The sequence below is a fragment of the Engystomops pustulosus genome, chromosome 4 (assembly GCF_040894005.1).
Source record: "Engystomops pustulosus chromosome 4, aEngPut4.maternal, whole genome shotgun sequence".
Classification (NCBI taxonomy): domain Eukaryota; kingdom Metazoa; phylum Chordata; class Amphibia; order Anura; family Leptodactylidae; genus Engystomops; species Engystomops pustulosus.
Window position 1 is genome coordinate 6,005,226 of NC_092414.1, and position 65,498 is coordinate 6,070,723.

The window sequence follows — 65,498 nt, forward strand, 5'->3', positions numbered from 1 at the left end:
CAGCCTATCCATCACTAGAGAGCAGCGGCGCCATCACTGAGAGTACAGCCTATCCATCACTAGAGAGCAGCGGTGCCATCACTGAGAATACAGCCTATCCATCACTAGAGAGCAGCGGTGTCATCACTGAGAATACAGCCTATCCATCACTAGAGAGCAGCGGTGCCATCACTGAGAATACAGCCTATCCCTCACTAGAGAGTAGCGGTGTCATCACTGAGAATACAGCCTATCCATCACTAGAGAGCAGCGGTGTCATCACTGAGAATACAGCCTATCAATCACTAGAGAGCAGCGGTGCCATCACTGAGAATACAGCCTATCCATCACTAGAGAGCAGCGGTGCCATCACTGAGAATACAGCCTATCCATCACTAGAGAGCAGCGGTGTCATCTCTGAGAATACAGCCTATCCCTCACTAGAGAGCAGCGGTGCCATCACTGAGAATACAGCCTATACATCACTAGAGAGCAGCGGTGCCATCACTGAGAATACAGCCTATCCATCACTAGAGAGCAGCGGTGCCATCACTGAGAATACAGCCTATCCATCACTAGAGAGCAGCGGTGCCATCACTGAGAATACAGCCTATCCATCACTAGAGAGCAGCGGTATCATCACTGAGAATACAGCCTATCCATCACTAGAGAGCAGCGGTGCCATCACTTAGAATACAGCCTATCCATCACTAGAGAGCAGCGGTGCCATCACTGAGAATACAGCCTATCCATCACTAGAGAGCAGCGGTGCCATCACTGAGAATACAGCCTATCCCTCACTAGAGAGCAGCGGTGTCATCACTGAGAATACAGCCTATCCATCACTGGAGAGCAGCGGTGCCATCACTGAGAATACAGCCTATCCATCACTAGAGAGCAGCGGCGCCATCACTGCGAATACAGCCTATCCATCACTAGAGAGCAGCGGCGCCATCACTGAGAATACAGCCTATCCATCACTAGAGAGCAGCGGTGTCATCACTGAGAATACAGCCTATCCATCACTAGAGAGCAGCGGTGCCATCACTGAGAATACAGCCTATCCATCACTAGGGAGCAGCGGCGCCATCACTGAGAATACAGCCTATCCATCACTAGAGAGCAGCGATGTCATCACTGAGAATACAGCCTATCCATCACTAGAGAGCAGCGGTGTCATCACTGAGAATACAGCCTATCCATCACTAGAGAGCAGCGGTGCCATCACTGAGAATACAGCCTATCCATCACTAGAGAGCAGCGATGTCATCACTGAGAATACAGCCTATCCATCACTGAGAATACAGCCTATCCATCACTAGAGAGCAGCGGCCCCATCACTGAGAATACAGCCTATCCATCACTAGAGAGCAGCGGTGTCATCACTGAGAATACAGCCTATCCATAACTAGAGAACAGCGGTGCCATCACTGAGAATACAGCCTATCCATCACTAGAGAGCAGCGGCGCCATCACTGAGAATACAGCCTATCCATCACTAGAGAGCAGCGGTGCCATCACTGAGAATACAGCCTATCCATCACTAGAGAGCAGCGGTGTCATCACTGAGAATACAGCCTATCCATCACTAGAGAGCAGCGGTGCCATCACTGAGAATACAGCCTATCCATCACTAGGGAGCAGCGGCGCCATCACTGAGAATACAGCCTATCCATCACTAGAGAGCAGCGGTGCCATCACTGAGAATACAGCCTATCCATCACTAGAGAGCAGCGATGTCATCACTGAGAATACAGCCTATCCATCACTAGAGAGCAGCGGCGCCATCACTGAGAATACAGCCTATCCATCACTAGAGAGCAGCGGCGCCATCACTGAGAATACAGCCTATCCATCACTAGAGAGCAGCGGTGTCATCGCTGAGAATACAGCCTATCCATCACTAGAGAGCAGCGGTGCCATCACTGAGAATACAGCCTATCCATCACTAGGGAGCAGCGGCGCCATCACTGAGAATACAGCCTATCCATCACTAGAGAGCAGCGATGTCATCACTGAGAATACAGCCTATCCATCACTAGAGAGCAGCGGTGTCATCACTGAGAATACAGCCTATCCATCACTAGAGAGCAGCGGTGCCATCACTGAGAATACAGCCTATCCATCACTAGAGAGCAGCGATGTCATCACTGAGAATACAGCCTATCCATCACTGAGAATACAGCCTATCCATCACTAGAGAGCAGCGGTGCCATCACTGAGAATACAGCCTATCCATCACTAGAGAGCAGCGGCCCCATCACTGAGAATACAGCCTATCCATCACTAGAGAGCAGCGGTGTCATCACTGAGAATACAGCCTATCCATCACTAGAGAGCAGTGGTGCCATCACTGAGAATACAGCCTATCCATCACTAGATAGCAGCGGCCCCATCACTGAGAATACAGCCTATCCATCACTAGAGAGAAGAGGTGCCATCACTGAGATTACAGCCTATCCATCACTAGAGAGCAGCGGTGCCATCACTGAGAATACAGCCTATCCCTCACTAGAGAGCAGCGGTGACATCACTGAGAATACAGCCTATCCATCACTAGAGAGCAACGGTGCCATCACTGAGAATACAGCCTATCCATCACTAGAGAGCAGCGGCGCCATCACTGAGAATACAGCCTATCCATCACTAGAGAGCAGCGGTGCCATCACTGAGAATACAGCCTATCCATCACTAGAGAGCAGAGGTGCCATCACTGAGATTACAGCCTATCCATCACTAGAGAGCAGCGGTGCCATCACTGAGAATACAGCCTATCCATCACTAGAGAGCAGCGGTGCCATCACTGAGAATACAGCCTATCCATCACTAGAGAGCAGCGGTGCCATCACTGAGAATACAGCCTATCCATCACTAGAGAGCAGCGGTGCCATCACTGAGAATACAGCCTATCCATCACTAGAGAGCAGCTGCGCCATCACTGAGAATACAGCCTATCCATCACTAGAGAGCAGCGGTGCCATCACTGAGAATACAGCCTATCCATCACTAGAGAGCAGAGGTGCCATCACTGAGAATACAGCCTATCCATCACTAGAGAGCAGCGGTGCCATCACTGAGAATACAGCCTATCCATCACTAGAGAGCAGCGGTGCCATCACTGAGAATACAGCCTATCCATCACTAGAGAGCAGCGGTGCCATCACTGAGAATACAGCCTATCCATCACTAGAGAGCAGCGGTGCCATCACTGAGAATACAGCCTATCCATCACTAGAGAGCAGCTGCGCCATCACTGAGAATACAGCCTATCCATCACTAGAGAGCAGCGGTGCCATCACTGAGAATACAGCCTATCCATCACTAGAGAGCAGAGGTGCCATCACTGAGAATACAGCCTATCCATCACTGAGAATACAGCCTATCCATCACTAGAGAGCAGCGGCGCCATCACTGAGAATACAGCCTATCCATCACTAGAGAGCAGCGGTGCCATCACTGACAATACAGCCTATCCATCACTAGAGAGCAGCGGCGCCACCACTGAGAATACAGCCTATCCATCACTAGAGAGCAGCGGTGCCATCACTAAGAATACAGCCTATCCATCACTAGAGAGCAGTGGTGCCATCACTGAGAATACAGCCTATCCCTCACTAGAGAGCAGCGGTGCCATCACTGAGAATACAGCCTATCCATCACTAGAGAGCAGCGATGCCATCACTAAGAATACAGCCTATCCATCACTAGAGAGCAGCGGTGCCATCACTGAGAATACAGCCTATCCATCACTAGAGAGCAGCGGTGTCATCACTGAGAATACAGCCTATCCATCACTAGAGAGCAGCGGTGTCATCACTGAGAATATAGCCTATCCCTCACTAGAGAGCAGCGGTGCCATCACTGAGAATACAGCCTATCCATCACTAGAGAGCAGCGGTGCCATCACTGAGAATACAGCCTATCCATCACTAGAGAGCAGCGGTGCCATCACTGAGTATACAGCCTATCCATCACTGGAGAGCAGCGGTGTCATCACTGAGAATACAGCCCATCCATCACTAGAGAGCAGCGGTGCCATCACTGAGAATACAGCCTATCCATCACTAGAGAGCAGCGGCGCCATCACTGAGAATACAGCCTATCCATCACTAGAGAGCAGCGGAGCCATCACTGAGAATACAGCCTATCCATCACTAGAGAGCAGCGGTGCCATCACTGAGAATACAGCCTATCCATCACTAGAGAGCAGCGGCTCCATCACTGAGAATACAGCCTATCCAACACTAGAGAGCAGCGGTGCCATCACTGAGAATACAGCCTATCCATCACTAGAGAGCAGCGGCGCCATCACTGAGAATACAGCCTATCCATCATTAGAGAGCAGCGGTGCCATCACTGAGAATACAGCCTATCCCTCACTAGAGAGCAGCGGCGCCATCACTGAGAATACAGCCTATCCATCACTAGAGAGCAGCGGTGCCATCACTGAGAATACAGCCTATCCATCACTAGAGAGCAGCGGCTCCATCACTGAGAATACAGCCTATCCATCACTAGAGAGCAGCGGTGTCATCACTGAGAATACAGCCTATCCATCACTAGAGAGCAGCGGTGTCATCACTGAGAATATAGCCTATCCCTCACTAGAGAGCAGCGGTGCCATCACTAAGAATACAGCCTATCCATCACTAGAGAGCAGCGGTGCCATCACTGAGAATACAGCCTATCCATCACTAGAGAGCAGCGGTGCCATCACTGAGTATACAGCCTATCCATCACTGGAGAGCAGCGGTGTCATCACTGAGAATACAGCCCATCCATCACTAGAGAGCAGCGGTGCCATCACTGAGAATACAGCCCATCCATCACTAGAGAGCAGCGGTGCCATCACTGAGAATACAGCCTATCCATCACTGGAGAGCAGCGGTGCTATCACTGAGAATACAGCCTATCCATCACTAGAGAGCAGCGGTGCCATCACTGAGAATACAGCCTATCCATCACTAGAGAGCAGCGGTGCCATCACTGAGAATACAGCCTATCCATCACTAGAGAGCAGCGGTGCCATCACTGAGAATACAGCCTATCCATCACTAGAGAGCAGCGGTGCCATCACTGAGAATACAGCCTATCCATCACTAGAGAGCAGCGGTGCCATCACTGAGAATACAGCCCATCCATCACTAGAGAGCAGCGGTGCCATCACTGAGAATACAGCCTATCCATCACTAGAGAGCAGCGGTGCCATCACTGAGAATACAGCCTATCCATCACTAGAGAGCAGCGGTGCCATCACTGAGAATACAGCCTATCCATCACTAGAGAGCAGCGGCGCCATCACTGAGAATACAGCCTATACCTCACTAGAGAGCAGCGGCGCCATCACTGAGAATACAGCCCATCCATCACTAGAGAGCAGCGGTGCCATCACTGAGAATACAGCCTATCCATCACTAGAGAGCAGCGGTGCCATCACTGAGAATACAGCCTATCCATCACTAGAGAGCAGCGGTGCCATCACTGAGAATACAGCCTATCCATCACTAGAGAGCAGCGGTGCCATCACTGAGAATATAGCCTATCCCTCACTAGAGAGCAGCGGTGCCATCACTGAGAATACAGCCTATCCATCACTAGAGAGCAGCGGCGCCATCACTGAGAATACAGCCTATCCATCACTAGAGAGCAGCGGCGCCATCACTGAGAATACAGCCTATCCATCACTAGAGAGCAGTGGTGCCATCACTGAGAATACAGCCTATCCATCACTAGAGAGCAGCGGCGCCATCACTGAGAATACAGCCTATCCCTCACTAGAGAGCAGCGGTGCCATCACTGAGAATACAGCCTATCCATCACTAGAGAGCAGCGGCGCAATCACTAAGAATACAGCCTATCCATCACTAGAGAGCAGCGGTGCCATCACTGAGAATACAGCCTATCCCTCACTAGAGAGCAGCGGTGCCATCACTGAGAATACAGCCTATACCTCACTAGAGAGCAGTGTAGAGAATGGAGATGATATAACACCCGGTTGCTCTCTGGGACAGGTTTCGGGTTATTCTGTGTGGCTTTGTCTTTTATGACTTATACCAGAGTTTAATCATTGACCGCTGTTTGTCTTGTTTCCCAGCAACTGTGCAGCGGAGTGAATGGGCGACACGTGTGACAATCTTGTATCCTGGAGACGATCTCCTCTCAGTTATAAAAATATAAAATAATTCCATATTCTAAATTTCTGCACATTTGGAAATTTTCAATATGTCATGACTTAATCCTGGTTGTACCCCAATACCCCGATCACTAATGTCCATCACTTCCAACATGTAGTGCACAACGGAACATCCCTGGAGGTGCACAGAGCAGACACGACACAATGGCGCACATTTACTTATCCGGTCCTGACGCGATCCCCAAGGTGCGTTGTCCGGCGAGGATGAAGTCTGCCATGATTCACTAAGATCGTGCGCTCGATATCCTGCATGTGTCGCTTCCCTGCTCAGGTCCCTGGAGTTCACCTTCTTCTTCCTGGTGCATGTAAGTGCATTGTCCGTGTATAATGAGCTGTGCGGGGAGTCACTAAGATCGTGCGTCCGATATCCTGCATGTGTCGCTTCCCCGCTCAGGTCCCAGGAGTTCACCTTCTTCTTCCTGGTGCATGTAAGTGCATTGTCCGTGTATAATGCGCTGTGCGGGGAGTCACTAAGATCCTGCGCCCCATATCCTGCATGTGTCGCTTCCCCGCTCAGGTCCCCGGAGTTCACCTTCTTCTTCCCGGTGCATGTAAGTGCATTGTCCGTGTATAATGCGCTGTGCGGGGAGTCACTAAGATCCTGTGCCCGATATCCTGCATGTGTCACTTCCCCGCTCAGGTCCCCGGAGTTCACCTTCTTCTTCCCGGTGCATGTAAGTGCATTGTCCGTGTATAATGTGCTGTGCGGGGAGTCACTAAGATCGTGCGCCCGATATCCTGCGTGTGTTGCTTCCCCGCTCAGGTCCCCGGAGTTCACCTTCTTCTTCCTGGTGCATGTAAGTGCATTGTCCGTGTATAATGTGCTGTGCGGGGAGTCACTAAGATCGTGCGCCCGATATCCTGCATGTGTCGCTTCCCCGCTCAGGTCCCAGGAGTTCACCTTCTTCTTCCTGGTGCATGTAAGTGCATTGTCCGTGTATAATGCGCTGTGCGGGGAGTCACTAAGATCCTGCGCCTGATATCCTGCATGTGTCGCTTCCCCGCTCAGGTCCCTGGAGTTCACCTTCTTCCTGGTGCATGTAAGTGCATTGTCCGTGTATAATGTGCTGTGCGGGGAGTCACTAAGATCGTGCGCCCGATATCCTGCATGTGTCGCTTCCCCGCTCAGGTCCCCGGAGTTCACCTTCTTCTTCCTGGTGCATGTAAGTGCATTGTCCGTGTATAATGCGCTGTGCGGGGAGTCACTAAGATCCTGCACCTGATATCCTGCATGTGTCACTTCCCCGCTCAGGTCCCCGGAGTTCACCTTCTTCTTCCTGGTGCATGTAAGTGCATTGTCCGTGTATAATGCGCTGTGCGGGGAGTCACTAAGATCCTGCACCCGATATCCTGCATGTGTCGCTTCCCCGCTCAGGTCCCTGGAGTTCACCTTCTTCTTCCTGGTGCATGTAAGTGCATGTCTTGCGACAAAATTTGAATTTTAAATCCTGCACTCAGTTCGTATCAGTCGAGTTGTCCGCCACACCCCTCGATTTGTGCCGCATGAAAGTCTTCACGATTGCTCCAAAATCTGATTGCGAGTGCCAAAAACCCATTAAATGCGGCACAAATCGTAAATAGTCGGGAAACCCGAAGGAAATGCACTGTGCGGACCCTTAGTAAATGTGCCCCTATATAACTGCAGACTACAGCTAAATGGATAGGCTGTATTCTCAGTGATGGCGCCGCTGCTCTCTATTGATGAATAGGCTGTATTCTCAGTGATGGCACCGCTGCTCTCTAGTGATGGATAGGCTGTATTCTCAGTGATGGCACCGCTGCTCTCTAGTGATGGATAGGCTGTATTCTCAGTGATGGCACCGCTGCTCTCTAGTGATGGATAGGCTGTATTCTCAGTGATGGCACCGCTGCTCTCTAGTGATGGATAGGCTGTATTCTCAGTGATGGCGCCGCTGCTCTCTATTGATGAATAGGCTGTATTCTCAGTGATGGCACCGCTGCTCTCTAGTGATGGATAGGCTGTATTCTCAGTGATGGCACCGCTGCTCTCTAGTGATGGATAGGCTGTATTCTCAGTGATGGCGCCGCTGCTCTCTAGTGATGGATGGGCTGTATTCTCAGTGATGGCACCGCTGCTCTCTAGTGATGGATGGGCTGTATTCTCAGTGATGACACCGCTGCTCTCTAGTGAGGGATAGGCTGTATTCTCAGTGATGGCACTGCTGCTCTCTAGTGATGGATAGGCTGTATTCTCAGTGATGGCTCCGCTGCTCTCTAGTGATGGATAGGCTGTATTCTCAGTGATGGCACCGCTGCTCTCTAGTGATGGATAGGCTGTATTCTCAGTGATGGGGCCGCTGCTCTCTAGTGATGGATAGGCTGTATTCTCAGTGATGGCACCGCTGCTCTCTAGTGATGGATAGGCTGTATTCTCAGTGATGGCACCGCTGCTCTCTAGTGATGGATAGGCTGTATTCTCAGTGATGGCACCGCTGCTCTCTAGTGATGGATAGGCTGTATTCTCAGTGATGACACCGCTGCTCTCTAGTGAGGGATAGGCTGTATTCTCAGTGATGGCACCGCTGCTCTCTAGTGATGGATAGGCTGTATTCTCAGTGATGACACCGCTGCTCTCTAGTGATGGATAGGCTGTATTCTCAGTGATGGCACCGCTGCTCTCTAGTGATGGATAGGCTGTATTCTCAGTGATGGCACCGCTGCTCTCTAGTGATGGATAGGCTGTACTCTCAGTGATGGCACCGCTGCTCTCTAGTGATGGATAGGCTGTATTCTCAGTGATGGCACCGCTGCTCTCTAGTGATGGATAGGCTGTATTCTCAGTGATGGATAGGCTGTATTCTCAGTGATGGCACAGCTGCTCTCTAGTGATGGATAGGCTGTATTCTCAGTGATGGCACCACTGCTCTCTAGTGATGGATAGGCTGTATTCTCAGTGATGGCACCGCTGCTCTCTAGTGATGGATAGGCTGTATTCCCAGTGATGGCACCGCTGCTCTCTAGTGATGGATAGGCTGTATTCTCAGTGATGGCACCGCTGCTCTCTAGTGATGGATAGGCTGTATTCTCAGTGATGGCACCGCTGCTCTCTAGTGATGGATAGGCTGTATTCTCAGTGATGGCACCGCTGCTCTCTAGTAATGGATAGGCTGTATTCTCAGTGATGGCGCCGCTGCTCTCTAGTAATGGATAGGCTGTATTCTCAGTGATGGCTCCGCTGCTCTCTAGTGATGGATAGGCTGTATTCTCAGTGATGGCACCGCTGCTCTCTAGTGATGGATAGGCTGTATTCTCAGTGATGACACCGCTGCTCTCTAGTGATGGATAGGCTGTATTCTCAGTGATGGCACCGATGCTCTCTAGTGATGGATAGGCTGTATTCTCAGTGATGGCACCGTTGCTCTCTAGTGATGGATAGGCTGTAGTCTCAGTGATGTCACCGCTGCTCTCTAGTGATGGATAGGCTGTAGTCTCAGTGATGGCGCCGCTGCTCTCTAGTGATGGATAGGCTGTATTCTCAGTGATGGCACTGCTGCTCTCTAGTGATGGATAGGCTGTATTCTCAGTGATGGCACCGCTGCTCTCTAGTGATGGATAGGCTGTATTCTCAGTGATGACACCGCTGCTCTCTAGGGATGGATAGGCTGTATTCTCAGTGATGGCGCCGCTGCTCTCTAGTGAGGGATAGGCTGTATTCTCAGTGATGGCGCCGCTGCTCTCTAGTGATGGATAGGCTGTATTCTCAGTGATGCCGCCGCTGCTCTCTAGTGATGGATAGGCTGTATTCTCAGTGATGCCGCCGCTGCTCTCTAGTGATGGATAGGCTGTATTCTCAGTGATGTCGCCGCTGCTCTCTAGTGATAGGCTGTATTCTCAGTGATGCCGCCGCTGCTCTCTAGTGATGGATAGGCTGTATTCTCAGTGATGTCGCCGCTGCTCTCTAGTGATGGATAGGCTGTATTCTTAGTGATGACACCGCTGCTCTCTAGTGATGGATAGGCTGTATTCTCAGTGATGGCACCGCTGCTCTCTAGTGGTGGATAGGCTGTATTCTCAGTGATGGCACCGCTGCTCTCTAGTGATGGATAGGCTGTACTCTCAGTGATGGCGCCGCTGCTCTCTAGTGATGGATAGGCTGTATTCTCAGTGATGACACCGCTGCTCTCTAGTGATGGATAGGCTGTATTCTCAGTGATGGCGCCGATGCTCTCTAGTGATGAATAGGCTGTATACTCAGTGATGGCACCGCTGCTCTCTAGTGATGGATAGGCTGTATTCTCAGTGATGGCACCGCTGCTCTCTAGTGATGGATAAGCTGTATTCTCAGTGATGGCACCGCTGCTCTCTAGTGATGGATAGGCTGTATTCTCAGTGATGGCACCGCTGCTCTCTAGTGATGGATAGGCTGTATTCTCACTGATGGCGCCGCTGCTCTCTAGTGATGGATAGGCTGTATTCTCAGTGATGGTGCCGCTGCTCTCTAGTGATGGATAGGCTGTATTCTCAGTGATGGTGCCGCTGCTCTCTAGTGATGGATAGGCTGTATTCTCAGTGATGCCGCCGCTGCTCTCTAGTGATGGATAGGCTGTATTCTCAGTGATATCACCGCTGCTCTCTAGTGATGGATAGGCTGTATTCTCAGTGATGGCACCGCTGCTCTCTAGTGATGGATAGGCTGTATTCTCAGTGATGACACCGCTGCTCTCTAGTGATGGATAGGCTGTATTCTCAGTGATGGCACCGCTGCTCTCTAGTGAGGGATAGGCTGTATTCTCAGTGATGGCGCCGCTGCTCTCTAGTGATAGATAGGCTGTATTCTCAGCGATGGCACCGCTGCTCTCTAGTGATGGATAGGCTGTATTCTCAGTGATGGCGCCGCTGCTCTCTAGTGATGGATAGGCTGTATTCTCAGTGATGACACCGCTGCTCTCTAGTGATGGATAGGCTGTATTCTCAGTGATGGCACCGCTGCTCTCTAGTGATGGATAGGCTGTATTCTCAGTGATGGCACCGCTGCTCTCTAGTGATGGATAGGCTGTATTCTCAGTGATGTCACCGCTGCTCTCTAGTGATGGATAGGCTGTATTCTCAGTGATGGGGCCGCTGCTCTCTAGTGATGGATAGGCTGTATTCTCAGTGATGGCACCGCTGCTCTCTAGTGATGGATAGGCTGTATTCTCAGTGATGGCGCCGCTGCTCTCTAGTGATGGATAGGCTGTATTCTCAGTGATGACGCCGCTGCTCTCTAGTGATGGATAGGCTGTATTCTCAGTGATGGCGCCGCTGCTCTCTAGTGAGGGATAGGCTGTATTCTCAGTGATGACATCGCTGCTCTCTAGTGATGGATAGGCTGTATTCTCAGTGATGACACCGCTGCTCTCTAGTGATGGATAGGCTGTATTCTCAGTGATGGCACCGCTGCTCTCTAGTGATGGATAGGCTGTATTCTCAGTGATGACACTGCTGCTCTCTAGTGATGGATAGGCTGTATTCTTGCACTTGCTGCCTCTCTCTCTGGTAATCCGTGTCTCTTCCTGCAGATCCCGTGTCTCCGGGGGTTGGTGTTTCCTTTCCGTCTGATTTAATTAAATTCAGAGTCGGTTTATTGATAGTCATTTCTCTTTCTGTAATTGGCAATTAGTCAGTGTTGTGGGTGCAGGGAGCTCCCGCTGGGGGAGAGGTGGGTGCACGCGGGACTCACTGTCACACTCCTGGGGCTGTCCTTACGCTCTGTGCTCGCTTTGTGTGTATATATATATACTCTATATATAACGTCTGTATCTCCGTGCTGTATGTTATCCATCCCATGATGCTGCAGCACAGCATCACATAGGTATCCAGACACTATTGTATCTCTGTGTCCTTATCTCTCTATCACTACACACTGTTATACAGAAGCTGCTCCCCCTGTGGGTGCAGCCCAGGCAATGGCATCACCCAAAGAGGTAGGTACCCGATACACGAGATCACATGACCACTGATGAGAAGACCTGAGGAACATTCAGATGGAGAGAAACAACTGTATGACGTGATATAAGAGTGACGGGCGCCATTGTAATTCTGCCGTGTTATGGTAACCCAGCTTTCCCCTGACTGTGAATGGAAAACAATTTGCATTAGTAGTATAGCGAAGGCAAGTGGCCTGGAGAGATATGTAATCAGACCTCACACTGCTGTGCCCTGTGCTCTCTGCAGCCAGTGTTATGTATTGTCCCTGGAGAGATGTGTAATCAGACCTCACACTGCTGTGCTCTGTGCTCTCTGCAGCCAGTGTTATGTATTGTGCCTGGAGAGATGTGTAATCAGACCTCACACTGCTGTGCTCTGTCCTCTCTGCAGCCAGTGTTATGTATTGTCCCTGGAGAGATGTGTAATCATCCCTCACACTGCTGTGCTCTGTGCAGCCAGTGTTATGTATTGTCCCTGGAGAGATGTGTAATCATCCCTCACACTGCTGTGCTCTGTGCAGCCAGTGTTATGTATTGTCCCTGGAGAGATGTGTAATCAGACCTCACACTGCTGTGCTCTGTGCTCTCTGCAGCCAGTGTTATGTATTGTCCCTGGAGAGATGTGTAATCAGACCTCACACTGCTGTGCTCTGTGCTCTCTGCAGCCAGTGTTATGTATTGTCCCTGGAGAGATGTGTAATCAGACCTCACACTGCTGTGCTCTGTGCTCTCTGCAGCCAGTGTTATGTAATGTCCCTGGAGAGATGTGTAATCAGACCTCACACTGCTGTGCTCTGTGCTCTCTGCAGCCAGTGTTATGTATTGTCCCTGGAGAGATGTGTAATCAGACCTCACACTGCTGTGCTCTGTGCTCTCTGCAGTCAGTGTTATGTATTGTCCCTGGAGAGACGTGTAGTCATACCTCACACTGCTGTGCTCTCTGCAGCCAGTGTTATGTATAGTCCCTGGAGAGATGTGTAATCAGACCTCACACTGCTGTGCTCTGTGCTCTCTGCAGCCAGTGTTATGTATTGTCCCTGGAGAGATGTGTAATCAGACCTCACACTGCTGTGCTCTGTGCTCTCTGCAGCCAGTGTTATGTTTTGTCCCTGGAGAGATGTGTAATCAGACCTCACACTGCTGTGCTCTCTGCAGCCAGTGTTATGTATTGTCCCTGGAGAGGTGTGTAATCAGACCTCACACTGCTGTGCTCTGTGCTCTCTGCAGCCAGTGTTATGTATTGTCCCTGGAGAGATGTGTAATCAGACCTCACACTGCTGTGCTCTGTGCTCTCTGTGGCCAGTGTTATGTACTGTCCCTGGAGAGATGTGTAATCAGACCTCACACTGCTGTGCTCTGTGCTCTCTGCAGCCAGTGTTATGTATTGTCCCTGGAGACATGTGTAATCAGACCTCACACTGCTGTGCTCTGTGCTCTCTGCAGCCAGTGTTATGTATTGTCCCTGGAGAGATGTGTAATCAGACCTCACACTGCTGTGCTCTCTGCAGCCAGTGTTATGTATTGTCCCTGGAGAGGTGTGTAATCAGACCTCACACTGCTGTGCTCTGTGCTCTCTGCAGCCAGTGTTATGTACTGTCCCTGGAGAGATGTGTAATCAGACCTCACACTGCTGTGCTCTCTGCAGCCAGTGTTATGTATTGTCCCTGGAGAGATGTGTAATCAGACCTCACACTGCTGTGCTCTGTGCTCTCTGCAGCCAGTGTTATGTATTGTCCCAGGAGAGATGTGTAATCAGACCTCACACTGCTGTGCTCTGTGCTCTCTGCAGCCAGTGTTATGTATTGTACCTGGAGAGATGTGTAATCAGACCTCACACTGCTGTGCTCTGTGCTCTCTGCAGCCAGTGTTATGTATTGTACCTGGAGAGATGTGTAATCAGACCTCACACTGCTGTGCTCTGTGCTCTCTGCAGCCAGTGTTATGTATTGTCCCTGGAGAGATGTGTAATCAGACCTCACACTGCTGTGCTCTCTACAGCCAGTGTTATGTATTGTCCCTGGAGAGATGTGTAATCAGACCTCACACTGCTGTGCTCTCTACAGCCAGTGTTATGTATTGTCCCTGGAGAGATGTGTAATCAGACCTCACACTGCTGTGCTCTGTGCTCTCTGCAGCCAGTGTTATGTACTGTCCCTGGAGAGATGTGTAATCAGACCTCACACTGCTGTGCTCTGTGCTCTCTACAGCCAGTGTTATGTATTGTCCCTGGAGAGATGTGTAATCAGACCTCACACTGCTGTGCTCTGTGCTCTCTGCAGCCAGTGTTATGTATTGTCCCTGTAGAGATATGTAATCAGACCTCACACTGCTGTGCTCTGTGCTCTCTGCAGCCAGTGTTATGTATTGTCCCTGGAGAGATGTGTAATCAGACCTCACACTGCTGTGCTCTGTGCTCTCTGCAGCCAGTGTTATGTATTGTCCCTGTAGAGATGTGTAATCATACATCACACAGAGCACAGCAGTGTGAGTCAGGATGAGCAGAGCTGCAGGTTTGCTCCTTTGTTCTGTATATTTATGTCCCACGGATGACACCAGGTGATGATTCATTATTCCGTCCCCTGGGACCTCCCCGTGTTCCCCCGGATCACCAGAAATTATGAAATGAATAGAGGAGACGTCTCGGGAGTTTTCACTATTTTATTGCACAAGTAAATCTTTGCTCTCTAAAGAAATCCCTTTTACCTGTAACATCCCTTTAATTAAAGGGTCACATTCAGTTCTGTGTAATATTCAGCGTTACCTGAGCCGCCATCAGACAACTGGGGGGGGGGCGGGCGGTGATCACATGACTACGGACGAGCGGAGCAGGGCGGGAGTGACCCTTTAAGGCAGGACGTGAGATGTCGCACAGTCTGCTGAGATGAGTTGTATCCCTTTAAGGGCACTTTATAGCTATGGCTGTGATGTAGCAGAGCTGGAAAGCTACAGGCGGGATGTACACGAGGCTGCGCTGCATACTGGAGCGTGTAGTGCAGCCACACAACGGAACGAGAAGCAGAACAACACGTAACATCTTCTATCTCTCCTCGGCTACTAGTCACACACACAAGAGGATCATGGGGCCCATGTGACTTCCATTCCCATGTCATGATAACATCGGGGGGCTCAGGTCCGGGGCGGGAGCCCCCATACACCACGTAGCCGTCTCTTCATAGAAATATCCACCAAGAAAACAGCACTCCTAAAGAAAGAGAACAACATCTTCAGCCACCGGTTTCCAAAAGGAGGTGTGTCCTCACACTGCTGTGCTCTGTGCTCTCTGTAGTCAGTGTTATGTACTGTCCCTGGAGAGATGTGTAATCAGACCTCACACTGCTGTGCTCTGTGCTCTCTGCAGCCAGTGTTATGTATTGTCTCTGGAGAGATGTGTAATCAGACCTCACACTGCTGTGCTCTGTGCTCTCTGCAGCCAGTGTTATGTATTGTCTCTGGAGAGATGTGTAATCAGACCTCACACTGCTGTGCTCTGTGCTCTTTGCAGCCAGTGTTATGTATAGTCCCTGGAGAGATGTGTAATCAGACCTCACACTGCTGTGCTCTGTGCTCTCTGCAGCCAGTGTTATGTACTGTCCCTGGAGAGATGTGTAATCAGACCTCACACTGCTGTGCTCTGTGCTCTCTGCAGCCAGTGTTATGTACTGTCCCTGGAGAGATGTGTAATCAGACCTCACACTGCTGTGCTCTCTGTAGTCAGTGTTATGTATTGTCCCTGGAGAGATGTGTAATCACACCTCACACTGCTGTGCTCTGTGCTCTCTGCAGCCAGTGTTATGTATTGTCCCTGAATAGATGTGTAATCAGACCTCACACTGCTGTGCTCTGTGCTATCTGCAGCCAGTGTTATGTATTGTCCCTGGAGAGATGTGTAATCAGACCTCACACTGCTGTGCTCTGTGCTCTTTGCAGCCAGTGTTATGTATAGTCCCTGGAGAGATGTGTAATCAGACCTCACACTGCTGTGCTCTGTGCTCTCTGCAGCCAGTGTTATGTATTGTCTCTGGAGAGATGTGTAATCAGACCTCACACTGCTGTGCTCTGTGCTCTCTGCAGCCAGTGTTATGTATTGTCCCTGGAGAGATGTGTAATCAGACCTCACACTGCTGTGCTCTGTGCTCTCTGCAGCCAGTGTTATGTATTGTCCCTGGAGAGATGTGTAATCAGACCTCACACTGCTGTGCTCTGTACTCTCTGCAGCCAGTGTTATGTATTGTCCCTGGAGAGATGTGTAATCAGACCTCACACTGCTGTGCTCTGTGCTCTCTGCAGCCAGTGTTATGTATTGTCCCTGGAGAGATGTGTAATCAGACCTCACACTGCTGTGCTCTGTGCTCCCTGCAGCCAGTGTTATGTATTGTCCCTGGAGAGATGTGTAATCAGACCTCACACTGCTGTACTCTGTGCTCTCTGCAGCCAGTGTTATGTACTGTCCATGGAGAGATGTGTAAGCAGACCTCACACTGCTGTGCTCTGTGCTCTCTGCAGCCAGTGTTATGTATTGTCCCTGGAGAGATGTGTAATCAGACCTCACACTGCTGTGCTCTGTGCAGCCAGTGTTATGTATTGTCCCTGGATAGATGTGTAATCAGACCTCACACTGCTGTGCTCTGTGCTCTCTGCAGCCAGTGTTATGTATTGTCCCTGGAGAGATGTGTAATCAGACCTCACACTGCTGTGCTCTGTGCTCTCTGCAGCCAGTGTTATGTACTGTCCCTGGAGAGATGTGTAATCAGACCTCACACTGCTGTGCTCTGTGCTCTCTGCAGCCAGTGTTATGTATTGTCCCTGGAGAGATGTGTAATCAGACCTCACACTGCTGTGCTCTGTACTCTCTGCAGCCAGTGTTATGTACTGTCCCTGGAGAGATGTGTAATCAGACCTCACACTGCTGTGCTCTGTGCTCTCTGCAGCCAGTGTTATGTATTGTCCCTGGAGAGATGTGCAGTCAGACCTCACACTTCTGTGCTCTGTGCTCTCTGCAGCCAGTGTTATGTATTGTCCCTGGAGAGATGTGTAATCAGACCTATGTACAGTATATGTTATTAGTAGCAGCAGGACTGTGCTGTACTGTCAGGATTCTACTATGGTGTGTCCTCACACTGCTGTTCTCTGTGCAACCATCTGCTCTACAGTCCCTCCTCTTCGCAGTGTCTGAGCAGAGGTCAAGTGGCTGTGGATCAGTTATGTGCACAGAACTCAGAGCACAGTAGTGTGAGCACACACCCCAAGTGTCCACCTACCATGTGCATGATGGGGTCCCATATCGCTCCCCCCACTAATTGTAACCCTCTTATATGCCACGGGCACTGCTGCTCAAGGCATCTGTGGGGTGAAATTGCTGCACACAGTGTAACACTACATTCACATGAAGGTATCAGAACGCCTGCTCGCCCTGCCGAAACACATGGGCGCACTGGAGGTGTCCCCTCCCCTCTCCATAGGATATAGCGCCGCTCACCCCTCCCCTCTCCATAGGATATAGCGCCGCTCACCCCTGCCCTCTCCATAGGATATAGCGCCGCTCACCCCTCCCCTCTCCATAGGATATAGCGCCGCTCACCCCTCCCCTCTCCATAGGATATAGCGCCGCTCACCCCTCCCCTCTCCATAGGATATAGCGCCGCTCACCCCTGCCCTCTCCATAGGATATAGCGCCGCTCACCCCTCCCCTCTCCATAGGATATAGCGCCGCTCACCCCTCCCCTCTCCAAAGGATATAGCGCCGCTCACCCCTCCCCCTCCATAGGATATAGCGCCGCTCACCCCTCCCCTCTCCATAGGATATAGCGCCGCTCACCCCTCCCCTCTCCATAGGATATAGCGCAGCTCACCCCTCCATAGGATATAGCACCGCTCACCCCTCCCCTCTCCATAGGATATAGCGCCGCTCACCCCTCCCCTCTCCATAGGATATAGCGCCGCTCACCTCTCCCCCCCTCCACAGGATATAGCGCCGCTCACCCCTCCCCTCTCCATAGGATATAGCGCCGCTCACCCCTCCCCTCTCCATAGGATATAGCGCCGCTCACCCCTCCCCTCTCCATAGGATATAGCGCCGCTCACCCCTCCCCTCTCCATAGGATATAGCGCCGCTCACCTCTCCCCTCTCCATAGGATATAGCGCCGCTCACCCCTCCCCTCTCCATAGGATATAGCGCCGCTCACCCCTCCCCTCTCCATAGGATATAGCGCCGCTCCCCCCTCCCCTCTCCATAGGATATAGCGCCGCTCACCCCTCCCCTCTCCATAGGATATAGCGCCGCTCACCCCTCCCCCTCCATAGGATATAGCGCCGCTCACCCCTCCCCTCTCCATAGGATATAGCGCCGCTCACCCCTCCCCTCTCAATAGGATATAGCGCCGCTCACCCCTCCCCTCTCCATAGGATATAGCGCAGCTCACCCCTCCCCTCTCCATAGGATATAGGGCCACTCATCTCTCCCCTCTCCATAGGATATAGCGCCGCTCACCCCTCCCCTCTCCATAGGATATAGCGCCGCTCACCTCTCCCCTCTCCATAGGATATAGCGCCGCTCACCCCTCCCCTCTCCATAGGATATAGCGCAGCTCACCCCTCCCCTCTCCATAGGATATAGGGCCACTCATCTCTCCCCTCTCCATAGGATATAGCGCCGCTCCCCCCTCCCCTCTCCATAGGATATAGCGCCGCTCACCCCTCCCCTCTCCATAGGATATAGCACCGCTCACCTCTCCCCTCTCCATAGGATATAGCACCGCTCACCTCTCCCCTCTCCATAAGATATAGCGCCGCTCACCCCTCCCCTCTCCATAGGATATAGCGCCGCTCACCCCTCCCCTCTCCATAGGATATAGCACCGCTCACCTCTCCCCTCTCCATAGGATATAGCGCCGCTCACCCCTCCCCTCTCCATAGGATATAGCGCCACTCCCCCCTCCCCTCTCCATAGGATATAGCGCCGCTCCCCCCTCCCCTCTCCATAGGATATAGCGCAGCTCACCCCTCCCCTCTCCATAGGATATAGCACCGCTCACCCCTCCCCTCTCCATAGGATATAGCGCCGCTCACCCCTCCCCTCTCCATAGGATATAGCACCGCTCACCCCTCCCCTCTCCATGGGATATAGCACCGCTCACCCCTCCCCTCTCCATAGGATATAGCGCCGCTCACCCCTCCCCTCTCCATAGGATATAGCGCCGCTCACCCCTCCCCTCTCCATGGGATATAGCGCCGCTCACCTCTCCCCTCTCCATAAGATATAGCGCCGCTCACCCCTCCCCTCTCCATAGGATATAGCGCCGCTCACCCCTCCCCTCTCCATAGGATATAGCGCCGCTCACCCCTCCCCTCTCCATAGGATATAGCGCCGCTCACCCCTCCCCTCTCCATAAGATATAGCGCCGCTCACCCCTCCCCTCTCCATAGGATATAGCGCCGCTCACCCCTCCCCTCTCCATAGGATATAGCGCCGCTCCCCTCTCCATAGGATATAGCACCGCTCACCCCTCCCCTCTCCATAGGATATAGCACCGCTCACCCCTCCCCTCTCCATAGGATATAGCGCCGCTCACCCCTCCCCTCTCCATAGGATATAGCACCGCTCACCCCTCCCCTCTCCATAGGATATAGCGCCGCTCACCCCTCCCCTCTCCATAGGATATAGCGCCACTCACCCCTCCCCTCTCCATAGGATATAGCGCCGCTCACCCCTCCCCTCTCCATAGGATATAGCGCCGCTCACCCCTCCATAGGATATAGCGCCGCTCACCCCTCCATAGGATATAGCACCGCTCACCCCTCCATAGGATATAGCACCGCTCACCCCTCCCCTCTCCATAGGATATAGCGCCGCTCACCCCTCCATAGGATATAGCGCCGCTCACCCCTCCATAGGATATAGCACCGCTCACCCCTCCCCTCTCCATAGGATATAGCGCCGCTCACCCCTCCACTCTCCATAGGATATAGCACCGCTCACCTCTCCCCTCTCCATAGGATATAGCGCCGCTCACCCCTCCATAGGATATAGCGCCGCTCACCCCTCCATAGGATATAGCACCGCTCACCCCTCCCCTCTCCATAGGATATAGCGCCGCTCACCCCTCCCCTCTCCATAGGATATAGCACCGCTCACCTCTCCCCTCTCCATAGGATATAGCGCCGCTCACCCCTCCCCTCTCCATAGGATATAGCACCGCTCACCCCTCCCCTCTCCATAGGATATAGCGCCGCTCACCCCTCCCCTCTCCATAGGATATAGCGCCGCTCACCCCTCCCCTCTCCATAGGATATAGCACCGCTCACCCCTCCCCTCTCCATAGGATATAGCGCCGCTCACCCCTCCCCTCTCCATAGGATATAGCGCCGCTCACCCCTCCCCTCTCCATAGGATATAGCGCCCATCGCACGGTACTTCAGGTCACTGGGGGACGTATAACCAGCCGTGTGACTGGGGCCATGGTGAGGACGCAGCAGAGAAGAGACTACTCACCCCATCATTTCTCCGCAGGGTCGTTCTTCCCGGGTCTCTGCGCTTTGCTGGAGTTGGAAGCGGATTTGTGCAGATCCTCCCCGGTGAGAAGAGCTCGGATCTCGGATGGAATTTTCCCTTGATCCATCGCTTTACACCACTGCTTATACTGGGGGAGACATAAAGGGGGACCCCGAGATCAGAGACTGAAATCTTATACAAGCCCAACGTAAAGGCACACTGTAACGCATACTGTATGATAGTCTAGGCCCTGGTACACTGTAACGCAGCTACTATATGACACTCTAGGCCCTGGTACACTGTAACACATACTGTATGATAGTCTAGGCCCTGGTACACTGTAACGCATACTGTATGATAGTCTAGGCCCTGGTACACTGTAACGCATACTGTATGATAGTCTAGGCCCTGGTACACTGTAACGCAAACTGTATGATAGTCTAGGCCCTGGTACATTGTAACGCATACTGTATGATACTGTAGGCGCTGTAACACTGTAACGCAGCTGCTGTATGACATTCTAGGCCCTGGTACACTGTAACACAGCTGCTGTATGACACTCTAGGCCCTGGTACATTGTAACGCAGCTACTGTATGACATTCTAGGCCCTGGTACATTGTAACACAGCTGCTGTATGACACTCTAGGCCCTGGTACACTGTAACGCAGCTACTGTATGACACTCTAGGCTCTGGTACACTGTAACGCAGCTACTGTATGACACTCTAGGCCCTGGTACACTGTAACGCAGCTACTGTATGACGTTCCAGGCCCTGGTACACTGTAACGCAGCTGCTGTATGACACTCTAGGCCCTGGTACACTGAAACGCAGCTACTGTATGACACTCTAGGCCCTGGTACACTGTAACGCAGCTACTATATGACATTCTAGGCCCTGGTACACTGTAACGCAGCTACTATATGACATTCTAGGCCCTGGTACACTGTAACGCAGCTACTGTATGACACTCTAGGCCCTGGTACACTGTAACGCAGCTACTGTATGACTCTCTAGGCCCTGGTACACTGTAACGCAGCTACTGTATGACTCTCTAGGCCCTGGTACACTGTAACGCAGCTACTGTATGACACTCTAGGCCCTGGTACACTGTAACGCAGCTACTGTATGACTCTCTAGGCCCTGGTACATTGTAACGCAGCTACTGTATGACACTCCAGGCGCTGTTACACTGTAACGCAGCTACTGTATGACTCTCTAGGCCCTGGTACATTGTAACGCAGCTACTGTATGACACTCTAGGCCCTGGTACACTGTAACGCAGCTACTGTATGACTCTCTAGGCCCTGGTACACTGTAACGCAGCTACTGTATGACTCTCTAGGCCCTGGTACATTGTAACGCAGCTACTGTATGACACTCTAGGCCCTGGTACACTGTAACGCAGCTACTGTATGACTCTCTAGGCCCTGGTACATTGTAACGCAGCTACTGTATGACACTCCAGGCGCTGTTACACTGTAACGCAGCTACTTTATGACTCTCTAGGCCCTGGTACATTGTAACGCAGCTACTGTATAACACTCTAGGCCCTGGTACACTGTAACGCAGCTACTGTATGACTCTCTAGGCCCTGGTACACTGTAACGCAGCTACTGTATGACTCTCTAGGCCCTGGTACATTGTAACGCAACTACTGTATGACACTCTAGGCCCTGGTACATTGTAACACAGCTGCTGTATGACACTCTAGGCCCTGGTACACTGTAACGCAGCTACTGTATGACACTCTAGGCCCTGGTACACTGTAACGCAGCTACTATATGACATTCTAGGCCCTGGTACACTGTAACGCAGCTGCTGTATGACTCTCTAGGGCCCTGGTACACTGTAACGCAGCTACTGTATGACACTCTAGGCCCTAGTACACTGTAACGCAGCTACTGTATGACTCTCTAGGCCCTGGTACACTGTAACGCAGCTACTGTATGACACTCTAGGCCCTAGTACACTGAAACGCAGCTACTGTATGACACTCTAGGCCCTGGTACACTGTAACGCAGCTACTATATGACATTCTAGGCCCTGGTACACTGTAACGCAGCTGCTGTATGACTCTCTAGGGCCCTGGTACACTGTAACGCAGCTACTGTATGACACTCTAGGCCCTAGTACACTGTAACGCAGCTACTGTATGACTCTCTAGGCCCTGGTACACTGTAACGCAGCTACTGTATGACACTCTAGGCCCTAGTACACTGAAACGCAGCTACTGTATGACACTCTAGGCCCTGGTACACTGTAACGCAGCTACTGTATGACACTCTAGGCCCTGGTACACTGTAACGCAGCTACTGTATGACACTCTAGGCCCTAGTACACTGTAACGCAGGATGCTGTATGACACTCTAGGCCCTGGTACACTGTAACGCAGCTACTGTATGACACTCTAGGCCCTGGTACACTGTAACGCAGCTACTATATGACATTCTAGGCCCTGGTACACTGTAACGCAGCTACTGTATGACTCTCTAGGCCCTGGTACACTGTAACGCAGCTACTGTATGACACTCTAGGCCCTAGTACACTGAAACGCAGCTACTGTATGACACTCTAGGCCCTGGTACACTGTAACGCAGCTACTATATGACATTCTAGGCTCTTGTACACTGTAACGCAGGTGCGGTCTGACACTCTAGGCACTGTTACACTGTAACGCAGCTACTGTATGACACTCCAGGCGCTGTTACACTGTAACGCAGCTGCTGTATGACACTCCAGGTGCTGTTACACTGTAACGCAGCTGCTGTCTGACACTCCAGGCCCTGGTACACTGTAACGCAGCTACTGTATGACACTCCAGGCCCTGGTACACTGTAACGCAGGTGCTGTCTGACACTCTAGGCCAGTGATGGCAAACCTTTTAGAGACCGAGTGACCAAACTACAACAAAGACCCGCTTATTTATCGCAAAGTGCCAACACAGAAATGTAATTTGTGATTTATACTCCCTGCTCTGTCACAGCTTTCATTGATACCAGCACCTGAGGACACCAATAAAGCAGAAAATAGTCCCAGGTAGCACTGTCACTTTATAATAGCTCTGTGCACAGCAAGTCCTGGGCTGTCAGGGACTGCAGGAAGATGCCTGGAGTCATCTCTGGTGATGGCCTGAGTGCCCACAGAAAGGGCTCTGAGTGCCACCTCTGACACCAGTGCCATAGGTTAGCCATCACTGCTCTAGGCACTGTTACACTGTAACGCAGCTGCTGTCTGACACTCCAGGCCCTGGTACACTGTAACGCAGCTACTGTATGACACTCGAGGCCCTGGTACACTGTAACGCAGGTGCGGTCTGACACTCTAGGCACTGTTACACTGTAACGCAGCTACTGTATGACACTCCAGGCGCTGTTACACTGTAACGCAGCTGCTGTATGACACTCCAGGTGCTGTTACACTGTAACGCAGCTACTGTATGACACTCTAGGCCCTGGTACACTGTAACGCAGCTACTGTATGACTCTCTAGGCCCTGGTACACTGTAACGCAGCTACTGTATGACTCTCTAGGCCCTGGTACATTGTAACGCAGCTACTGTATGACTCTCTAGGCCCTGGTACACTGTAACGCAGCTACTGTATGACACTCTATGCCCTGGTACACTGTAACGCAGCTACTGTATGACACTCTAGGCCCTGGTACACTGTAACGCAGCTACTGTATGACTCTCTAGGCCCTGGTACACTGTAACGCAGCTACTGTATGACTCTCTAGGCCCTGGTACATTGTAACGCAGCTACTGTATGACACTCTAGGCCCTGGTACACTGTAACGCAGCTGCTGTATGACTTTCTAGGGCCCTGGTACACTGAAACGCAGCTGCTGTCTGACACTCTAGGCCCTGGTACACTGTAACGCAGCTACTATATGACATTCTAGGCCCTGGTACACTGTAACGCAGCTACTGTATGACTCTCTAGGCCCTGGTACACTGTAACGCAGCTACTGTATGACACTCTAGGCCCTAGTACACTGAAACGCAGCTACTGTATGACACTCTAGGCCCTGGTACACCGTAACGCAGCTACTATATGACATTCTAGGCTCTGGTACACTGTAACGCAGCTGCTGTCTGACACTCCAGGCGCTGTTACACTGTAACGCAGCTGCTGTATGACACTCCAGGTGCTGTTACACTGTAACGCAGCTGCTGTATGACACTCGAGGCCCTGGTACACTGTAACGCAGGTGCTGTCTGACACTCTAGGCACTGTTACACTGTAACGCAGCTGCTGTATGACACTCTAGGCCCTGGTACACTGTAACGCAGCTGCTGTCTGACACTCCAGGCCCTGGTACACTGTAACGCAGCTACTGTATGACACTCGAGGCCCTGGTACACTGTAACGCAGGTGCGGTCTGACACTCTAGGCACTGTTACACTGTAACGCAGCTACTGTCTGACACTCCAGGCGCTGTTAAACTGTAACGCAGCTGCTGTATGACACTCCAGGTGCTGTTACACTGTAACGCAGCTGCTGTATGACACTCTAGGCCCTGGTACACTGTAACGCAGCTGCTGTCTGACACTCCAGGCGCTGGTACACTGTGACGCAGCTGCTGTCTGACACTCCAGGTGCTGTTACACTGTGACGCAGCTACTATATGACACTCTAGGCCCTGGTACACTGTAACGCAGCTGCTGTCTGACACTCCAGGCGCTGGTACACTGTGACGCAGCTGCTGTCTGACACTCCAGGTGCTGTTACACTGTGACGCAGCTACTATATGACACTCTAGACCCTGGTACACTGTAACGCAGCTACTGTCTGACACTCCAGGCGCTGGTACACTGTAACGTAGCTACTGTATGACACTCTAGGCCCTGGTACACTGTAACGCAGGATGCTGTCTGACACTCCAGGCGCTGTTACACTGTGACGCAGCTGCTGTCTGACACTCCAGGCGCTGTTACACTGTGACGCAGCTGCTGTCTGACACTCCAAGGCGCTGGTACACTGTGACGCAGCTGCTGTTACCATCTCCAGCTCCTCCCGCAGTGCACAGATGGCTCGCTCGCGGCTGGACACCAGCTCCTCCAGGTACTGGTAGCGCAGCTTCTTCCGGGCCCGGCACTCCCGCGCGCTCTGCCGGCTCCGCTCCAGCTTGGCCTTTAGGTCGATCTTGGCCGGCTTCCTCCCCCTCTTCCCCGGCTTCTTCACTTTTCCTCCCAAAACCTGAGGAAAAACACAAAATAGATGAAAAATCACCGATCACATCCGGAGCTGCAGCGACTACTGTGATGACATCACACAATCCCACAATGCTGTGCGCACTGCTGATGACATGGTCAGTGATGTCACAGGACCCCGGGGGAGGCAGCGATGTCACAGGACACCGGGGGAGGGCATGGGATGTCACAGGACACTGGGGGGGGGGAGGGCATGTGATGTCACAGGACACTGGGGGGGGAGGGCATGTGATGTCACAGGACACTGGGGGGGAGGGCATGTGATGTCACAGGACACTGGGGGGGAGGGCACGTGATGTCACAGGACACCGGGGGGGAGGGCACGTGATGTCAAAGGACACCGGGGGGGAGGGCACGTGATGTCAAAGGACACCGGGGGGAGGGCACGGGATGTCACAGGACCCCGGGGGGAGGGCACGGGATGTCACAGGACCCCGGGGGGAGGGCACGGGATGTCACAGGACCCCGGGGGGAGGGCACGGGATGTCACAGGACCCCGGGGGGAGGGCACGGGATGTCACAGGACCCCGGGGGGAGGGCACGGGATGTCACAGGACCCCGGGGGGAGGGCACGGGATGTCACAGGACCCCGGGGGGGAGGGCACGGGATGTCACAGGACACTGGGGGGGAGGGCACGGGATGTCACAGGACACTGGGGGAGGGCACGTGATGTCACAGGACCCCGGGGGGAGGGCACGGGATGTCAAAGGACACCGGGGGGGAGGGCACGTGATGTCAAAGGACACCGGGGGGGAGGGCACGTGATGTCAAAGGACACCGGGGGGGAGGGCACGTGATGTCACAGGACCCCGGGGGGAGGGCACGGGATGTCACAGGACCCCGGGGGGAGGGCACGTGATGTCAAAGGACACCGGGGGGGGAGGGCACGGGATGTCACAGGACACTGGGGGAGGGCATGTGATGTCACAGGACACTGGGGGAGGGCATGTGATGTCACAGGACACTGGGGGAGGGCATGTGATGTCACAGGACACTGGGGGAGGGCACGTGATGTCACAGGACCCTGGGGGAGGGCACGGGATGTCACAGGACCCCGGGGGGAGGGCACGGGATGTCACAGGACCCCGGGGGGAGGGCACGTGATGTCACAGGACACTGGGGGAGGGCACGGGATGTCACAGGACACTGGGGGAGGGCACGGGATGTCACAGGACCCCGGGGGGAGGGCACGTGATGTCACAGGACCCCGGGGGGAGGGCACGTGATGTCACAGGACACTGGGGGAGGGCACGTGATGTCAAAGGACACCGGGGGGGGAGGGCACGGGATGTCACAGGACACTGGGGGAGGGCACGTGATGTCAAAGGACACCGGGGGGGAGGGCACGTGATGTCAAAGGACACCGGGGGGGAGGGCACGTGATGTCAAAGGACACCGGGGGGGAGGGCACGTGATGTCAAAGGACACCGGGGGGGAGGGCACGTGATGTCAAAGGACACCGGGGGGGAGGGCACGTGATGTCAAAGGACACCGGGGGGGAGGGCACGTGATGTCACAGGACCCCGGGGGGAGGGCACGTGATGTCAAAGGACACCGGGGGGGAGGGCACGTGATGTCACAGGACCCCGGGGGGAGGGCACGGGATGTCACAGGACCCCGGGGGGAGGGCACGTGATGTCAAAGGACACCGGGGGGGGAGGGCACGGGATGTCACAGGACACTGGGGGAGGGCACGTGATGTCAAAGGACACCGGGGGGGAGGGCACGTGATGTCAAAGGACACCGGGGGGGGAGGGCACGGGATGTCACAGGACACTGGGGGAGGGCACGTGATGTCAAAGGACACCGGGGGGGAGGGCACGTGATGTCAAAGGACACCGGGGGGGAGGGCACGTGATGTCAAAGGACACCGGGGGGGAGGGCACGGGATGTCACAGGACCCCGGGGGGAGGGCACGGGATGTCACAGGACCCCGGGGGAGGGCACGGGATGTCACAGGACCCCGGGGGGAGGGCACGGGATGTCACAGGACCCCGGGGGGAGGGCACGGGATGTCACAGGACACTGGGGGGGAGGGCACGGGATGTCACAGGACCCCGGGGGAGGGCACGGGATGTCACAGGACCCCGGGGGGAGGGCACGGGATGTCACAGGACCCCGGGGGGAGGGCACGGGATGTCACAGGACCCCGGGGGGAGGGCACGGGATGTCACAGGACACTGGGGGGGAGGGCACGGGATGTCACAGGACCCCGGGGGAGGGCACGGGATGTCACAGGACCCCGGGGGGAGGGCACGGGATGTCACAGGACCCCGGGGGGAGGGCACGGGATGTCACAGGACCCCGGGGGGAGGGCACGGGATGTCACAGGACACTGGGGGGGAGGGCACGGGATGTCAAAGGACACCGGGGGGGAGGGCACGGGATGTCACAGGACCCCGGGGGGAGGGCACGGGATGTCACAGGACCCCGGGGGGAGGGCACGGGATGTCACAGGACCCCGGGGGGAGGGCACGGGATGTCACAGGACCCCGGGGGGAGGGCACGGGATGTCACAGGACCCCGGGGGGAGGGCACGGGATGTCACAGGACACTGGGGGGGAGGGCACGGGATGTCACAGGACCCCGGGGGAGGGCACGGGATGTCACAGGACCCCGGGGGGAGGGCACGGGATGTCACAGGACCCCGGGGGGAGGGCACGGGATGTCACAGGACCCCGGGGGGAGGGCACGGGATGTCACAGGACCCCGGGGGGAGGGCACGGGATGTCACAGGACCCCGGGGGGAGGGCACGGGATGTCACAGGACCCCGGGGGGAGGGCACGGGATGTCACAGGACCCCGGGGGGAGGGCACGGGATGTCACAGGACCCCGGGGGGAGGGCACGGGATGTCACAGGACACCGGGGGGAGGGCACGGGATGTCACAGGACCCCGGGGGGAGGGCACGGGATGTCACAGGACCCCGGGGGGAGGGCACGGGATGTCACAGGACCCCGGGGGAGGGCACGGGATGTCACAGGACCCCGGGGGAGGGCACGGGATGTCACAGGACCCCGGGGGAGGGCACGGGATGTCACAGGACCCCGGGGAGGGCACGGGATGTCACAGGACACTGGGGGGGGAGGGCACGGGATGTCACAGGACCCCGGGGGAGGGCACGGGATGTCACAGGACCCCGGGGGGAGGGCACGGGATGTCACAGGACCCCGGGGGAGGGCACGGGATGTCACAGGACCCCGGGGGAGGGCACGGGATGTCACAGGACACCGGGGGGAGGGCACGGGATGTCACAGGACACTGGGGGAGGGCATGTGATGTCACAGGACACTGGGGGAGGGCACGGGATGTCACAGGACCCCGGGGGGAGGGCACGGGATGTCACAGGACCCCGGGGGAGGGCACGGGATGTCACAGGACCCCGGGGAGGGCACGGGATGTCACAGGACACTGGGGGGGGAGGGCACGGGATGTCACAGGACCCCGGGGGAGGGCACGGGATGTCACAGGACCCCGGGGGAGGGCACGGGATGTCACAGGACCCCGGGGGAGGGCACGGGATGTCACAGGACCCCGGGGGGAGGGCACGGGATGTCACAGGACCCCGGGGGGAGGGCACGGGATGTCACAGGACCCCGGGGGAGGGCACGGGATGTCACAGGACCCCGGGGGAGGGCACGGGATGTCACAGGACACTGGGGGAGGGCATGTGATGTCACAGGACACTGGGGGAGGGCACGGGATGTCACAGGACCCCGGGGGGAGGGCACGGGATGTCACAGGACCCCGGGGGGAGGGCACGGGATGTCACAGGACACTGGGGGAGGGCACGGGATGTCACAGGACCCCGGGGGGGAGGGCACGGGATGTCACAGGACCCCGGGGGGGAGGGCACGGGATGTCACAGGACCCCGGGGGGGAGGGCACGGGATGTCACAGGACCCCGGGGGGGAGGGCACGGGATGTCACAGGACCCCGGGGGAGGGCACGGGATGTCACAGGACACCGGGGGGAGGGCACGGGATGTCACAGGACACCGGGGGGAGGGCACGGGATGTCACAGGACCCCGGGGGGAGGGCACGGGATGTCACAGGACCCTGGGGGAGGGCACGGGATGTCACAGGACACTGGGGGAGGGCATGTGATGTCACAGGACCCTGGGGGAGGGCACGGGATGTCACAGGACCCCGGGGGGAGGGCACGGGATGTCACAGGACACTGGGGGAGGGCACGGGATGTCACAGGACACCGGGGGGAGGGCACGGGATGTCACAGGACACCGGGGGGAGGGCACGGGATGTCACAGGACCCCGGGGGGGAGGGCACGGGATGTCACAGGACCCCGGGGGAGGGCACGGGATGTCACAGGACACCGGGGGGAGGGCACGGGATGTCACAGGACACCGGGGGGAGGGCACGGGATGTCACAGGACCCCGGGGGGAGGGCACGGGATGTCACAGGACCCTGGGGGAGGGCACGGGATGTCACAGGACACTGGGGGAGGGCACGGGATGTCACAGGACCCTGGGGGAGGGCATGTGATGTCACAGGACCCTGGGGGAGGGCACGGGATGTCACAGGACCCCGGGGGGAGGGCACGGGATGTCACAGGACACTGGGGGAGGGCACGGGATGTCACAGGACCCCGGGGGAGGGCACGGGATGTCACAGGACCCCGGGGGGAGGGCACGGGATGTCACAGGACCCCGGGGGGAGGGCATGTGATGTCACAGGACACTGGGGGAGGGCATGTGATGTCACAGGACCCCGGGGGGAGGGCACGGGATGTCACAGGACCCCGGGGGGAGGGCACGTGATGTCAAAGGACACCGGGGGGGGAGGGCACGGGATGTCACAGGACACTGGGGGAGGGCACGGGATGTCACAGGACACTGGGGGAGGGCACGGGATGTCACAGGACCCCGGGGGAGGGCACGGGATGTCACAGGACCCCGGGGGGAGGGCACGGGATGTCACAGGACCCCGGGGGGAGGGCACGGGATGTCACAGGACACTGGGGGAGGGCATGTGATGTCACAGGACACTGGGGGAGGGCATGTGATGTCACAGGACACTGGGGGAGGGCATGTGATGTCACAGGACACTGGGGGAGGGCATGTGATGTCACAGGACCCTGGGGGAGGGCATGTGATGTCACAGGACCCTGGGGGGGGCAGTGATGTCACAGGACACAGGGGGAGGGGTCTATAGGATTCACTCACCTTATTCTCCTCCATGATGCCTGTGCTCTGGGGACAGTGTATGCCCTCCGGTACCGGTCCGGTGACCCGTGTAATACAGAGACTGGCTGCTCTGGTACTGGTCCGGTGACCCCTGCAATACAAGGAGTGGCCCTTGTTGTACCGGTCCAATGGTCCCTGTAATTGAGTGGGTGTCTCCTCTGGTACCGGTCCGGTGGTCCCTGTAATTGAGTGGGTGTCTCCTCTGGTACCTGTCCGGTGGTCCCTGTAATTGAGTGGGTGTCTCCTCTGGTACCGGTCCGGTGGTCCCTGGTTCCGCTTCTTGACGACGTTTGGATCTTTTTCTCTCTTTCAGGCGTTTGAGGAAGAGCTCAGCTTTGTTTACAAGAAGTAGCCGTGACGTCAGTGGTCACGTGCCGCTGGAGGGTCATGTGACGCTCCGTACAAGGGAGGAGCTTCACGCTTCTATTGACGTCATGGAGCATGTGACCTGCGACCAGGCAAGGGAGGGAAGGAGGATGAGAGTTGTAATCCAAGAAACAGAGAGGGACAACATGGGGGTGCGGGCTGTGTGAGGAGGAGGACATGGGGGTGCAGGCTGTGTGAGGAGGAGGACATGGGGGTGCAAGGAGGAGGAGGACATGTGGGTGCGGGCTGTGTGAGGAGGAGGACATGGGGGTGCGGGCTGTGTGAGGAGGAGGAGGAGGACATGGGGGTGCGGGCTGTGTGAGGAGGAGGACATGGAGGTGCGGGCTGTGTGAGGAGGAGGAGGACATGGAGGTGCGGGCTGTGTGAGGAGGAGGACATGGAGGTGCGGGCTGTGTGAGGAGGAGGACATGGGGGTGCGGGCTGTGTGAGGAGGAGGACATGGAGGTGCGGGCTGTGTGAGGAGGAGGACATGGGGGTGCAGGCTGTGTGAGGAGGAGGACATGGGGGTGCGGGCTGTGTGAGGAGGAGGAGGACATGGGGGTGCGGGCTGTGTGAGGAGGAGGACATGGGGGTGCGGGCTGTGTGAGGAGGAGGAGGACATGGAGGTGCGGGCTGTGTGAGGAGGAGGACATGGGGGTGCAGGCTGTGTGAGGAGGACATGGGGGTGCGGGCTGTGTGAGGAGGAGGACATGGGGGTGCGGGCTGTGTGAGGAGGAGGACATGGGGGTGCGGGCTGTGTGAGGAGGAGGAGGACATGGAGGTGCGGGCTGTGTGAGGAGGAGGACATGGAGGTGCGGGCTGTGTGAGGAGGAGGACATGGAGGTGCGGGCTGTGTGAGGAGGAGGACATGGGGGTGCGGGCTGTGTGAGGAGGAGGAGGACATGGAGGTGCGGGCTGTGTGAGGAGGAGGACATGGGGGTGCAGGCTGTGTGAGGAGGAGGAGGACATGGGGGTGCAGGCTGTGTGAGGAGGAGGAGGACATGGGGGTGCGGGCTGTGTGAGGAGGAGGAGGACATGGGGGTGCGGGCTGTGTGAGGAGGAGGAGGACATGGGGGTGCGGGCTGTGTGAGGAGGAGGAGGACATGGGGGTGCGGGCTGTGTGAGGAGGAGAACATGGGGGTGCGGGCTGTGTGAGGAGGAGGACATGGGGGTGCGGGCTGTGTGAGGAGGAGGACATGGGGGTGCGGGCTGTGTGAGGAGGAGGACATGGAGGTGCGGGCTGTGTGAGGAGGAGGAGGACATGGGGGTGCGGGCTGTGTGAGGAGGAGGACATGGGGGTGCGGGCTGTGTGAGGAGGAGGACATGGGGGTGCGGGCTGTGTGAGGAGGAGGACATGGAGGTGCAGGCTGTGTGAGGAGGAGGACATGGAGGTGCGGGCTGTGTGAGGAGGAGGAGGACATGGGGGTGCAGGCTGTGTGAGGAGGAGGAGGACATGGGGGTGCAGGCTGTGTGAGGAGGAGGACATGGGGGTGCAGGCTGTGTGAGGAGGAGGACATGGGGGTGCGGGCTGTGTGAGGAGGAGGACATGGGGGTGCTGGCTGTGTGAGGAGGAGGACATGGAGGTGCGGGCTGTGTGAGGAGGAGGACATGGGGGTGCGGGCTGTGTGAGGAGGAGGACATGGGGGTGCAGGCTGTGTGAGGAGGAGGACATGGGGGTGCGGGCTGTGTGAGGAGGAGGAGGACATGGGGGTGCGGGCTGTGTGAGGAGGAGGACATGGGGGTGCGGGCTGTGTGAGGAGGAGGACATGGAGGTGCGGGCTGTGTGAGGAGGAGGACATGGGGGTGCGGGCTGTGTGAGGAGGAGGACATGGAGGTGCGGGCTGTGTGAGGAGGAGGACATGGGGGTGCAGGCTGTGTGAGGAGGAGGAGGACATGGGGGTGCAGGCTGTGTGAGGAGGAGGACATGGGGGTGCAGGCTGTGTGAGGAGGAGGACATGGGGGTGCGGGCTGTGTGAGGAGGAGGACATGGGGGTGCTGGCTGTGTGAGGAGGAGGACATGGAGGTGCGGGCTGTGTGAGGAGGAGGACATGGGGGTGCTGGCTGTGTGAGGAGGAGGAGGACATGGAGGTGCGGGCTGTGTGAGGAGGAGGACATGGAGGTGCAGGCTGTGTGAGGAGGAGGAGGACATGGGGGTGCAGGCTGTGTGAGGAGGAGGACATGGGGGTGCAGGCTGTGTGAGGAGGAGGACATGGAGGTGCGGGCTGTGTGAGGAGGAGGACATGGGGGTGCGGGCTGTGTGAGGAGGAGGACATGGGGGTGCAGGCTGTGTGAGGAGGAGGAGGACATGGGGGTGCAGGCTGTGTGAGGAGGAGGACATGGAGGTGCAGGCTGTGTGAGGAGGAGGAGGACATGAGGGTGCGGGCTGTGTGAGGAGGAGGACATGGGGGTGCGGGCTGTGTGAGGAGGAGGACATGGAGGTGCGGGCTGTGTGAGGAGGAGGACATGGGGGTGCAGGCTGTGTGAGGAGGAGGACATGGGGGTGCGGGCTGTGTGAGGAGGAGGACATGGGGGTGCGGGCTGTGTGAGGAGGACATGGGGGTGCAGGCTGTGTGAGGAGGAGGAGGACATGGGGGTGCAGGCTGTGTGAGGAGGAGGAGGACATGGGGGTGCGGGCTGTGTGAGGAGGAGGACATGGGGGTGCAGGCTGTGTGAGGAGGAGGACATGGGGGTGCAGGCTGTGTGAGGAGGAGGACATGGAGGTGCAGGCTGTGTGAGGAGGAGGAGGACATGGGGGTGCGGGCTGTGTGAGGAGGAGGAGGACATGGAGGTGCGGGCTGTGTGAGGAGGAGGACATGGGGGTGCGGGCTGTGTGAGGAGGAGGACATGGGGGTGCGGGCTGTGTGAGGAGGAGGACATGGGGGTGCGGGCTGTGTGAGGAGGAGGACATGGAGGTGCGGGCTGTGTGAGGAGGAGGACATGGAGGTGCGGGCTGTGTGAGGAGGAGGACATGGGGGTGCGGGCTGTGTGAGGAGGAGGAGGACATGGGGGTGCGGGCTGTGTGAGGAGGAGGAGGACATGGAGGTGCGGGCTGTGTGAGGAGGAGGACATGGAGGTGCGGGCTGTGTGAGGAGGAGGACATGGGGGTGCGGGATGTGTGAGGAGGAGGACATGGGGGTGCGGGCTGTGTGAGGAGGAGGAGGACATGGGGGTGCGGGCTGTGTGAGGAGGAGGACATGGGGGTGCAGGCTGTGTGAGGAGGAGGAGGACATGGGGGTGCGGGCTGTGTGAGGAGGAGGACATGGAGGTGCGGGCTGTGTGAGGAGGAGGACACGGGGGTGCGGGCTGTGTGAGGAGGAGGACATGGAGGTGCGGGCTGTGTGAGGAGGAGGACATGGGGGTGCAGGCTGTGTGAGGAGGAGGAGGACATGGGGGTGCAGGCTGTGTGAGGAGGAGGACATGGGGGTGCGGGCTGTGTGAGGAGGAGGAGGACATGGAGGTGCGGGCTGTGTGAGGAGGAGGAGGACATGGAGGTGCGGGCTGTGTGAGGAGGAGGACATGGAGGTGCGGGCTGTGTGAGGAGGAGGACATGGGGGTGCAGGCTGTGTGAGGAGGAGGAGGAGGACATGGGGGTGCGGGCTGTGTGAGGAGGAGGACATGGGGGTGCGGGCTGTGTGAGGAGGAGGACATGGGGGTGCAGGCTGTGTGAGGAGGAGGAGGAGGAGGACATGGGGGTGCGGGCTGTGTGAGGAGGAGGACATGGGGGTGCGGGCTGTGTGAGGAGGAGGAGGACATGGGGGTGCGGGCTGTGTAAGGAGGAGGACATGGGGGTGCGGGCTGTGTGAGGAGGAGGACATGGGGGTGCAGGCTGTGTGAGGAGGAGGAGGAGGAGGACATGGGGGTGCGGGCTGTGTGAGGAGGAGGACATGGGGGTGCGGGCTGTGTGAGGAGGAGGAGGACATGGAGGTGCGGGCTGTGTGAGGAGGAGGAGGACATGGAGGTGCAGGCTGTGTGAGGAGGAGGACATGAGGTTTGTTGAGAATTATAAATAAAGCTTTGCTGACGTCCTGTAATACCAGCCTCAGCCTGTGGACATGGGTGGCGCTGTCTCTAGTCGTAGGCACAGGGGGGGGGGGGACTTATTGCTCCACAATAATAAAAACATATTTCAATGAAATCCTCCATTTGATTTCATGCATTTTGAACCAAACATACCCTAAGAATGCTGCAGTGACACTGATGCAGAAATATATCTTGTTCAATCGCTGAACTGAGTGATTTTGTTGAAAAAGCAATTATAAAATGATGATAATTTGGCGCCGCGCTTCTCACCCTGATTATACTCTGCTCCAGAGAATGATGTAATCACTGTGTTGTCCCTGACAGGCAGAAGTAATCAATCACTGCACATTCCCCCAGCTGCTGGGTATGAGTCATCCGGCCCAGGTTGATTAGTCCTGTCTGGACTGTTTTTTTTATGTACGGCACCCAGCTTTCTCAAGTTCCTGAATTTTATATTTGTTTTATGAGCAAAACCACTCAGTTCAGGGATTAAACAAGATGTGTTTCTGCATCAGTGTGGCTACAGATTTCTGAAGGTTTATTTGGTTTATAAAGCATAAAAACTAATGGTAGATTTTAAAATGTCTCAAAAACAATGGAAATGATATGCACCTTATTAACCCTCTGGCTCCATCTTGTTGTTGGGAAGTGTTACCCATAGCAACCACTGCCGCTCCATAGGCCCAGGCTGCAACGTGCAGAGGATTCCAGGAGCAAGACATGCCTCAAAATACAGAAAACAACGTCATGTAATACTGACAGTCCCTGTACTGTGACATCACTGTGTGGATTATCCCTGTACTGTGACATCACTGTGTGTATTATTCCTGTACTGTGACATCACTGTGTGTATTATCCCTGTACTGTGACATCACTGTGTGTATTATTCCTGTACTGTGACATCACTGTGTGGATTATCCCTGTACTGTGACATCACTGTGTGGATTATCCCTGTACTGTGACATCACTGTGTGTATTATCCCTGTACTGTGACATCGCTGTGTGTATTATCCCCTGTACTGTGACATCACTGTGTGTATTATCCCTGTACTGTGACATCACTGTGTGTATTATCCCTGTACTGTGACATCGCTGTGTGTATTATCCCCTGTACTGTGACATCGCTGTGTGTATTATCCCTGTACTGTGACATCACTGTGTGTATTATCCCTGTACTGTGACATCGCTGTGTGTATTATTCCTGTACTGTGACATCAGTGTGTATTATCCCTGTACTGTGACATCGCTGTGTGTATTATCCCTGTACTGTGACATCACTGTGTGTATTATCCCCTGTACTGTGACATCACTGTGTGTATTATCCCCTGTACTGTGACATCACTGTGTGTATTATCCCCTGTACTGTGACATCACTGTGTGTATTATCCCTGTACTGTGACATCACTGTGTGTATTATCCCTGTACTGTGACATCGCTGTGTGTATTATCCCCTGTACTGTGACATCGCTGTGTGTATTATCCCTGTACTGTGACATCACTGTGTGTATTATCCCTGTACTGTGACATCACTGTGTGTATTATCTCTGTACTGTGACATCACTGTGTGTATTATCCCTGTACTGTGACATCGCTGTGTGTATTATCCCTGTACTGTGACATCGCTGTGTGTATTATCTCTGTACTGTGACATCACTGTGTGTATTATCCCTGTACTGTGACATCACTGTGTGTATTACCCTGTACAGTGACATCACTGTGTGTATTATTCCTGTACTGTGACATCACTGTGTGTATTATCCCCTGTACTGTGACATCACTGTGTGTATTATCCCCTGTACTGTGACATCACTGTGTGTATTATCCCTGTACTGTGACATCGCTGTGTGTATTATCCCTGTACTGTGACATCGCTGTGTGTATTATCCCCTGTACTGTGACATCGCTGTGTGTATTATCCCTGTACTGTGACATCACTGTGTGTATTATCCCTGTACTGTGACATCACTGTGTGTATTATCTCTGTACTGTGACATCACTGTGTGTATTATCCCTGTACTGTGACATCGCTGTGTGTATTATCCCTGTACTGTGACATCGCTGTGTGTATTATCTCTGTACTGTGACATCACTGTGTGTATTATCCCTGTACTGTGACATCACTGTGTGTATTACCCTGTACAGTGACATCACTGTGTGTATTATCCCTGTACTGTGACATCACTGTGTGTATTATCCCTGTACTGTGACATCACTGTGTGTATTATCTCTGTACTGTGACATCACTGTGTGTATTATCCCTGTACTGTGACATCGCTGTGTGTATTCTCCCTGTACTGTGACATCGCTGTGTGTATTATCCCTGTACTGTGACATCACTGTGTATTATCCCTGTACTGTGACATCACTGTGTGCATTCTCCCTGTACTGTGACGTCGCTGTGTGTATTATCCCTGTACTGTGACGTCGCTGTGTGTATTATCCCTGTACTGTGACATCACTGTGTATTATCCCTGTACTGTGACATCACTGTGTGCATTCTCCCTGTACTGTGACGTCGCTGTGTGTATTATCCCTGTACTGTGACGTCGCTGTGTGTAGTATCCTCTGTACTGTGACGTCGCTGTGTGTAGTATCCTCTGTACTGTGACGTCACTGTGTGTAGTATCACCGCTCTTTGACGTCACTGTGTGTAGTATCACCGCTCTGTGACGTCACTGGGGTTGCCCTGGTTACTAGTCCCCGGTTATTACAGTGCAGGGATCATTATTAATCGCCTGCAGCTGCTGGGACTCCCCTGGATGACATCATGACTCCGCCCATATGTATGACGCACATCGAGGCCGAGCCGCTGTCTCCGCCCTATTCCCTGATTGGCTGGCGCTGACGTCATGCAGCTTCTCTTCCCGGTGACCTCATCCCAGCCGCTCTCACCCGCTCCGCCCGGAGCCCGGACACTGACCCGACGGTGAGGCCCGGACAGCAGGCCCGGACCCGCGGTGAGTAGTGCCGGAGAGCCACATGACGTCATTCTACTACGTCACTGACACCTGTGACACAGAGACTCCCCCCTCCGGCAGTCATCCTGTCACCCTCCGCCTCCCCCCGTCATCACATGGAGCGGTCCACTGCGCCCCCCAAATGTTACCCTGCAGCCCCCCATAACATTCCCCACTATATACTCCTGTACCCCCCCTCCTGTATACTCCTGTACCCCCTCCTCCTGTATACTCCTGTACCCCCCCCCTCCTGTATACTCCTGTACCCCCCCTCCTGTATACTCCTGTACCCCCCCTCCTGTATACTCCTGTACCCCCCCCCTCCTGTATACTCCTGTACCCCCTCCTCCTGTATACTCCTGTACCCCCCCTCCTGTATACTCCTGTACCCCCCCTCCTGTATACTCTTGTACCCCCCCTCCTGTATACTCCTGTACCCCCCCTCCTGTATACTCCTGTACCCCCCCTCCTGTATACTCCTGTACCCCCTCCTCCTGTATACTCCTGTACCCCCCTCCTGTATACTCCTGTACCCCCCTCCTGTATACTCCTGTACCCCCCTCCTGTATACTCCTGTACCCCCCCTCCTGTATACTCCTGTACCCCCCCCCTCCTGTATACTCCTGTACCCCCTCCTCCTGTATACTCCTGTACCCCCCCTCCTGTATACTCTTGTACCCCCCTCCTGTATACTCCTGTACCCCCCCTCCTGTATACTCCTGTACCCCCTCCTCCTGTATACTCCTGTACCCCCCTCCTGTATACTCCTGTACCCCCCCTCCTGTATACTCCTGTACCCCCTCCTCCTGTACCCCCCCTCCTGTATACTCCTGTACCTCCCCTCCTGTATACTCCTGTACCCCCCCTCCTGTATACTCCTGTACCTCCCCTCCTGTATACTCCTGTACCCCCCCTCCTGTATACTCCTGTACCCCCCCTCCTGTATACTCCTGTACCCCCCCTCCTCCTGTATACTCCTGTACCCCCCTCCTGTATACTCCTGTACCCCCTCCTCCTGTATACTCCTGTACCCCCCCCCTCCTGTATACTCCTGTATACTCCTGTACCCCCTCCTCCTGTATACTCCTGTACCCCCTCCTCCTGTATACTCCTGTACCCCCCCTCCTGTATACTCCTGTACCCCCTCCTCCTGTATACTCCTGTATACTCCTGTACCCCCTCCTCCTGTATACTCCTGTACCCCCTCCTCCTGTATACTCCTGTACCCCCCCTCCTGTATACTCCTGTACCCCCTCCTCCTGTATACTCCTGTACCCCCTCCTCCTCCTGTATACTCCTGTACCCCCCTCCTGTATACACCTGTACCCCCTCCTCCTGTATACTCCTGTACCCCCCCTCCTGTATACTCCTGTACCCCCTCCTCCTGTATACTCCTGTATACTCCTGTACCCCCTCCTCCTGTATACTCCTGTACCCCCTCCTCCTGTATACTCCTGTACCCCCCCTCCTGTATACTCCTGTACCCCCTCCTCCTGTATACTCCTGTACCCCCTCCTCCTCCTGTATACTCCTGTACCCCCCTCCTGTATACACCTGTACCCCCTCCTCCTGTATACTCCTGTACCCCCTCCTCCTGTATACTCCTGTACCCCCTCCTCCTCCTGTATACTCCTGTACCCCCTCCTCCTCCTGTATACTCCTGTACCCCCTCCTCCTCCTGTATACTCCTGTACCCCCTCCTCCTCCTGTATACTCCTGTACCCCCTCCTCCTCCTGTATACTCCTGTACCCCCTCCTCCTCCTGTATACTCCTGTACCCCCTCCTCCTCCTGTATACTCCTGTACCCCCTCCTCCTCCTGTATACTCCTGTACCCCCTCCTCCCCCTGTATACTCCTGTACCCCCTCCTCCCCCTGTATACTCCTGTACCCCCTCCTCCTCCTGTATACTCCTGTACCCCCTCCTCCTCCTGTATACTCCTGTACCCCCTCCTCCTCCTGTATACTCCTGTACCCCCTCCTCCTCCTGTATACTCCTGTACTCCCTCCTCCTCCTGTATACTCCTGTACTCTCTCCTCCTCCTCCTGTATACTCCTGTACTCTCTCCTCCTCCTCCTGTATACTCCTGTACTCCCTCCTCCTCCTCCTGTATACTCCTGTACTCCCTCCTCCTCCTCCTGTATACTCCTGTACTCCCTCCTCCTCCTCCTGTATACTCCTGTACTCCCTCCTCCTCCTCCTGTATACTCCTGTACTCCCTCCTCCTCCTCCTGTATACTCCTGTACTCCCTCCTCCTCCTCCTGTATACTCCTGTACTCCCTCCTCCTCCTCCTGTATACTCCTGTACTCCCTCCTCCTCCTCCTGTATACTCCTGTACTCCCTCCTCCTCCTCCTGTATACTCCTGTACTCCCTCCTCCTCCTGTATACTCCTGTACCCCCTCCTCCTCCTGTATACTCCTGTACTCCCTCCTCCTCCTCCTGTATACTCCTGTACTCCCTCCTCCTCCTCCTGTATACTCCTGTACTCCCTCCTCCTCCTCCTGTATACTCCTGTACTCCCTCCTCCTCCTCCTGTATACTCCTGTACTCCCTCCTCCTCCTCCTGTATACTCCTGTACTCCCTCCTCCTCCTCCTGTATACTCCTGTACTCCCTCCTCCTCCTCCTGTATACTCCTGTACTCCCTCCTCCTCCTCCTGTATACTCCTGTACTCCCTCCTCCTCCTCCTGTATACTCCTGTACTCCCTCCTCCTCCTCCTGTATACTCCTGTACTCCCTCCTCCTCCTCCTGTACTCCATCCCCCCCCTCCTCCTGTATACTCCTGTACCCCCCCCCCCTCCTGTATGCTCCTGTATTCCTCCCCCACCTTTACTCCTCCCCCCTCCTCCTGTATACTCCTGTACTCCTCCCCCTCCTTTACTCCCCCCCTCCTCCTGTATACTCCTGTACCCCCTCCTGTATACTCCTGTACTCCTCTCCCACCTTTACTCCTCCCCCCTCCTCCTGTATACTCCTGTACTCCTCCCCCTCCTTTACTCCCCCCCACTCCTCCTGTATACTCCTGTACCCCCTCCTGTATACTCCTTTACTCCTCCCCCCCTCCTCCTGTATGCTTCTGTACCCCCCCCCCCTCCTCCTGTATACTCCTGTACCCCCCCTCCTGTATGCTCCTTTATTCCTCCCCCCCCCTTTACTCCTCCCCCCCTCCTCCTGTATACTCCTGTACTCCTCCCCCTCCTTTACTCCCCCCCCCTCCTCCTATATACTCCTGTACCCCCTCCTGTATACTCCTCCCCCACCTTGTCTATCTCCTGTTGGTTAAGCTTTTGTTCTCTGATCTCAGCATTTTGGAAGGCGTGGCTTTGTGTGTTGGAGGCGTGGTTTTGTATGGTTTTGCCGCAGTTAACTCTCAGCTGATTGGCCTAGAAGGATCACCTGACAAGCCACTGCACCAATCAAATTCCAGCCGCAGCACTTCCTGCATGTGTTTTAAAGGGCCAGCGCCCGTAGCAAAAACTTTCTGCAACTTTCCAATAACCTCCCTCTAGAACGCGGAACGCAGGACTGATACATTGTAGTGAGGACTGGATACATTGTAGTGAGGACTGGATACATTGTAGAGAGGACTGGATACATTGTAGTGAGGACTGGTACATTGTAGTGAGGACTGGATACATGGTAGTGAGGACTGGATACATTGTAGAGAGGACTGATACATTGTAGAGAGGACTGGATACATTGTAGAGAGGACTGATACATTGTAGAGAGGACTGGATACATTGTAGAGAGGACTGGATACATTGTAGAGAGGACTGGATACATTGTAGTGAGGACTGGATACATTGTAGTGAGGACTGGATACATTGTAGAGAGGACTGGATACATTGTAGTGAGGACTGGATACATTGTAGTGAGGACTGGATACATTGTAGAGAGGACTGGATACATTGTAGAGAGGACTGGATACATTGTAGAGAGGACTGATACATTGTAGTGAGGACTGGATACATTGTAGTGAGGACTGGATACATTGTAGAGAGGACTGGATACATTGTAGAGAGGACTGGATACATTGTAGAGAGGACTGGATACATTGTAGTGAGGACTGGATACATTGTAGTGAGGACTGGATACATTGTAGAGAGGACTGGATACATTGTAGTGAGGACTGGATACATTGTAGTGAGGACTGGATACATTGTAGAGAGGACTGGATACATTGTAGAGAGGACTGGATACATTGTAGAGAGGACTGATACATTGTAGTGAGGACTGGATACATTGTAGTGAGGACTGGATACATGGTAGTGAGGACTGGATACATTGTAGTGAGGACTGGATACATTGTAGTGAGGACTGGATACATTGTAGAGAGGACTGGATACATTGTAGAGAGGACTGGATACATTGTAGTGAGGACTGGATACATTGGAGTGAGGACTGGATACATTGGAGTGAGGACTGGATACATTGTAGTGAGGACTGATACATTGTAGTGAGGACTGGATACATTGTAGTGAGGACTGGATACATTGTAGTGAGGGCTGGATACATTGTAGTGAGGACTGGATACATTGTAGTGAGGACTGGATACATTGTAGTGAGGACTGGATACATTGGAGTGAGGACTGGATACATTGGAGTGAGGACTGGATACATTGTAGAGAGGACTGGATACATTGTAATGTGGACTGGATACATTGGAGTGTGGACTGGATACATTGGAGTGAGGACTGGATACATTGGAGTGAGGACTTGGATACATTGGAGTGAGGACTTGGATACATTGGAGTGAGGACTGGATACATTGTAGTGTGGACTGGATACATTGTAGTGTGGACTGGATACATTGGAGTGAGGACTGGATACATTGTAGTGAGGACTGGATACATTGTAGTGTGGACTGGATACATTGTAATGTGGACTGGATACATTGTAATGTGGACTGGATACATTGTAGTGTGGACTGGATACATTGTAATGTGGACTGGATACATTGGAGTGTGGACTGGATACATTGGAGTGTGGACTGGATACATTGGAGTGTGGACTGGATACATTGGAGTGTGGACTGGATACATTGGAGTGTGGACTGGATACATTGGAGTGTGGACTGGATACATTGGAGTGTGGACTGGATACATTGGAGTGTGGACTGGATACATTGGAGTGTGGACTGGATACATTGGAGTGTGGACTGGATACATTGGAGTGTGGACTGGATACATTGGAGTGTGGACTGGATACATTGGAGTGTGGACTGGATACATTGGAGTGTGGACTGGATACATTGGAGTGAGGACTGGATACATTGGAGTGAGGACTGGATACATTGGAGTGAGGACTGGATACATTGGAGTGAGGACTGGATACATTGGAGTGAGGACTGGATACATTGGAGTGAGGACTGGATACATTGGAGTGAGGACTGGATACATTGTAGTGAGGACTGGATACATTGTAGTGAGGACTTGATACATTGTAGTGAGGACTTGATACATTGTAGTGAGGGCTGGATACATTGTAGTGAGGACTTGATACATTGGAATGAGGACTTGATACATTGGAATGAGGACTTGATACATTGGAGTGAGGACTGGATACATTGTAGTGAGGGCTGGATACATTGGAGTGAGGGCTGGATACATTGTAGTGAGGACTTGATACATTGGAGTGAGGACTTGATACATTGTAGTGAGGACTGGATACATTGTAGTGAGGACTGGATACATTGTAGTGAGGACTGGATACATTGTAGTGAGGACTGGATACATTGTAGTGTGGACTGGATACATTGTAGTGAGGGCTGGATACATTGTAGTGAGGGCTGGATACATTGTAGTGTGGACTGGATACAATAGCAACAAACCTTCTGCTGAGGGTGAAAAGTTATCGCAATATTAGAAAATGGCAGAAAGCTTCATCATGTCAGGGTTAAAGGGGTTGTCCAGCTTTTCTCAATACACAATCGCATATTCTTTATGATGTTGTCACAATCTGTCAATCACTGCATGGAAGTCATGTGACCACTGAGAAAAGTGATTGGCTGTGGCAGTTATGTGGGGTCTGAAGTCCCAGTGTCCTTCACACTGCTGTGCTCTGTGCTCTCTGCAGCCAGTGTTATGTATTGTCCCTGGAGAGATGTGTAATCAGACCTCACACTGCTGTGCTCTGTGCTCTCTGCAGCCAGTGTTATGTATTATTCCTCGAGAGATGTGTAATCAGACCTCTGTGTATGTTGTTAGTAGCAGCAGGACTGTGATCTATGGATTTGTGATATAATCCTGAGCTCCCTGTGATCCTGCACAGTCTCGTCTTGTTGTGTTCCAGCAGGAGGGTGAAGGGTTAAAGCTGCCCGGGGCCCAGGGTGACATCATTCTGTATTGTGATCACAGCTGCGGAGGAGGAGGAGGGATCGCAGCCGCTGATGTCATGGCCCAGCTATGTTACATGAAAGAGCAGGGAACAAAGTGCCCCCCCCACCCCCCCCGGAGCACATCCATGGTCCAATCCACCCCCCCTCAGGACCTCATCCATGGTCCAATCCATCCCCCCTCAGTACCTCATCCATGGTCCAATCCACCCCCCCTCAGGACCTCATCCATGGTCCAATCCATCCCCCCTCAGGACCTCATCCATGGTCCAATCTATCCCCCCTCAGGACCTCATACATGGTCCAATCCACCCCCCCTCAGGACCTCATCCATGGTCCAATCCATCCCCCCTCAGTACCTCATCCATGGTCCAATCCACCCCCCCTCAGGACCTCATCCATGGTCCAATCCATCCCCCCTCAGGACCTCATCCATGGTCCAATCTATCCCCCCTCAGGACCTCATACATGGTCCAATCCACCCCCCCCCCCCAGGACCTCATACATGGTCCAATCCACCCCCTCCCAGTACCTCATACATGGTCCAATCCACCCCCCCCCCAGTACCTCATACATGGTCCAATCCACCCCCCCCCCCTCAGGACCTCATACATGGTCCAATCCACCCCCCCTCAGGACCTCATACATGGTCCAATCCACCCCCCCCTCAGGAAATCATACATGGTCCAATCCACCCCCCCTCAGGACCTCATCCATGGTCCAATCCACCCCCCCTCAGGACCTCATCCATGGTCCAATCCACCCCCTCTCAGGACCTCATCCATGGTCCAATCCACCCCCCCTCAGGACCTCATACATGGTCCAATCCACCCCCCCCCCAGGACCTCATACATGGTCCAATCCACCCCCCCCTCAGGACCTCAAACATGGTCCAATCCACCACCCCCCCTCAGGACCTCCTACATGGTCCAACCCACCCCCCCTCAGGACCTCATACATGGTCCAATCCACCCCCTCAGGACCTCATACATGGTCCAGTCCACCCCCCCCCTCAGGACCTCATACATGGTCCAATCCACCCCCCCCCCTCAGGACCTCATACATGGTCCAGTCCACCCCCTCAGGACCTCATACATGGTCCAATCCACCCCTTCAGGACCTCATACATGGTCCAATCCACCCCCCCCCTCAGGACCTCATACAAGGTCCAATCCACCCCCCCCCAGGACCTCATACATGGTCCAATCCACCCCCCCCCTCAGGACCTCATACATGGTCCAATCCACCCCCCCCCCTCAGGACCTCATACATGGTCCAATCCCCCCTCCCCCCTCAGGAAATCATACATGGTCCAATCCACCCCCCCCCCTCAGGAAATCATACATGGTCCAATCCACCCCCCCCTCAGGACCTCATACATGGTCCAATCCACCCCCCCCCCAGGACCTCGTACATGGTCCAATCCCCCCTCCCCCCTCAGGACCTCATACATGGTCCAATCCACCCCCCCCAGTACCTCATACATGGTCCAATCCACCCCCCCCCTCAGGAAATCATACATGGTCCAATCCACCCCCCCCCCCTCAGGACCTCATACATGGTCCAATCCACCCCCCCCCCCCAGTACCTCATACATGGTCCAATCCACCCCCCCCCCTCAGGACCTCATACATGGTCCAATCCACCCCCCCCCCAGGACCTCATACATGGTCCAATCCACCCCCCCCCCCCTCAGGACCTCATACATGGTCCAATCCCCCCTCCCCCCTCATACATGGTCCAATCCACCCCCCCCCCCTCAGGACCTCATACATGGTCCAATCCACCCCCCCCCCCTCAGGACCTCATACATGGTCCAATCCACCCCCCCCCCCCCTCAGGACCTCATACATGGTCCAATCCACCCCCCCCCCCTCAGGACCTCATACATGGTCCAATCCACCCCCCCCTCAGGACCTCAAACATGGTCCAATCCACCACCCCCCCTCAGGACCTCCTACATGGTCCAATCCACCCCCCCCCCTCAGGACCTCATACATGGTCCAATCCACCCCCCCCCCCTCAGGACCTCATACATGGTCCAATCCACCCCCCCCCCTCAGGACCTCATACATGGTCCAATCCACCCCCCCTCAGGAAATCATACATGGTCCAATCCACCCCCCCTCAGGAAATCATACATGGTCCAATCCACCCCCCCCCCCTCAGGACCTCATACATGGTCCAATCCCCCCTCCCCCCTCAGGACCTCATACATGGTCCAATCCCCCCTCCCCCCTCAGGACCTCATACATGGTCCAATCCACCCTCCCCCCTCAGGAAATCATACATGGTCCAATCCACCCCCCCCTCAGGAAATCATACATGGTCCAATCCACCCCCCCCCCCTCAGGACCTCATACATGGTCCAATCCACCCCCCCCCCAGTACCTCATACATGGTCCAATCCACCCCCCCCCCTCAGGACCTCATACATGGTCCAATCCACCCCCCCTCAGGAAATCATACATGGTCCAATCCACCCCCCCCCTCAGGACCTCATACATGGTCCAATCCACCCCCCCCCCCCAGTACCTCATACATGGTCCAATCCACCCCCCCCTCAGGACCTCATACATGGTCCAATCCACCCCCCCTCAGGACCTCATACATGGTCCAATCCACCCCCCCCTCAGGAAATCATACATGGTCCAATCCACCCCCCCTCAGGACCTCATCCATGGTCCAATCCACCCCCCCTCAGGACCTCATCCATGGTCCAATCCACCCCCTCTCAGGACCTCATCCATGGTCCAATCCACCCCCCCTCAGGACCTCATACATGGTCCAATCCACCCCCCCCCCCCAGGACCTCATACATGGTCCAATCCACCCCCCCCTCAGGACCTCAAACATGGTCCAATCCACCACCCCCCCTCAGGACCTCCTACATGGTCCAATCCACCACCCCCCCTCAGGACCTCCTACATGGTCCAACCCACCCCCCCTCAGGACCTCATACATGGTCCAATCCACCCCCTCAGGACCTCATACATGGTCCAGTCCACCCCCCCCCTCAGGACCTCATACATGGTCCAATCCACCCCCCCCCCCTCAGGACCTCATACATGGTCCAGTCCACCCCCTCAGGACCTCATACATGGTCCAATCCACCCCTTCAGGACCTCATACATGGTCCAATCCACCCCCCCCCCTCAGGACCTCATACAAGGTCCAATCCACCCCCCCAGGACCTCATACATGGTCCAATCCACCCCCCCCCCTCAGGACCTCATACATGGTCCAATCCACCCCCCCCTCAGGACCTCATACATGGTCCAATCCCCCCTCCCCCCTCAGGAAATCATACATGGTCCAATCCACCCCCCCCCCCTCAGGAAATCATACATGGTCCAATCCACCCCCCCCCTCAGGACCTCATACATGGTCCAATCCACCCCCCCCCCAGGACCTCGTACATGGTCCAATCCCCCCTCCCCCCTAAGGACCTCATACATGGTCCAATCCACCCTCCCCCCTCAGGAAATCATACATGGTCCAATCCACCCCCCCCCCCCCTCAGGAAATCATACATGGTCCAATCCACCCCCCCCCCAGGACCTCATACATGGTCCAATCCACCCCCCCCCCTCAGGACCTCATACATGGTCCAATCCCCCCTCCCCCCTCATACATGGTCCAATCCACCCCCCCCCCTCAGGACCTCATACATGGTCCAATCCACCCCCCCCCTCAGGACCTCATACATGGTCCAATCCACCCCCCCTCAGGACCTCATACATGGTCCAATCCACCCCCCCTCAGGAAATCATACATGGTCCAATCCACCCCCCCTCAGGAAATCATACATGGTCCAATCCACCCCCCCCCCCCTCAGGACCTCATACATGGTCCAATCCACCCCCCCCCCCAGTACCTCATACATGGTCCAATCCACTCCCCCCCTCAGGACCTCATCCATGGTCCAATCCACCCCCCCTCAGGACCTCATACATGGTCCAATCCACCCCCCCCCCCCCTCAGCTGTTCAGCACAGGTCTTCATGTAGATGCTCCAGTCACATCCAAAGCTGCATTCTCAGATCTGCTCCTTGTGGGATCTCCTGCTGCAGTGCATTGTGGGCGATGTAGTGTTAGCTCTGTTGTAAATGCAGCTCTGGATGTGAGTGGAGAAATTCACGTGTTGCTCCTTGGTGTCCGTATGTTGCACCCGGATATTCCGGCTCCCGGTGCAGTGATGTACATGTATATAATGACACAAGGGAGGCCCCGCCCACCTGACATCACCGCTCCCTGCTATCTACAAAGAGCCGGCACCAGGCCAAAGATCACATGACCTCATCCAGGCGCCGCTCATTACACAGCGGACTTTATCCCATCCGCAAACTTTATATAAGAGGCCGAGAGGTCACCAAGGGGGGGAGGGGAGGGGAGGGGGCCCAACATGATCAGCGGCGCCATCACTGAGAATACAGCCTATCCCTCACTAGAGAGCAGCGGCGCCATCACTGAGAATACAGCCTATCCATCACTAGAGAGCAGCGGTGCCATCACTGAGAATACAGCCTATCCATCACTAGAGAGCAGCGGCGCCATCACTGAGAATACAGCCTATCACTAGAGAGCAGCGGCGCCATCACTGAGAGTACAGCCTAACCATCACTAGAGAGCAGCGGTGTCATCACTGAGAATACAGCCTATCCCTCACTAGAGAGCAGCGGCGCCATCACTGAGAATACAGCCTATCCATCACTAGAGAGCAGCGGTGCCATCACTGAGAATACAGCCTATCCATCACTAGAGAGCAGCGGCGCCATCACTGAGAATACAGCCTATCACTAGAGAGCAGCGGCGCCATCACTGAGAGTACAGCCTATCCCTCACTAGAGAGCAGCGGTGCCATCACTGAGAATACAGCCTATCACTAGAGAGCAGCGGTGCCATCACTGAGAATACAGCCTATCCATCGCTAGAGAGCAGCGGTGCCATCACTGAGAATACAGCCTATCCATCACTAGAGAGCAGCGCTGCCATCACTGAGAATACAGCCTATCCATCACTAGAGAGCAGCGGCGCCATCACTGAGAATACAGCCTATCCATCACTAGAGAGCAGCGGCGCCATCACTGAGAATACAGCCTATCCCTCACTAGAGAGCAGCGGCGCCATCACTGAGAATACAGCCTATCCATCACTAGAGAGCAGCGGCGCCATCACTGAGAATACAGCCTATCCATCACTAGAGAGCAGCGGCGCCATCACTGAGAATACAGCCTATCCATCACTAGAGAGCAGCGGCGCCATCACTGAGAATACAGCCTATCCATCACTAGAGAGCAGCGGCGCCATCACTGAGAATACAGCCTATCCATCACTAGAGAGCAGCGGCGCCATCACTGAGAATACAGCCTATCCATCACTAGAGAGCAGCGGTGCCATCACTGAGAATACAGCCTATCCATCACTAGAGAGCAGCGGTGCCATCACTGAGAATACAGCCTATCACTAGAGAGCAGCGCTGCCATCACTGAGAATACAGCCTATCCATCACTAGAGAGCAGCGCTGCCATCACTGAGAATACAGCCTATCCATCACTAGAGAGCAGCGCTGCCATCACTGAGAATACAGCCTATCCATCACTAGAGAGCAGCGGCGCCATCACTGAGAATACAGCCTATCCATCACTAGAGAGCAGCGGCGCCATCACTGAGAATACAGCCTATCCATCACTAGAGAGCAGCGGTGACATCACTGAGAATACAGCCTATCCATCACTAGAGAGCAGCGGTGTCATCACTGAGAATACAGCCTATCCCTCACTAGAGAGCAGCGGCGCCATCACTGAGAATACAGCCTATCCATCACTAGAGAGCAGCGGCGCCATCACTGAGAATACAGCCTATCCATCACTAGAGAGCAGCGGTGCCATCACTGAGAATACAGCCTATCCATCACTAGAGAGCAGCGGTGTCATCACTGAGAATACAGCCTATCCCTCACTAGAGAGCAGCGGCGCCATCACTGAGAATACAGCCTATCCATCACTAGAGAGCAGCGGCGCCATCACTGAGAATACAGCCTATCCATCACTAGAGAGCAGCGGCGCCATCACTGAGAATACAGCCTATCCATCACTAGAGAGCAGCGGCGCCATCACTGAGAATACAGCCTATCCCTCACTAGAGAGCAGCGGCGCCATCACTGAGAATACAGCCTATCCATCACTAGAGAGCAGCGGTGCCATCACTGAGAATACAGCCTATCCATCACTAGAGAGCAGCGGTGACATCACTGAGAATACAGCCTATCCATCACTAGAGAGCAGCGGTGACATCACTGAGAATACAGCCTATCCATCACTAGAGAGCAGCGGTGCCATCACTGAGAATACAGCCTATCCATCACTAGAGAGCAGCGGTGCCATCACTGAGAATACAGCCTATCCATCACTAGAGAGCAGCGGTGCCATCACTGAGAATACAGCCTATCCATCACTAGAGAGCAGCGGTGCCATCACTGAGAATACAGCCTATCCATCACTAGAGAGCAGCGGTGCCATCACTGAGAATACAGCCTATCCATCACTAGAGAGCAGCGGCGCCATCACTGAGAATACAGCCTATCCATCACTAGAGAGCAGCGGCGCCATCACTGAGAATACAGCCTATCCCTCACTAGAGAGCAGCGGCGCCATCATTGGGTGTTAATATGAGTTTCTCTACTCCAGTCACATCCAGAGCTGTTGCCTTTATTCTGTGACATTATTAGGTTTATGCAGATTTCTGATTGTGATGTTTTTTTCCCGCAGAATAATTAGTGTCGCTTTGTGACGTCAGACCCAGGAGTGATGATGTCATAGTGAGACCGGATCCGTTATGGAGCAGGACGCAATGCCTGAGCTCCCCGCGCCATGAACCGCTCCTGAAGCCCCTCCCCTCGCGTGTGAATGGCTGGAGGTGGCGCCATGGCGGCTGCGGGGCTGCGCTGCCAACTGCTCACCGTGGACAAACTGGTGACGTGGATGGAGGGCGGAGCCGAGAAGGTCCTACTGATCGACAGCCGACCATTCGTGGATTATAACTCCTCCCACATCCTGGACGCCATCAACATCAACTGCTCCAAACTGATGAAGAGGCGACTGCAGCAGGACAAAGTGCAGATCACAGAGCTCATCCAACACTCAGCCAAGCAGAAGGTACTACTACCCCCCACCACCCCGTACTACTGCCCCCATCCTCCCCCCAGCACTGTACTGCTACCCCCATCCTCCCCCCAGCACTGTACTACTGCCCCCGTCCTGTGCAGCGTCTGTACACGTAGGAGGAGCGACAGTACTGTGCAGGGTGCGATGTAGCAGAGCTGTAGTTTCCTCTCTCGCAGGTGGAGCAGCAGTACTGTGCAGGGTGTGATGTAGCAGAGCTGTAGCTGTTTCCTCTCTCTCTCGCAGGTGGAGCAGCAGTACTGTGCAGGGTGTGATGTAGCAGAGCTGTAGCTGTTTCCTCTCTCTCTCGCAGGTGGAGCAGCAGTACTGTGCAGGGTGCGATGTAGCAGAGCTGTAGTTTCCTCTCTCGCAGGTGGAGCAGCAGTACTGTGCAGGGTGCGATGTAGCAGAGCTGTAGCTGTTTCCTCTCTCGCAGGTGGAGCAGCAGTACTGTGCAGGGTGTGATGTAGCAGAGCTGTAGCTGTTTCCTCTCTCTCTCGCAGGTGGAGCAGCAGTACTGTGCAGGGTGCGATGTAGCAGAGCTGTAGCTGTTTCCTCTCTCTCTTGCAGGTGGAGCAGCAGTACTGTGCAGGGTGCGATGTAGCAGAGCTGTAGCTGTTTCCTCTCTCTCTTGCAGGTGGAGCAGCAGTACTGTGCAGGGTGTGATGTAGCAGAGCTGTAGCTGTTTCCTCTCTCTCTCGCAGGTGGAGCAGCAGTACTGTGCAGGGTGCGATGTAGCAGAGCTGTAGTCGGTTCCTCTCTCTCGCAGGTGGAGCAGCAGTACTGTGCAGGGTGCGATGTAGCAGAGCTGTAGCCGTTTCCTCTCTCTCGCAGGTGGAGCAGCGGTACTGTGCAGGGTGCGATGTAGCAGAGCTGTAGCTGTTTCCTCTCTCTCTCGCAGGTGGAGCAGCAGTACTGTGCAGGGTGCGATGTAGCAGAGCTGTAGTTTCCTCTCTCGCAGGTGGAGCAGCAGTACTGTGCAGGGTGCGATGTAGCAGGGCTGTAGCTGTTTCCTCTCTCTCTTGCAGGTGGAGCAGCAGTACTGTGCAGGGTGCGATGTAGCAGAGCTGTAGCTGTTTCCTCTCTCTCTTGCAGGTGGAGCAGCAGTACTGTGCAGGGTGTGATGTAGCAGAGCTGTAGCTGTTTCCTCTCTCTCGCAGGTGGAGCAGCAGTACTGTGCAGGGTGCGATGTAGCAGAGCTGTAGCTGTTTCCTCTCTCTCTCGCAGGTGGAGCAGCAGTACTGTGCAGGGTGTGATGTAGCAGAGCTGTAGCTGTTTCCTCTCTCTCGCAGGTGGAGCAGCAGTACTGTGCAGGGTGCGATGTAGCAGAGCTGTAGCTGTTTCCTCTCTCTCGCAGGTGGAGCAGCAGTACTGTGCAGGGTGTGATGTAGCAGAGCTGTAGTCGGTTCCTCTCTCTCTCGCAGGTGGAGCAGCAGTACTGTGCAGGGTGTGATGTAGCAGAGCTGTAGTCGGTGCCTCTCTCTCTCGCAGGTGGAGCAGCAGTACTGTGCAGGGTGCGATGTAGCAGAGCTGTAGCTGTTTCCTCTCTCTCACAGGTGGAGCAGCAGTACTGTGCAGGGTGCGAAGTAGCAGAGCTGTAGCTGTTTCCTCTCTCTTGCAGGTGGAGCAGCAGTACTGTGCAGGGTGCGATGTAGCAGAGCTGTAGCTGTTTCCTCTCTCACAGGTGGAGCAGCAGTACTGTGCAGGGTGCGATGTAGCAGAGCTGTAGCTGTTTCCTCTCTCTCTTGCAGGTGGAGCAGCAGTACTGTGCAGGGTGCGATGTAGCAGAGCTGTAGCTGTTTCCTCTCTCTCTCGCAGGTGGAGCAGCAGTACTGTGCAGGGTGCGATGTAGCAGAGCTGTAGCTGTTTCCTCTCTCTCTTGCAGGTGGAGCAGCAGTACTGTGCAGGGTGCGATGTAGCAGAGCTGTAGCTGTTTCCTCTCTCTCTTGCAGGTGGAGCAGCAGTACTGTGCAGGGTGTGATGTAGCAGAGCTGTAGCTGTTTCCTCTCTCTCTCGCAGGTGGAGCAGCAGTACTGTGCAGGGTGCGATGTAGCAGAGCTGTAGTCGGTTCCTCTCTCTCGCAGGTGGAGCAGCAGTACTGTGCAGGGTGCGATGTAGCAGAGCTGTAGCCGTTTCCTCTCTCTCGCAGGTGGAGCAGCGGTACTGTGCAGGGTGCGATGTAGCAGAGCTGTAGCTGTTTCCTCTCTCTCTCGCAGGTGGAGCAGCAGTACTGTGCAGGGTGCGATGTAGCAGAGCTGTAGTTTCCTCTCTCGCAGGTGGAGCAGCAGTACTGTGCAGGGTGCGATGTAGCAGGGCTGTAGCTGTTTCCTCTCTCTCTTGCAGGTGGAGCAGCAGTACTGTGCAGGGTGCGATGTAGCAGAGCTGTAGCTGTTTCCTCTCTCTCTTGCAGGTGGAGCAGCAGTACTGTGCAGGGTGTGATGTAGCAGAGCTGTAGCTGTTTCCTCTCTCTCGCAGGTGGAGCAGCAGTACTGTGCAGGGTGCGATGTAGCAGAGCTGTAGCTGTTTCCTCTCTCTCTCGCAGGTGGAGCAGCAGTACTGTGCAGGGTGTGATGTAGCAGAGCTGTAGCTGTTTCCTCTCTCTCGCAGGTGGAGCAGCAGTACTGTGCAGGGTGCGATGTAGCAGAGCTGTAGCTGTTTCCTCTCTCTCGCAGGTGGAGCAGCAGTACTGTGCAGGGTGTGATGTAGCAGAGCTGTAGTCGGTTCCTCTCTCTCTCGCAGGTGGAGCAGCAGTACTGTGCAGGGTGTGATGTAGCAGAGCTGTAGTCGGTGCCTCTCTCTCTCTCGCAGGTGGAGCAGCAGTACTGTGCAGGGTGCGATGTAGCAGAGCTGTAGCTGTTTCCTCTCTCTCACAGGTGGAGCAGCAGTACTGTGCAGGGTGCGAAGTAGCAGAGCTGTAGCTGTTTCCTCTCTCTTGCAGGTGGAGCAGCAGTACTGTGCAGGGTGCGATGTAGCAGAGCTGTAGCTGTTTCCTCTCTCACAGGTGGAGCAGCAGTACTGTGCAGGGTGCGATGTAGCAGAGCTGTAGCTGTTTCCTCTCTCTCTTGCAGGTGGAGCAGCAGTACTGTGCAGGGTGCGATGTAGCAGAGCTGTAGCTGTTTCCTCTCTCTCTTGCAGGTGGAGCAGCAGTACTGTGCAGGGTGCGATGTAGCAGAGCTGTAGCTGTTTCCTCTCTCTCTTGCAGGTGGAGCTGGAGTGTCGGGTGCAGCAGGTTGTGGTGTATGATCAGAGCTCGGCGGACGTCTCGTCTCTCCCTGCTGACTGTTTCCTCTCTGTGCTGCTCGGGAAGCTGGAGAAGTTGTTCAGCCACGTCCATCTCTTGTCCGGTATCTTACCTCTTTCTATGGACTCATCTGTTGTCTGCGCTGATACATTGTAACAGAATGTGTGACAGTCTGTCTCTCTTCTCAGGCGGCTTCTATGAGTTCTCCTCGTACTTTCCTGGTCTGTGTGAAGGGAAGGCGTCCATCGTCCCCACCTGCATCTCTCAGCCGTGTCTCCCGGTCTCCAGCGCCGGCCCGACCCGTATCCTGCCTCATCTCTACCTGGGCTGCCAGAGAGACGTCCTCAACAAGGTGAGGTGCCCGAGGTGAAGCCCTCAGGGTTACGCTGGACCTTGTGATCGCTGGTGATCGCCTCTATGGTTGTGGTTTCCTCCCCCGCAGGAGCTGATGCAGCAGAACGAGATCGGATTTGTCCTGAACGCCAGTAACACCTGCCCCAAACCCGACTTCATCTGTGACTCCCACTTCCTCCGGGTCCCGGTGAACGACAGCTTCTGCGAGAAGATCCTGCCCTGGCTGGACAAGTCTGTGGACTTCATCGGTGAGACCACAGGCCGCGTCCTTCGTCCTGCCGCCATCTTTTTGGATATTTTTGATCCGTTCTGACCCTTATCTTGTCTTACAGAAAAGGCCAAAGCGTCCAATGGTCGGGTCCTGGTGCACTGCCTGGCGGGGATCTCACGCTCCGCTACCATTGCCATCGCCTACATCATGAAGAGGATGGACATGAACCTGGACGAGGCGTACAGGTAGGTGGATCCAATATGGCCGCCGCGGAGGGACTGTACGTTTTGGTGCCCCCCTCCCTTATCACCTCTCTTCTCGCTGCAGATTTGTTAAGGAGAAGAGACCGACTATCTCACCCAACTTCAACTTCCTTGGTCAACTCCTGGACTTCGAGAAGAAGATCAAGGCCCAGACGGGTCAGACGACGGCCTCGGTCTGTAAGGTGAAGCTGCAGCTGGAGCAGGAGGTTCCGCAGCAGCCCGCACCTCCTACCTCATCCGAGCCACAGAGGACGCAGGAGGAAGAGGCGGCCCCTCTGCTGCGGGGTCTCAATGGTCTCCACGTGTCTCAGCGGGAGAAGATGGAGGATAACACCAAGATGAAGCGTTCCTTCTCTCTGGACATCAAGTCTGTGTCTTACTCCAGCGGACCCCCCGGGACCTCCACCGCGGAGGACGACTTCTACAAGACCTCCGGCGGCCTGGAGGGAGGCAGCAGCAAGATGTGTCAGTTCTCCCCGGTGGAGGAGGTGTCGGAGCAGACGCCGGAGTCCAGTCCGGACCGGGAGCAGGCGGCAGTGAGGGTCCCAGAGCAGGCGGTGAGGGTCCCAGAGGCGCACGTTACCTGCCGGCAGGCAGAGAACAAGGCGCGGCAGCAGCAGGTGATGGGCCGCAGCAGCGTGCGCTCCCTGGCGGCTCCTCTGTTCCGGAGCGGCAGCATGGAGGACAATCGCAAAAGTAACTTTCTGTTCGGACTGTCCAGCAGCCAGCAGCACCTGGCCAAGCCGGGACTGAAGGACTGGCACTCGGACATCCTGGCCCCCCCGGCCTCCTCCCTGACCGGCAGCTGGTACTTCACCCCCGACGCCTCCTCCCACTTCTACTCCGCGTCCGCCCTGTACGGGGGCAGCTTCACCGGCTTTGGCTGCCAGCTCCCTGCCGACCCCTGCTGCCCGGTGCGCAGGAGGCAGAAGCCCAGCGCCCGCGGGGACTCACGACGCAGCTGGCACGAGGAAAGCCCCTTCGAGAAACAGTTCAAAAGGCGCAGCTGCCAAATGGAGTTTGGAGATGAATTGGTGGACGGGCGCACCCGCGACGAGCTGGGCAAGGTGGGCAGCCAGAACAGCTTCTCGGGCAGCATGGAGGTCATCGAGGTGTCCTGAGGGGCGGCCCAGCTTCCAGGGGTTAATATTATTGTGCGTTGTTCCCTATAAATCTGAATGGGGGATCTGCAGGACGGGGGCTGGGCATGCCTGGCACTTATAAGCCCCTCCCCCTCAGCACCTATGGACCTGCCGCTGAGTCGCAGGCGGCCTCAGATGTTGTATCGCTCTAACCATGTCTTCTACTCTAGTCCCAGCCAAAGCTGCACTTATAAATCCTGTTGTAGTGGACAAAGATTTGTGGCCGCAGCTTTAGAGGTGACTAGTGACAAGAGTTACATGTATCAATAAGTTTGCTTCCCCCCAGGGGTAAGGGGAGGACTAGAACGCGCCTTTAAGCTCACGTGACCTGTTTTTAAAGGGATACAAGACATGGAGATCTTCTCCCTGTGGGGGAGGGGCTGTGGCTTCTTTTTGGTTGCTTCCTTTTGTGAATCCTCTTAACTTCTTGATTATTTTCCTTTGCCACGGGAAGAACAGTAAGTGCCTTATTGCCCGGCGTGCCACAGGTTAAACCTTACACCTAATGTTCAGGTACTAGGATCTTGTCCTCTAGTCACATCCAGAGCTGCACTTAAAATACTGTACTACGGTCAGAATGCACTGACCTCCCATAATGCAATGTACCAGAATGTGCAGTGCATCATGGGATAACTGCATCTGGTAAATACAAAGTAGTAATTTGTAACTGCAGCTTTGGCAGTGACTGGAGTAAACTCCTTATACAGGATTCTCATTAGATGGGACCTGTATATGGAGTGGGCGTGTCTTCTGATGTCCATCTCCGCCCCTTCATGGGGGATAGGTGACTACCTGGTACAATGTAGTCTATTAGAATCACTCGGTGCCTTTGACCAATCACAAGCCTCATCTTCGGATCCACGATCTTGTCGTCTTCTTCCGCCCATAAAACTGCAAATCTCATAAATAGTTGTCGCGCTCCGTTCTCCTCCGAAGCCGCGCCTGATCCATCCTCTGATCCATCTGGTTATTAAATAAAATTTTGGGATTTATTTTGAGCCTTAATTCTGAGACCTTGAACCAAACATTAAAAAAATCAAAGGAAAATTTCACAAAGTCGTGTAGTCACTTCATGTCACTGTGACCAGGATTGTGCTACAGGAGCGTCCTCACACTGCTGTGCTCTGAGCCTCCCTCCTGCAGTGCAGAGATCTAAGAGCACAGAAGTGCAAGGAAAACTGGGATCTACTGGTTCTGGTGCAGACTGGATTCATCAAAGATAAGGAGAAGCTAATAAAGTTCCTAATGATCTATCACCTTACAGAGTAGATTCATGAAGTAAATATACTACTGGAATGTGAGGAGTTATGCTTTAGCCTCTTCTGTACACAGAAAAACTGAGGAAATAAACTGATTTACTCCACTATCACCTGAGCGATTAATATAAAAAATAAGCCTGAGCTACAGTAATACTGCCCCCTATGTACAGGAATATAACTACTATAATACTGCCCCCTATGTACAAGAGTATAACTACTATAATACTGCCTCCTATGTACAGGAATATAACTACTATAATACTGCCTCCTATGTACAAGAATATAACTACTATAATACTGCCCCTATGTACAAGAATATAACTACTATAATACTGCCTCCTATGTACAGGAATATAACTACTATAATACTGCCCCCTATGTACAGGAATATAACTACTATAATACTGCCCCCTATGTACAAGAATATAACTACTATAATACTGCCTCCTATGTACAGGAATATAACTACTATAATACTGCCCCCTATGTACAGGAATATAACTACTATAATACTGCCCCCTATGTACAGGAATATAACTATTATAATACTGCCCCCTATGTACAGGGATATAACTACTATAATACTGCCCCCTATGTACAGGAATATAACTATTATAATACTGCCCCCTATGTACAGGGATATAACTACTATAATACTGCCCCCTATGTACAGGAATATAACTACTATAATACTGCCCCCTATGTACAGGAATATAACTACTATAATACTGCCCCCTATGTACAAGAATCTAACTACTATAATACTGCCCCCTATGTACAGGAATATAACTACTATAATACTGCCCCCTATGTACAAGAATCTAACTACTATAATACTGCCCCCTATGTACAGGAATCTAACTACTATAATACTGCCCCCTATGTACAGGAATATAACTACTATAATACTGCCTCCTATGTACAAGAATATAACTACTATAATACTGCCTCCTATGTACAGGAATCTAACTACTATAATACTGCCTCCTATGTACAAGAATATAACTACTATAATACTGCCCTCTATGTACAGGAATATAACTACTATAATACTGCTCCCTATGTACAGGAATATAACTACTATAATACTGCCCCCTATGTACAGGAATCTAACTACTATAATACTGCCTCCTATGTACAAGAATATAACTACTATAATACTGCCCCCTATGTACAGGAATATAACTACTATAATACTGCTCCCTATGTACAGGAATATAACTACTATAATACTGCCCCCTATGTACAGGAATATAACTACTATAATACTGCCCCCTATGTACAGGAATATAACTACTATAATACTGCTCCGTATGTACAAGAATATAACTACTATAATACTGCTCCGTATGTACAAGAATATAACTACTATAATACTGCCCCCTATGTACAGGAATATAACTACTATAATACTGCTCCTATGTACAGGAATATAACTACTATAATACTGCCCCCTATGTACAGGAATATAACTACTATAATACTGCCCCCTATGTACAGGAATATAACTACTATAATACTGCCCCCTATGTACAGGAATATAACTACTATAATACTGCCCCTATGTACAGGAATATAACTACTATAATACTGCCCCCTATGTACAAGAATATAACTACTATAATACTGCCCCCTATGTACAGGAATATAACTACTATAATACTGCCCCCTATGTACAGGAATATAACTACTATAATACTGCCCCCTATGTACAGGAATATAACTACTATAATACTGCCCCCTATGTACAGGAATATAACTACTATAATACCGCTCCCTATGTACAAGAATATAACTACTATAATACCGCCCCCTATGTACAAGAATATAACTACTATAATACCGCTCCCTATGTACAAGAATATAACTACTATAATACTGCCCCCTATGTACAGGAATATAACTACTATAATACTGCCCCCTATGTACAAGAATATAACTACTATAATACTGCCCCCTATGTACAAGAATATAACTACTATAATACTGCCCCCTATGTACAAGAATATAACTACTATAATACTGCCCCTATGTACAGGAATATAACTACTATAATACTGCCCCCTATGTACAGGAATATAACTACTATAATACTGCCCCCTATGTACAGGAATATAACTACTATAATACTGCCCCTATGTACAGGAATATAACTACTATAATACTGCCTCCTATGTACAGGAATATAACTACTATAATACTGCCCCCTATGTACAAGAATATAACTACTATAATACTGCCCCCTATGTACAAGAATATAACTACTATAATACTGCCCCCTATGTACAAGAATATAACTACTATAATACTGCCCCCTATGTACAAGAATATAACTACTATAATACTGCCCCCTATGTACAAGAATATAACTACTATAATACTGCCCCCTATGTACAGGAATATAACTACTATAATACTGCCCCCTATGTACAGGAATATAACTACTATAATACTACCCCCTATGTACAAGAATATAACTACTATAATACTGCCCCCTATGTACAAGAATATAACTACTATAATACTGCCCCCTATGTACAGGAATATAACTACTATAATACTGCCCCCTATGTACAAGAATATAACTACTATAATACTGCCCCCTATGTACAGGAATATAACTACTATAATACTGCCCCCTATGTACAGGAATATAACTACTATAATACTGCCCCCTATGTACAGGAATATAACTACTATAATACTGCCCTCTATGTACAGGAATATAACTACTATAATACTGCCCCCTATGTACAGGAATATAACTACTATAATACTGCCCCCTATGTACAGGAATATAACTACTATAATACTGCCCTCTATGTACAGGAATATAACTACTATAATACTGCCCCTATGTACAGGAATATAACTACTATAATACTGCCCCCTATGTACAGGAATATAACTACTATAATACTGCCCCCTATGTACAGGAATATAACTACTATAATACTGCCCCCTATGTACAGGAATATAACTACTATAATACTGCCCCTATGTACAGGAATATAACTACTATAATACTGCCCCCTATGTACAGGAATATAACTACTATAATACTGCCCCCTATGTACAGGAATATAACTACTATAATACTACCCCCTATGTGCAGGAATATAACTACTATAATACTGCCCCCTATGTACAGGAATATAACTACTATAATACTGCCCCCTATGTACAGGAATATAACTACTATAATACTGCCCCCTATGTACAGGAATATAACTACTATAATACTGCCCCCTATGTACAGGAATATAACTACTATAATACTGCCCCCTATGTACAGGAATATAACTACTATAATACTGCCCCCTATGTACAAGAATATAACTACTATAATACTGCCCCCTATGTACAAGTATATAACTACTATAATACTGCCCCCTATGTACAGGAATATAACTACTATAATACTGCCCCCTATGTACAGGAATATAACTACTATAATACTGCCCCCTATGTACAGGAATATAACTACTATAATACTGCCCCCTATGTACAGGGATATAACTACTATAATACTGCCCCCTATGTACAAGAATCTAACTACTATAATACTGCCCCCTATGTACAGGAATATAACTACTATAATACTGCCCCCTATGTACAGGAATATAACTACTATAATACTGCCCCCTATGTGCAGGAATATAACTACTATAATACTGCCCCCTATGTACAGGAATATAACTACTATAATACTGCCCCCTATGTGCAGGAATATAACTACTATAATACTGCCCCCTATGTGCAGGAATATAACTACTATAATACTGCCCCCTATGTACAGGAATATAACTACTATAATACTGCCCCCTGGTGTACAGATATAAGAGACGCAGTCGCAGATGTTATATAATAAATATTGTATTTGCTGTTCTCTAGTCACAGCTCAGTCTGCAGGTCACATGATGCTGTACATACATATAGGGGTGATACATGGGGGTATTCGGGGGGGGTCAGTGCCTCTGCTCCCGCTCGGGGCTCATACAGAAGGGCTCCAGCCTCTCCCCCTCGGGCAGCATGGCGTTCAGCTTCTCCATCAGGGGGACGGTCTGGTCGATGCCCATCTGGATGCGCCTCAGAATGGCCGACATCTCGTTCACCTTCTGGATCTGCTCGGCGTACTTAGCGAAGCGTTTCTGCCGCTCCTGCATGTAGCTGTAGAGCGCGTCCACCGAGGTGTCCATCTGCCGGGGACAGAGGGAGGCAGTCAGCGGGGGCGGGAGGAGACAGAGGGAGGCAGTCAGCGGGGGCGGGAGGAGACAGAGGGAGGCAGTCAGCGGGGGCGGGAGGAGACAGAGGGAGGCAGTCAGCGGGGGCGGGAGGAGACAGAGGGAGGCAGTCAGCGGGGGAAGGGACAGAGGGAGGCAGTCAGCGGGGGCGGGAGGAGACAGAGGGAGGCAGTCAGCGGGGGCGGGAGGAGACAGAGGGAGGCAGTCAGCGGGGGCGGGAGGAGACAGAGGGAGGCAGTCAGCGGGGGCGGGAGGAGACAGGGAGGCAGTCAGCGGGGGCGGGAGGAGACAGAGGGAGGCAGTCAGCGGGGGCGGGAGGAGACAGAGGGAGGCAGTCAGCGGGGGCGGGAGGAGACAGAGGGAGGCAGTCAGCGGGGGGCGGAGACAGAGGGAGGTAGTCAGCGGGGGCGGAGACAGAGGGAGGTAGTCAGCGGGGGCGGGAGGAGACAGAGGGAGGCAGTCAGCGGGGGCGGGAGGAGACAGAGGGAGGCAGTCAGCGGGGGCGGGAGGAGACAGAGGGAGGCAGTCAGCGGGGGCGGGAGGAGACAGAGGGAGGCAGTCAGCGGGGGCGGGAGGAGACAGAGGGAGGCAGTCAGCGGGGGCGGGAGGAGACAGAGGGAGGCAGTCAGCGGGGGCGGGAGGAGACAGAGGGAGGCAGTCAGCGGGGGCGGGAGGAGACAGAGGGAGGCAGTCAGCGGGGGGCGGAGACAGAGGGAGGTAGTCAGCGGGGGCGGGAGGAGACAGAGGGAGGCAGTCAGCGGGGGCGGGAGGAGACAGAGGGAGGCAGTCAGCGGGGGCGGGAGGAGACAGAGGGAGGCAGTCAGCGGGGGCGGGAGGAGACAGAGGGAGGCAGTCAGCGGGGGCGGGAGGAGACAGAGGGAGGCAGTCAGCGGGGGAAGGGACAGAGGGAGGCAGTCAGCGGGGGAGGGGACAGAGGGAGGTAGTCAGCGGGGGAAGGGACAGAGGGAGGTAGTCAGCGGGGGAAGGGACAGAGGGAGGTAGTCAGCGGGGGAAGGGACAGAGGGAGGTAGTCAGCGGGGACAGAGGGAGGTAGTCAGCGGGGGAAGGGACAGAGGGAGGTAGTCAGCGGGGGAAGGGACAGAGGGAGGTAGTCAGCGGGGGAAGGGACAGAGGGAGGTAGTGAGCGGGGGCGGGGACAGGATCTGTGCAGCACCTACCTCCTTGATGCGCTTCACCAGGGCGTTCTGGTCGAAGGCCACGGCCTCGGCGCACTGGTGCAGGTGGTCCTGGTAGCGGACGCACAGCTGCAGGACCTGGGGGGAGTCCAGCCTCTCCAGCCGCACATTGGTGGGGGACGTCTGGCCGCTCAGGAGACCTGGTGGGGGGGAGCAGAAGGGGTTAATTTGGGTTTGGTTCTTTGATCTGGGATTGAATCCCGTGTAGTGCTGGAGGCTGGGCCTGTGCGCCTGGCAGTGATGGGGTTAACTTTAGGAGGTTGCTGCGATGACCTCACCGCATTCTTATCTGTTGATGTCATCCAAACATTACAGAAGCCCCGCCCCCTCCCTCCTCTCCCATTGATGTCCTTTACACTACAGTGAAAGTGGCAACGACTGACCTCCGACCTCTCAGGAGCCCAGGAAAGCTGGGGAACCAAAGATAGTCACATCCAGAGCTGCAGTCACTATTCTGCTGCTGTAGCTTATACTCTGGTCACATCCAAAGCTGCACTGACAATTCAGATGTTGCCTTAAATCCTACTCAAGAAACATTGAATCATACGCAGCTCTGGATGTGACTAGAGCACACCACTCCCTCTGATCTTTCCCGTCACCGCTCATCTCTGAGGACACAGGTGGGAGATAAGCGGCGCCCCGCAGATACCAAGTACCTGGCGGTCATACACCGGTCACATCCAGAGCTGCAGACACTAGGACCCCTCATACATAGCTGTGCAGCTCTGGATGTTACTGGAGTATAAGAAGTGACCTACAGGCTGTGAATGTGATTGCTGTGCCAGAAATGCTCCAGTAACATCCAGAGCTGCACTGACAATTCTGATGTTGGTAAATCTTCTTGTGGGGGCTGGGCCTCGTCGGCACGTCTCCCCCGGATTGGCTCTTTTGGTTGGACCTCTGTCGGGTCGGCCTGGTCAGTTTAGCTCAATGGGTTATGCCCTCACCGATTGGTGGCTCTTCCACGGTGCCTTTATCTTGAGGGTCCGGTTTATTGGTCAGGTCTAAGAGTTTTGCTTTTTTGACAGATTATAATATTTCTCTGGTAAATGGGACATCGGAGGACTGGGATATTTACTGACAGCTTGGACTCGATAATCCTTCACGTCCTTTTATACACTATCGTAAGACCGGTTTAGGTTCAGACCGGAGGGATCTTTTTTAGAAGCCTAATAAAAACGCTGGCTAAGAATCAAGGTCGCAAATCGGGGGCGAAGGAAGCAAGGGAAAAACCAGGGACCCGGTGGTCAAAACACGCCAGACTTTAAAACCTCCTCTAAGGGGAAGGGGAGAAGATAACGGATGAGGAGCGGCGGGGAAGTTACTAATCCAACCAGCCACAGCTCAGAAAACAGGGGCCGCCGTGCACTCTTTAGTCACTCAGGTCGGCTCGCTCCATTCCGATTTAGCAACGTTAAGAGAAGATGTGTGTGAAATCCATGAGAGAGTATCAAGTACTTCTTCTCAGGCCGAGGTAAAAAAGGAAATGCAGGGATTCTCGAAGGAAATAGTGGGATTGACAGAAGATATTGAAAATAGAGATCTAGAGGGGTGGGGGGGTCTTCGTCCTATGGGGTGTTTTTTGTTGTCAGTTTTTGTCTTTTTGAATGGCCCCACGGATCACAGCACGGAACCTCAGCGGTCTCAATGATCACAAAAAGCAACGTATGGAGATGAGCTTCATTACGCCTCATCTTCCAGGGATTATCTGTTTAAATAGAAACCCGAGATGTTAG

At 54.0% G+C, this 65,498-nt stretch overlaps 3 protein-coding genes across 3 annotated transcripts; 1 reads left to right on the forward strand and 2 right to left on the reverse strand.

The window, feature by feature from the left end:
- Window positions 1–14,742: 14,742 nt before the first annotated feature.
- CREBL2 (cAMP responsive element binding protein like 2) lies at window positions 14,743–31,394 on the reverse strand. The gene is made up of 4 exons (XM_072144889.1): window positions 30,989–31,394; window positions 25,591–25,788; window positions 20,589–20,736; window positions 14,743–15,301 (listed from the first exon to the last, which is right to left on the reverse strand). The coding sequence occupies exons 1-3, from the start codon at window positions 31,001–31,003 to the stop codon at window positions 20,593–20,595; spliced, it is 357 nt and encodes a 118-aa protein (XP_072000990.1). The 5' UTR covers window positions 31,004–31,394; the 3' UTR covers window positions 14,743–15,301; window positions 20,589–20,592.
- Window positions 31,395–38,145: 6,751 nt separating this feature from the next.
- On the forward strand, window positions 38,146–58,119 carry DUSP16 (dual specificity phosphatase 16). Its single transcript, XM_072144890.1, has 7 exons — window positions 38,146–38,352; window positions 51,460–51,846; window positions 55,055–55,196; window positions 55,282–55,445; window positions 55,536–55,695; window positions 55,780–55,903; window positions 55,986–58,119. Exons 2-7 carry the CDS (start codon window positions 51,598–51,600, stop codon window positions 57,040–57,042), a joined length of 1,896 nt encoding a protein of 631 aa, XP_072000991.1. The 5' UTR covers window positions 38,146–38,352; window positions 51,460–51,597; the 3' UTR covers window positions 57,043–58,119.
- Window positions 58,120–62,180: 4,061 nt separating this feature from the next.
- Window positions 62,181–64,045, reverse strand: BORCS5 (BLOC-1 related complex subunit 5). The gene is made up of 3 exons (XM_072144736.1): window positions 64,041–64,045; window positions 63,745–63,985; window positions 62,181–62,521 (listed from the first exon to the last, which is right to left on the reverse strand). Exons 1-3 carry the CDS (start codon window positions 64,043–64,045, stop codon window positions 62,291–62,293), a joined length of 477 nt encoding a protein of 158 aa, XP_072000837.1. The 3' UTR covers window positions 62,181–62,290.
- Between the last annotated feature and the right edge of the window lie 1,453 nt (window positions 64,046–65,498).

What these genes read in the sequence shown, in the direction of transcription:
- CREBL2 (XM_072144889.1), bottom strand. An exon ending in TGCGGGAGGAGCTGGAGATG is followed by an intron (nt 20,737 to 25,590) that starts GTAACAGCAGCT and finishes TGTCTCCCCCAG; the next exon opens with TATAAGCAGTGGTGTAAAGC.
- BORCS5 (XM_072144736.1), bottom strand. An exon ending in TGGTGAAGCGCATCAAGGAG is followed by an intron (nt 62,522 to 63,744) that starts GTAGGTGCTGCA and finishes TGTCCCCGGCAG; the next exon opens with ATGGACACCTCGGTGGACGC.
- DUSP16 (XM_072144890.1), top strand. Translation starts at nt 51,598, where the DNA reads ATGGCTGGAGGTGGCGCCATGGCGGCTGCGGGGCTGCGCTGCCAACTG. An exon ending in CCACGTCCATCTCTTGTCCG is followed by an intron (nt 55,197 to 55,281) that starts GTATCTTACCTC and finishes CTCTCTTCTCAG; the next exon opens with GCGGCTTCTATGAGTTCTCC. An exon ending in AACCTGGACGAGGCGTACAG is followed by an intron (nt 55,904 to 55,985) that starts GTAGGTGGATCC and finishes TTCTCGCTGCAG; the next exon opens with ATTTGTTAAGGAGAAGAGAC.